The following is a 70,703-nucleotide window of genomic DNA, read 5'->3' as shown; positions in this document are numbered from 1 at the left end:
CCTTTCACTCTAAAGTCGCAGTTAAGAATCCATACTCTGTTCCTATTCCCATCATGGAGATTGATTACGTCCTCAAAAGCGCCTCCAGGTTAGTTCCACTTTCCCTCTGTCTCCAGATTTTAATTAGGACTGTGGTGGATCTAACTATAGATTCACAATTCGGTAGGCAGAGTTTTATATTATATCCAAAAGATAGTATAAATAGAGTTAGATATACATTTAAGCACTTACCGTTTGAGGTGGAGCTATGGTTTTGAGTTTATGAGTTCTGAATTATAAAAAAACACAGAATTCAGCGCGAAGCTCTAGGTCTGTCCTGCTTACAGTTTCAATTCAGAGTTCACAAAAGTTTAAAATCTGGATTCACCAGTGTTGTAAGATGTAAGCTTCTATTTTTTCTGTTTTTGGATAAATTTGTTGAGTGGGATGGACCATGAATAGAAGTTGGGAGACAAGAAATTAAATACCCCTTCGCCTTAATAGTTTGGCTGAACATAAAATTTAAGGAATTAAAAAATATTTTTGAATCTTATGCTACTAAACTAAAGGTATTTGTAATGTACTAAAATATCGTTTTAATCTTATGATTTTAAATTTACCAGATATAATATATGAATTGTCAATTTACTAAATATATAGATTCTTCGTGGGACAGACTAAAAAGAAAAATAAGACACTTTCATTGATGGATTGATATAACAAAATGATTTTGAATAATTCATTTAGTCAGCAGTTAGTTCCGAATTAGGAGGTGATTGATTGATATAAATGAATTTAGTCGGCATGAACAGAAACTAATTCTACTTGCTGATTTGTGTCGATTTTGGGGAAACAGGGTAATAGCATCAGGAAGAATTCCAGACCCAGGGAGCATAAAGGCAAATGATTCAACTATGTTAGATGTGCCAGTGAAGGTTCCACACAGTGTGTTATTGAGCTTGGTTAAGGACGTAGGTGGAGATTGGGACGTTGACTATACACTCGAATTAGGTCTCATCATTGATCTTCCCGTCATTGGGAACTTCACCATTCCCCTCTCTTATAGTGGCGAGTATAAGCTTCCTACTTTGTCTGACTTATGGAAGGGTTCTGGTAAAGAAGAAGAAGAAGAGAAAGAAGATACTCAAAAGGTTAGAGAGATATGAAGCTGAGTACCATTAGCTATGTAATAACTATGGCTTCTATAATGCCGTTTTTAATTCAAATGTACTCTACATAAAAGATTGTACTCCCTTGTTTCTTTTGGTGGGTACCAGATTCCCAACTTTGCATTATGCATTTTCTAATTCCATGAATTTTTGAGTTTTGATCTTTTTCTTAGAGGTATCAGTTTTTGCCAATTAAATTACCTTGCCAGGCAATAATTTGTCACTCATATATCAGACGTACCCCGCTATGGTAGTGAAATCAAGAAAACAAGTTAACCGTCTTTAGAGAGACGAATTTACAATTTTAAGTGAAGTAATAATTGAATTTTTTTTTTTCAAAGCTTCCACCAAGTATTGTCCAAATGGTTACTTGTCTTCTTTATGAAATGTATGTTAAATAGTTCCTTGGTATGAGTGGATTTAGACTATCATAATAATTAACGTAAAGGGTAGGGATTTGCCACTTTTGATTGTGGCTTTTGGGCCGGTGCCATTGTGTTGAATTTACAATAGGTAAACTTACGGGAATATATGAATGGTACTTTGCATTATTCCTCCTTATAAAGAACGCGACCGCGAAGAAGTAGTTCTAACTTTTAGGGAAATGATCTAATAGAGTGTGGACCTATGAAAAATCTGTTTTTTGTTTTTTCTAATCCCTGCAGAATTTACTTTCTTTGTCACAATAAGTCTTGTTAGGAGACAATCCAATTAGTGATATATAGACAAGTTAAAAGTTATAATTACACATGCACAGTAGGCGCGTGTGGTAGGATGATTTAGAATCAATCCACCCTCAATAAGAGATCTCAAATTTAAATCTTAAGACGGTAAACTTCTTGGTAAAATGAGCTATACCCCTTAGTGAAGCCATGAAAACAACATTTTCTTATATATATATATATATTTGTTTGAGTGCCCATATAAATTAGCTCCATGAAAACCCCTCGTGGTAGCAAAGACAGAATTCGTGTTACCTCTTAGTAAAGCCATGAAAATAACATTTTCTTACATATATATTTGTTTGTGCCCATAGACATTGGCTCCACGAAAATCCCTCGTCGTAGCAAAGATAGATATATGTGTTACCTCTTTCTAGTGTGCAGTTTATGAAATCTAACTTTCAAATGACGAGTTCAGAACAAATGTAATTAGTATTACGTTAAACGATCAGATACAGTAAGAAGTTTTACGTCACTCTCATATTTCTTTGTTATCTCCCTTCTTTTCTTTCTTGTTTTTCCAGTCTTAGAAGTACGGTTGAGGTTGAAAAGCATAACTCAATCTTAAAACTAAAATCTTCTTTACCATAACCAAAAAGAATTATTATGATTGGGGGTACTTCATTCTTCGATTTTTCCATTATATAGTGAATACTGAACCGTTATTCATTCTGTTCGATTCAGTTCTAATTTGCTTCTTCAGTATGGGCTTTCTGCTTAAAAATTGGGCTACTTGGGTTCCCTAGAGCTGCCTGCTGGTGGCCTGGTCTAATGTTAATCAATTAAGACAGCTTTATGGAACTGCAGTTATATGTTGTCTACATAGTTAAGTTGCATCGTGTGTAACAATGTTATTGTCAACAATTGTTAAGTTGCATTAAGTGTAGCAATGTTAATGTCAACAACATACTTCTTAATAAAATATATTATGTCTTGTCGAATAATTTTTATTCATGTAAATGGCCTCTTTCTACCACAGCATCCTTGATAAGCTTTAGAGATTGTTCAAGATCGTCAATATTAGCTTATTTGTACCACTTTGAAAATTAATTATCAATGGCTGAAACTTTAATGTATGGATAAAAAGTAAAGATCAAAGCAAGACCATTTATCCATGGATTATAAAAGAACATTGAGAGAAATAAAAATAGGAGAAAAGGACAGGTAAGTGTTGCTTGTAGCCCTTGAGTTCGGTTCATTTAAATTATTTGTGAAATGTCATGTCCGAGTAGCTTTTGCCACTGTTCATTTAAGAAGTTAAATGAATAGTTAATCAAAAGAGTATTAAAAACGGCATGAGATTATAGTTCCTTCACATTGTATATAAATAGTTTAAAGTTGTTGTAAGTTTGTTATGAAGAGATCAAGCCAATGAAGGGAAACATGAGTGTTACGAGGGCATATAACATTTCAAACTTCTCTAACCAAAAAGAAAGTTATTACTAACTTATGCTACTTTCTCTTACTTACGTCAACCAAAAAATCATAGTGTAATTTTAATATAATAATTGAGTAATTCTTTTACCATACTAGTTTCACCGGTGTAATTTTTGTACTAATTCTCTTAATTATCATGTCTCCATATTTACGAAGTATCATTTTGGCAAATTAGAATATTTCAAAGTATTTGATATTTGGAAAAATAAGTTGTTTGTCGCCTTCTTCTGATAAAGGAGCTTAAATATGTTTCTTAAAAGATGTGTGGAAATTTTAAAAAACACATATGATATGGACAGGAGGGAATAACTAGAGTCCGGAACCAAAATGACCCCAAAAAAATCTTTTGAACCAAAATACCCCAACAAAAAAAAAATAGGTTACATGAGTACCTTTAACGCAGTATTTTACTGCTAAAACACTTAACCGTGACGGAGCCATTAAGTGCTTTAGTGCAGTAAAATATTGCGCTAAACCAAATTGTCTCTCTCCTATAGCGCAAAAAGATTTTACTGCGCTATAGGAGTCCACCATAAAACCCGATCGGCTCCACCACTGGTCCCTCCAGTGGCGTTAAAAAAATTCAAAAACGCCATTGGAGGCGATTTAAGGTGATCCCCACATAAAAAAAAATGTCGTTTTCTATTAATTTTCGTCGGGAAAGTTTAGATTCTTGGTATATTCAAGTCAAGGAGCAAGATTCTAAGCTCGAATTGTGGGAAAAAACGGCGTACAACTCGATTAACACAACTCTACAAAAAATCTTCGATTAAGGTTTTCTATTATGAACTTTTGTTATTAATTTGGTAAATACATTATATTATACGCATGTTTAACATTTAATCGTCGTTAATTTCCAAAAAAAAAAAAAGAGTCAAATTTCATTTTTTTTTTCTTTTTGGTTTGATCGAGGCAAAGGGCTTTGCTTTTGCCACTCGTTTTTTTTTTTTTTTTTTTTTTTTTTTTTTGAAAATTCATTAATTTTTAAATGTGTATGAATTGTTAATTTGTTAAATGTTTATGAATTGTTAAGTTGTTATATGTTTATGAGTTGTTAATTTGTTAATTGTTTATGAATTGTTAATTATTTATGAATTGTTAATTGTTAATGAATTATTATTTTGTTAATTGATTATTTGTTAAATATTGATTATGAATTAATTAGTTGTTAAATATTGGTTATGAATTGAAAGAAGTTGATTGTTAATGAATTATGTTGATTGTTAATGAATTATTATTTTGTTAACACTTTGTTTGGATGATTGTTATGTATTGTTTCATAATGTATCGTATTGTGTTGTACTGTATACGACCAAATCAGTCGTTACATAAAATAGGACCTTTTGTCGTTACATAACGATGGATTTAACGATACGATACAATAAAATTAAAGTAACAATCAAAGCAAACATTGTATTTAAACTAACAACACAATATAATGCAATAGGTAACAACCATCCAAACAAGTTGTAAATGATTATGAATTGTTAAATCTATATTATTTTAAAAGCATGAATATATATGTTAAATAAAAAAAGATTATCTAAAAAAGAATAGTTAAAGTTCTTCTTTTCATAAAAACATAAGTTTAATGATAAAAATGTAAAGTTTGTAGGAAAATATGTCGTCCATTTGTAGGAAAATATGTCGTCCACGAATATACTCTTTTAGTCTAATTTTATCATAGTTGTGTTGGCTATTTGGTCAACTAAAAATATATTACATATTCAAAATAGAGTTCGAAACAAATATTCTTTATCTTTGAATTTCGATTCCCAAACTAATTAACTTAAAAGTCTTTGCCATCACATAATTCAAAACTAATTAACTTAAAAGTCTTTGCCATCACATATGTGTCCTTACTAGCACATATTAAATTTACTGCACATTTAATATGACGAAAATTATTTTCTTCCAATATTTGGTTGGAGAGTGAAAATAAATTTTGGAAAAGACTATCTAATAAAGATTTATACATTCAAAATAAATATTGTATTCAAGATAATAAGTAGATATTTTTTTTCCAAGTTGCTTATTAATAGAATATAAATAATATTATAAAAATCGACAAGAAATATTCGTGCAACACACGTAATAGCGACTACATACCCCCAAAATATATTAATCTCCTATTATGTTAATTCTGCCATTGTTATTTTATTTATTTGTGAAATTGTTTATCCCGTGTTAATTATTCACAAGATATAATATAACATAATTCACATATTCCCTATAAATTATTAATTAGTTAATATAATTTATCTTTCATTTCAAGAATAATGACTAATTTAGTTTGTACAGACCGGACTCTTTCATGGATCCGAATGTTCCCCCTGGGCCCGATGATCACCAGGGCCAGCTGATAGATCAGTATTGTCTTTGCAAGGCAATCATAGGTCAGAGTTATTATGGGCTGGTACTATAGGGATATCGACTAGGCTCTGTCCCCGTAGACTACCGAGGCGCAAGTAAGATTTTTACTTAAAATCAATTTTATTCAATATAAGGTAAATATTTATTTAATTTTTATAACCTTTATTTGGACTTGAACGATCTCGTCCGGAGAGACTACCTCATATTCACCACCAAACCCATCTCAGGCGCCCGTTGATACACAAGTATGATTATTCAACAAACGTTAATGTATTCAATATAAATAAGAAATGGTACTAATTATTATATACTTTTCAGGTTCATCCTTTGGCGCCTGCGGTGGCCACTCCCGACAAGGAAGAGGTTGAGTTTCCAGATCCAGGTCAGCATGAGGTTTTGCCTGTGCTAGCGGGACCAGATCCCAAGAAGAAGCACATTCTAGTCAAGGGTGCACGGGCCAGGGGAAGAGGAGATGATCATAACTTGGAAGCGCCCGGTTATAAAGAGGAAAAAGGGCGATGGAGACGATGGCGAGGACGGTGGGGATGTTATGAGCCTTAGGCCTAAGGATAGTCTTAGGCATACCACATGTGGGGCCCATCCACGATAGTGTATATACATTAGTGTTGTACAGTTTATCGTAAATATTATATATTTTTTGCATATCTATTTATATTTATAAATATTAGCTTAGTCTTTATTATTGTTTATAGTTTCAGATCCTAAATTGATAATAAAAAAAAACGTGACACATTTGAAATAAAGTTAAGCATTAATTTAAAAATAACACGAAACCCTAAAAGATAAATAACGTAAAGCTAATGACTACAAGTCTTCAAACAAAAAAGGACTTCGAGCACTTTTCAACCACTAAAACGACAATCCAAACTTTTACGTATCCTTGAAGTATTGAGCCTACCTTATTAATCGTACAAATATAAGTAGGGTTCTATATAAAATATTGAAGTTCCGGAGTCTCAAAGCATGATTAATATACGGCTAAACTTCGTAAAAAGTGTGAAAATGTAATAAGAGGCTGTTTTGGGAAAATGGTGGACTCCTATGGCACAGTAAAATACTGCGCTATAGGGGAGAGAGAATTTGGTTTATACTGCGCTAAAGCACTTAACGGCTCCGTCACTGTAAGTGCTTTAGCGCAGTATTTCTAAAGGTACTTATATAACATTTTTTTTTATTGGAGTATTTTAATTCAAAAAAAAAAAATTTGGAGTCATTTTGTTTCCGGACTCGAATAACTAAAATGATATGGAGACTTTCTAGTGTCTAAAATATGTTGACCATTTGGACATAGCATAGTAACTAAGGCGGCTCTTCTCAAGCATTTACTTCAACAACCAACAATCCTCTGTCGTATAATTATACGGTAATAAACATTGATCCCTACTATGTATGTAATAATTAATATAAATAAAATACAAATCGAGGGGCAGAGCTAGCATTCCGCTTACGGTTCAGTAGAATGAAGTAATTTTGATTCAAATCTTATATTTATACTAAAATATTTACTTAACATATATAAATAATTTATCAAAAATTGAATAATTTTCTATTTTAGAATTTAGAAATTACAAATTTAAAATCCTAACTACGCCTCTGTTACCAGGTTGAAAAAAGAAAAAGCTACGCCTCTATTACCATAGTCGTCAAAGTCCTCAATACATGATGTACCATTTCCATCAAGCTACTGATTAACATCAAACAACTTTACGTACAATTAGAAAAAAGGAAGAAAAAAAAAGTGCCACCTATTAACCCAATTAATAGCCTATTTGGCCAAGCTTATTTTCCCTCCAAAAGTACTTATTTTTTCAATAAGTGCTTATTTGAAAAAAAGTAAGGTGTTTGGCCAAGCTTTTGGGAGAAAATAAGTCTTCTAGGGAGTAGCGAAGTAATTTTTCAAGCTAAAAAAACGACTAAAAATTTTTTTGAAAAATACTTTTGAAAAATACAAATAAATACATTTTAAAAAGCTTGAAAACACTAATGACTCAAAAGTATTTTTTTAATTAATTACTAAACACAAATTTTTTAGCCGCTAAAAGTGCTTTTTTTTTTGAAAATTTTTTTAAAAAAAATATCTTTTAAAATAAGCTGATTTTAAAAGTTTGGCCAAACAGACTATAAGAGAAGTCGTGATTTAAAAAAGGTATATAATCCCTCCTGTCCTTTTCTATTTGTCGCTCCACCCAAATAAATTTGGTCCAAAATTACTGTTGTTTTGGAAAATGAAAAAGGCATCAACTATTGTTTTTAAATGTATCCCTTTAATAATTTACCTATACAATTTTCTAAAACATTTTCCAATTTTTAGATACTTTTTGAAGAAAGATAATGATAATTTAATCGATTAGTCTTTTTGACTAATACTATTAAATAAGTTTCTTAATGAATTTGCCAAACTTTTAAATGAAAATATAAAGGACCGGAGGGATCAATAGCATTTTTCTCAGTTTTTTTGCTATTTCTTTTCCAACTTTACAATTAGGAGATCAATGGAGTACAATATTTACTTTGACAATTTACTTGGAAGTCATCAATGGGTTAGCTACCTGACCACCATGAAACACAAAGTATGCCGGCAACTTCATAATTGTCAGTAAAAATTCACTTCAAGATTGTTTGTTCATTTGACATCACAATTCTAATGCTGGATCAAGGCGGAGCTAAAATACAACTTACGAGTTCGACCGGACTCAATGAATTTGTTCCGAACTCTATATTTGTGTTATAAAATTCATTAAATATCTATAAATTTAAAATTTAAAATCTAATTACTAATTAGTACTTGAAGTCGTGGTTATAATATTTAAAACAAATAAAACTTAGATCCATGAATTCGCTCGGCGGCTAGAAATGTGTCTGCATTGCACTCTTTCTATTAGTGAATCTCAAAATGATAAAGACTTTAGAGTCAACATTGGCAGGAGAATGAGCCCAACCCATACCTTCTCCACTCACAAGACATTATTATAAAGTATAATATATAAGGGATTTAAGACATACTCAAACACAAAAGTCCCAGAGTTTTGCATCTCAAATAACCATTTCTCAATTCTACCCTGACCTTCAAGACCCTACAAAAATGGGGGAGAGAGAACAAGTTAGGCCACTAGCTCCAGTATCCGATCGACCGGGCAGCGACGACGACGAAACAACGTTAAACAAAAAAAAGTTTCATCAAAGAAGATGCTTCAAATACTGTGCTTGTGTATCTACTCTTCTTCTCATTCTAGCGATAATACTCATCATTTTGATCTTCACAGTGTTCAAAATAAAAGACCCTATTATTAGAATGAATGGCGTCACAGTTGAAAAACTAGACCTTGTTAACACCACCATTATCCCTATGCCTAAACCAGGTTCCAACATGACCATAAAAGCTGATGTCTCAGTGAAAAATCCTAATTATTCATCATTTAGGTACAGTAACACAACCACCAGTATTTCCTACCGTGATACAGTGGTCGGTGAAGCGCGGGGCCCACCGGGGAAATCGAAGGCACGAAGGACTATGAGGATGAACATAACAATTGATATTATTACGGACAAGATTGTGTCACACCCTGGCTTACAGGATGATATTAGTACTGGTTTGCTGACTATGAATAGCTTCACAAGAGTTGGTGGGAGGGTCAAGTTGTTGAATATGATCAAGAAACATGTGGTTGTGAAGATGAATTGCAGTATCACTGTGAATATTACTAGCCAGGCAATTCAAGATCAAAAGTGCACTAAAAAGGTTAAGGTTTAATCAGGATTTCCGATATTAGTATCATGATATTTTTACTACATCCTTTTGGGGAATTTTTTTTTTTTTTTTTTTTTGTAAAGATCTATTGAGTTTTGTATACTCTTAGCTGTTGATTATTAGAGGAGTTATTGGGAGTGGATTAGATGTTACTACTATATTAGTACTACATATATTTTGATACACTACAGATGACATTGTGTGATTAAACGAACAAATTTTACGTGCTCTTTGTTTCTTGCTTTCCTGGTCGATTATATTATCACACTTCCTAGATTTATAAATTCTTATGCAGATTTGTGTGGGTATGATCACAAATGCTTCCCTTTTCCTATGATCATGAGTGACATTAAAATGGATGTTGACATCAATTGAGCCCATATTTCTAATTATATTATTCTTCAATTATCAAAGACTCTCAACCCATTTTAATGTATTCCTTCATTGGTGTAAATATGACGATATTTAAGCTCAAGATGTGAATAAATTGCTTCAATCCTTGTGAATTTCAGCATTTTGTTTTATTTCAGCATTTCAAACTCCATTTAATTAGACGAAGACAATGAGTTTCTCCCAACCATATCTCACGGTCTACTTCTTAATAATGGAAGACTTCTTGTTAGGTAGTGAAAGCAAATCAAGTACAAAATAATGTGAAAGAATGACTTTTCATCATTTTCCTAAACCTGTTATATTATGACAACTAATTGCATCATGTGAACTTTAAGCTATCGCGTCAAACGTCCTCATTATTCATATTTTTAAGGTTCATAACTCTTGGCTTCGCTTGTTCTCGACATCAAAATATCTCTAATATTTTAATAGAGTTCATATTTTGTGCATTCGCAGTTTAAATAATTTGTATTATTTTCAAGTTAATTTGACCTACAATAACAATTAATTTTCAATAAAGGAAAAGGGCCTGATTTGCCCCTCTATTATTGGAAATAGTCCGCATTTACCCCTCATTATACTTTCGGTGCAAATTTGCCCCTACCGTTACCTAAAAAAAGAGCAATATTTGCCCCCCATTTGGATGGGAGTCCACCGTGGCAATTAAACTTCCACGTGGGTTGACATTTGGATTTAGATAAGTGCCACGCGACATGCCACCTCACTACCCTCTCCGCTCTCCATTTCTTTCTTCTACCTCCAACCAAAGCCACCTCCAACCACCATTCAAGCCACACCCCCACCACTATCTCCTCCAACAATTATATCTTCTTTTCATTAACCCATCTCACCGAAATCACCATAACCGCCACTACTCTCACTTTACCCGGATATTGTCCATTTATCCAACTCCAATCCAAAAACCTCACAACCATTAAAATTTTTAAAACCCATTTGACAAATCTGAAGAAACTTTTAGATAAAAAGTTTAAATCTTTCAATAACATAAAAGAATGTCTTTTAACTCTTGTAAGCATTAACATCATTGCTAATCTTTACGATAATGTGAAAGATTAAGAAAAAGCATTTCACCATTGTGTAAAAATACAACATTTGGGTATTGAATGCCTGAAAGTTTTGGAAATAAGAGGGTTATTTCGAATGAATTTGAGGGGGCCGGTGGGAACATTGAGTTGGGGTTTGAGAGAGGAAATGGTATGACAGGGTAGAGATATTGATTGGTAATGGGTTCTTTTCATTTGGGTTGAGATAGAGGAGAAAGTGGAAAAAGGTTGTTTGGTTGTCTTGGGGGTGGTGGTGTGGTGTATCGAAAAGGTGAAAGAGAGAGGACGGGGCAGTGGCGTGTGGTGGTTGTGGAGATGGGTTCGCCGAAGTTAAGGTTGTTTTGGTGGTGTGGTCGTGGGCGGTGGTGTGGTTGCGGCGGTTTTCCAGTGTTTGAGGGTGGTTAGTGGTGTGGTTACTTGAATTTGATTTGCAAAAATTGTGTGGCTTCAATGGTGATTGGAGGTGGCTTTGGTTGGAGGTAAAAGAAAGAAATGGAGAGGGGAGAGGGTGGTGAGGTGACATGTCACGTGCCATGCCACCTCGTCAAATGTCGAGACACGTGGAGGTTTTATTGCCACGGTGGTGGCATAAATGAAATGGGAGGCAAATATTCTTCTTGGAGTAACGGTAGGGGTAAATTTGCGAAAGATAACGGGGGGTAAATGTGGACTATTTCCAATAGTAGAGGGGTAAATCAAGCCTTTTTCCCTTCTCAATATTAAGCCTCTTACGACAACAATATTTTATAACCGATTAAATTGCACTGTTATATATATATATTTTTTTTCGCATTATTCGTGTATATAACGTAAACTATTTGATATTGGACTGCTGCCAAACGCCACTTCTTTTATAAGATTAATACTGTAATAATTGAGTTGGTTGAGGCCTTGAAATATTCAGGTTCACGTGTAAATGCAACTTTGACTTTTTTGTGATTTTCTTTGGCTTAGTTAACCTCCAACTCTCTTGCGTTTTCTTTGACTTGTTGCATAGCATTAAAAGATTTGGTTTTTAATTTCTCCATTTCTCATTATTTTCTTTTTTTCTTTTTACTTGACATATTCCATTTCAAAATGTTGCATATTCATTAAAATCAACAATTTAGATTTAATGAACTAAAGCTTTTCAATGATTCTCCATATTCATAAATTATTTTTTAATAAGACAGATTTTTACTTGTAGGAGAAATACATGATACGATTAGAGCAATTTCAAAATCAATAAAAGAAAGCAATTTTTAATTAAGTTTAAATGAACTAAAAATATCACTTAAACCCTCCAACTGCTATCCGCTTTAAAATCACTTCTAATGTGCATGATGTAATTCACTTTCGTTGGGCGCGTGAGTTCCAAATAAAAAAAGCATACTTTTTTTCTTTTGTTGATAAATAAATAACTAAAGAGGACTTTTTATTAATTTTAAAAATAAGAATAACTTAATCAAAAAAGGAAAGCCACCCCTCCACGTCATCGTCTTCTTCGCCCGATTTTTACTTTCCCAAACCTCTGCAATTTTTTCCTCCTGCACCTCTTTTTCTTTTCTTTGCTATTTTATTTCTTTTCATTCTTCACAAAAGAAAAAAAAAATCTGAATCAACTAATTTTCCTCCCTTTCTTCTTCTTTCTAACATTGCCGTCGATCACCACCGGACTACCCCATCACCGCCATCTCCGTTCATGACATGATTCACGATTATCTAACACTTGAATCTGAAAGAATAATTTTTTCTAGTTTATTATAAGAAGAAAAAGAAAAAGAGGAGCTCGCCGGAGAAGTGGTTGGGGGATGGGGTGGGTGACCAGGGGAATAACAAAGAAAGGGGAAAGGGTTAGGAAAAATCATAGGGGTAAAAGAGTAAAAGCTAAGTTTTCCTTTTCTTTTCTTTTTTTTTGTTGATTATTGATATTAAAAATTATTTTTCATTTTTTTTAACTGTAAATTCATTTTATTATTATTTTGAGTCCAAGTGACACATGTCATCTTTTTATTCGTCTCTTTTTCATTACATCAGTGCGTGAATTACTAGCATCTTTGGTGTTTGACTGTATTTTTATTCTGTGTCTAAGTGGCACAATAAAGTGATTTTGGCGGGTTCAGATCGTACAAGTCTCAGTTGGAGGGTCTAAATGAAATTACTGGATAAGTTCGGGGGTTTTTCGATGACTTCAGCCTTTTAAATAAATAATTTTCTTCTTTGTTATTATGACCGACCAATCGTTAGAGTCCACTGATCTCCACTCTCAAGAAGCCCAATTGATAAAAGCCCAAAACTGTTGAATCGTGTAGTTTGTTGTTGTGGGTGCGTAACAGCTAAAGAATTTGTTAGTATTGAAAATTAAATTAGGACAGCTGGAAGCAGCCGAGAAACAAATTAAGCAGTCAAAATTTACTTCTTCTGCTCGTATTGGGACCATCTTTTATGAAAGTGAACACTTAAATTACCTGATTGTTATGGAAAACAGAAATAATAACAACGTTGAGAAAGACAATTAGCCACTATGATAGCAACTTGGGTAGGGTTATCCTTTTTAAATACAGTTTATTATGTGTTGCATGATCAATATATTTCATTTATTTATAGGTTATGGTATTTATGTCGCACCAATAATCAAACATTATTAGACACATGGTACAATTTCATATATTTGAGAACATCTAATATTTTATTATTAATTTATTACTATCATAATATTTTATTTAGTATAATGATGATATTATATGAGCTTAAATGAAGAAATGTAGATTCATATTATAGCTGACCCAAAATTAATTGGGACTGATGTGTATTAGTAGTAGTTGTTGTTGTCATTCGTAGTCAATCTAATTCGCCTATATATGTACCAGTATTATCATTTTCGTAAGCTGTACAAAATTATTTACTAAGTACTATAGTAGTTAATCAGTTAACCTAGAGTCAACATAACTTGTTTTAAAGTGCATCATGTAGATGTAAGATGTGTCTATGGTATTCCATATTAGAGTAAATTTCGAGGCTATCATGTTTTGAGAATTGCCTAATAATATAATTTTTATTTTTTTAAGAATAGAATATTACTCAACTATCACTATTTTCCTAAAAAAATACTAAACACCACAAAACTTCCCTTCTCTCACAAAACTTCCCTTCTCTCCTAATTGGCATGCCATGTCACATTAATATTCTATTTTTAAATAATAAATTGGATACTTTCAGAGACCTTCCTCCATGTTTTGCGTCATCACATTGATCTCCCTTGTGGTTTATAATATTACGGTTACCTCTCTTATTTTGATTTTCTTATAGCTAATCTTTAAACCTATTTACTACTCTCTCTCTCTCTCTCTCTCTCTCTCTCTATATATATATATATATATATATAAAAACTAAATTAACAAATTTGCCCTTACTTTACATTAAACTCTTCCAATTAAATAATTCCATCAAAATACCTTAATTAACAAATTCTTTTATAATAAAACTAAATTAACAAATTTTCCCTTACTTTACATTAAACTCTTCCAATTAAATAATTCCATCAGTATACCTTAATTAACAAATTCTTTTATAATAAAAATGAAAACGCATCAGCTTTCTCTTTTTGGGAGTCCATTTCCACTAAGAATGAAGGTGGTGGCGTTGACAAATACCTGGTTGCCGGGAATTAAACTCGACGTTGAATTGATTTTTTAAAATGAGGAGAGTACTATTTAGACTGAAGCATCTGCTTGGGACGAGAACTTACTTAACGTTACACACAGTAGAGTTAATATATCCAATTAGATTCTAATCATCTGTATTGTTATAATTCATATTCTCATTTGTTGTTTTTCATGCACTACGAATGCGCTCTCTTTCTTTGCACAATAGCATTGTTCCACTAATAATAGAACCGCTTGGTCGTTATTAACACTGGTGACTGCATCTGAAAACAGGTGATTCTGAAAAATCAATTCGTATTAGAACAACACTCACTATTGAAGGGGGTTGTTAAGTAAATGGGTTGAATGTTCATCTTTGGAGATTCAACTGGAACTGAAGCAACCTAAGAATTTATTAATTAAGATATTTTGCTGGAATTAAATTAATACTAAATAAGGGTAAATCTGTGAGTTCATAGTTTATTTATATTAATGATAAGTAGGTTTAAATATTGGTTACAAGAAAATCCAAATAAGGGATGTAAGCGTAATATTGTAAACCACAAGGGAAGTTAATGCAATGAAGCAAAATCTGGAGGGAAGTCTCTAAAATTATCCCAATTTATTATTAAAAAATAGAATTTTGTCTTTGATCTAGTAAACATATAAAGACAAATCCAGCTACAGTACACAGACAGCCTACAGAACCAGGAGAAATCAACTTTGCAAACACTAGAGAAATGGTCCTTGATAGAGGAGAGTATAATGCGACAGAAGTCGAGGGCAAGATGGATCAAGTTGGGAGATGCTAACACCAAGTATTTCTCAGCAGTACTAAAAGAAAGGACACAAAGGAAACAAATCTTTGAAATTACTTCTACTGTTGGTGTGCGGTTAGTAGATCAAGAGGCTATCAAAGATGAAATTACTAGTTTCTATAAGAATCTTATGGGTACTTCAGCACCATCCTTACCAGCTATAAACAAACAAGTCATGAAGAGAGGACCAAGCTTAAATCAGACCCAAAGACTTAGCTTGATTACAGAGATCACTGATAAAGAAATTCTGGATAGTCTCAATGCTATTGGGGATGATAAAGCACCAGGAGTGGATGGGTATAATGCAGTGCTTTTAAAAAAATCTTGGTCCATCATTCAAACAGAAGTCACAGAGGCAGTCAAGGAATTTCTTGCAAGCGAAAGATGCATAAACCTATCAACTGTGCACTTGTTACTCTTATCGCCAAAAATTCAAAACCTGCTACAATCAAGAAATATAGGCTAATTGCCTGCTGTTCAGTGCTGTACAAGCTGATTGGTAAAATAATTGCAAACAGGCTACAAATGGTCATGCTTAGTATTATATCTCAGGCACAAGCAGGGTTTATACCGGGTAGGAATATAGGAGATAACATTATCCTTGTTCATGAGTTAATAAAAGGGTATAAAAGAAAGGCCATATCCCCAAGGTGTATGATTAAGATTGATCTCCAGAAAGCATACAATTCACTCGAATGGATTTACTTGAACTAAGTTATGCATGAAATTGGCTTTCCTGATAAATTTATTCAGTGGACCAAGGAGTGTGTGCAAACAGTGAGTTACAATATCCTTGTCAATGGTGAACCTACACAACCATTTGAGGCAGCTAGAGGGTTACGGCAAGGCGATCCCATGTCACCATTCCTATTTGCTATAGGAATGGAATATCTTAGTAGACTACTTTGCGGACTGCCAGAAGATAAAACATTTCATTTTCATCCAAGGTGTGCCAAGCTCAATATTAGCCACCTTTTTTTTGCAGATGATCTATTACTATTTTCCAGAGGTGACTTAGCTTTATTCACTGCCTTACACAAGTCCTTTACTGAATTCTCCTTATGTTCTGGCCTTCAAGTTAATCTTGGCAAGAGTGTTGTGTATTTTGGTCGAGTATCAGTGCTTGAGCAGAACAAAATCATACAAAGACCTAGGTTACTGTTATGGTGAGCTTCCTTTTAAGTACCTAGGAGTTCCATTGGCAACTAAGAAGACTTCCCTCATCTAGTGGCAACCATTAGTAGACAAGATCACATCCAGAATCTCATCATGGACTGCCAAGAACTGTTCGATGCAGGGAGGCCCCAGCTTATTCAATCAGTCATTTTTGGAAGGATACTGGGCTCAACTCTTCACCATCCCAGCTAAGATATTATACCTCATTGATGCCCATTGTAGAAGTTACCTATGGTCAAGCAGTGGCACAATAACAAAAAAAGCTTTAGTTGCATGGGAATCAGTGTGCACTCTTAAATGTGTTGGAGGACTTAACCTCACTAATGTCTTCTTGTGGAATAAAGCAGCTTTAATAAAAAAAAAATTGGGATATAGCTCATAAGCAAGAAAAGTTGTGGGTAAAGTGGCTTCATGTGTATTACATAAAGAACCAGATGATAGAAGAGGTGCAAGTGCCAAAACAATCTTGCTGGCTGATTAAGAAAATATTCGAATGCAGAAATCAATTCTAATAGTTGCAGCATATCAGAGGTGACAAAAGTATCATAAGACAAATTTATTATCAACTATCGCCTCATTTGCCTAAAGTTGCATGGAAAGGAATGATGTACCAGAATGCAGCAAAACCTAAAGCAAGATTTACTACTTGGTTGCTCATGCTAGGGAGGTTGTCTACCACTGATAGATTGATAAAGTGAGGATTACAAGTGGATCCTGAATGCTTTTTATGCCATCAACATGCTGAGTCTAAAGAACACTTATTTGTGCGATGTGATTATGCAAAGCAAATTTGGACCAAGATGGAACACCGGATGGGAATGCCACACTGTACAGTTACCACGTGGGAGCAACACATGACCTGGCTACTGAGAAATTCACGAGGAAAAACAAAAGAAGCTCAAGTTTACAAATTGATATACTCAGAAACTGTGTACGACATCTGGATGAAGAGAAATAATAGAATCTTTGAGAAGAAGTGTCACGACTAGGGTGTTGTGGAAAGAGAGATTGCATATGTTGTCTTTGTTCGGGCCCTTAGCAGGATTAGTGATGTAGTAGCTAGTTTTCACTTTTAGTCTGATTCTGTTGCCTCTTTTTGTTTCATTTGGAATGGCAAGCTGTGTATAGCTGTGCCTTGATATGTAAAGTCCTACTTTGGTGATTAATACAAAGCTTAGTTACCAAAAAAAAAAAAAAAAAAAGGGAATTTTAATGTGGCATGACATGCCAACTAAGAGAGGGAGGGTTTTGTGGTGTATAGTATTTTTTTTAGGAAAATAGTGATAATTGAGTGATATTCTAGTCCTAAAAAAACAAAAGTAATATTACTAGACAATTCTCAAAACATAAGTGACCTTTTAGGAAATTTAATCTTTCATATTATTCATCCTGTGTATCTAGTTCCCTTCTTCACGAGGTGTTCCCCAGACAAACGAGGATTATTTACAGAATATAAGATTGTCTGTTTGAGTAAGTATTTACGGACACTTTTTTTTTATGCGAGTGTTGGGCTGGGCCGCTGGGGCTTTCCCTATTTCCTCACTTATTTGATTAATAGAAGTGAAACTTACATAAATAGCTACCTTTTATTGGCTTCTAACTAGATATAACTATAAAATGCAAAATTACCAAGGGTAGCTACTTTTCTTTAAAAACGCGTGTATTTCGTTTTTTGAAATATAGAGAAATACGAAGAACGAGAACACGCTCCGAAGAAATCAGGAGCTATTTATGGAACAGATTTTTTGAAATACAGTGAAATACACGGAAATACAAAATCGGGTTGAGTAAAAATAGGCTATATTTTTGGAACAGATTCTTCTTTTTCTTTTTAAATGGTAAGTTAAATTAAATCAACCATATTTCACGCATTCCATAACAGATGTGACTCACGAATCTCTCTCAAATTTTATCACAATCAAAACTTTTTGAATTCAAAAACCACTAAAGATCTGAAAACTTCCAAATATAGAAAAATATACACTGGAATACAATGAAATATGGTTGATTGTTTAAGAAATATAAAGTTGTAGTATGCATATATATAATGGAATACAATGAAATATATCAGAAACTATTTCATAAATTAGAAATACAAAATGTAGAATTACATTGAAATACAGCGAAATACAAAATTCGTGAAAAAAAATGGAGCAAAAATAGGCTCTACACCAAAAAAAAAAAAAAAAAAAAAGATAAATACATTTAAATACAGCGAAATAATACACTGAAATATACTGAAACATTTTATCAAACACTTGGTGGGCATGGAGCTCCACAACTCTCATCAATGATGTTTCTACAACAACAACCTATTCTCTTGTTCCTAGATGATGCTATAATCAATACTATTCTTCATCACTCATAAGATAAACAACACCACATGATTAGCAAACATAAGAAGGATTTTCCTCTTATTTTGGCCTATCCATGGAGATTTAGCAAAGAAATTGTTATGGTTGAGCTTCGGCCATTGGCTGGAGATCCTCCACTACTTTTTTTGTTGCCACTGGTGTATTTTTGCTTGGAGTATCAATATCCGCCATTAAAATGGAGAGTTGGAGCTTGTTGAAGATACTCTAACAATGGCTGAAAATAAAAAATTAAAAAAATTGAATGAAAAGTGAAGGTAAAGACGATGAAATTTCCGAACAATTGAAGAGAAATACAACAAATAACATAACGAAAATTAGTTACCTGTAGAGATTGGGTAACTGATAAGAAAGAACAAGAAATCGTGCTAATTATGGTGAAAAATAATGGGAGTAAAATACGGTTGTGAATTGAAGATGTGAGAGAAATATTTGAAAAAAGGAAGATATTGTGGGTAAGTGGGAGAGAGGTACCTTATTTTTAGGGAAATACACTGCAGTTACAAAAACAAGTTATAGATGGTAATTTGATAAATAATGAAGCTACCAAAAATAATTTTAAAAAAAGGTAGCTATTACTAATAAATAAGTCTTAGAGGTAGTTATGGACTGTAAATTTTCCTTAATAAAAAGGAAAAATTTCACTTATAAACAATTTATGGGTCAAAATTAAATATTCATAGCCCATATTTTAAATTACAAACCTACAGCCCAACATTTCATGACCCAACTTGAATATTCACCTTTATACAACAATATACAATTTTATACACGTACTGTAGACATTGTATACACTTTATATAAAAGTGTATAATAATGTATAAGACTAGTATATAATATTATACAATAATATATAATTCTATACATCTACTATAGACAATGTATAAATCTTGTATAAAAATGTATAAGACTGGTAAAAAACTGAAGAGGAAAAAAATGACTATAGCGGGTAATTAAAAAAAGATGGGCTAAAACGGATAAATATTTTGCCATAATTGGCATACAGTATAAAATTTCCTAATAAAAAATTAGTAGATATTTTGCAATGAATTGCCTTGGACAGGAAAATGTTTGAAAGAGCTTTGTGTTTGACAAAAATAAGATACAAAGAGAGATTTGAGATTTCTAATCATCTTTTGTCTTTTATATGAAGCTGTTCTTTCAGCATAGGACAAGTTGAAACTTTTTATGTTCCAATTAGAAGCTTCACCTCCTTCTATTCTGCAATCTCACGAGGAATATGGAGGTGGGGTTGTCGGACAATAGTATCTCGGTTGGTTGGAAAATTTACTTAGTTTGACCAGATTCTGCTTAATATTTAAGGTCAAAAGGAAAACAAAAATAGCAATCTATTTTAATTCCCATCATGTGCATCTCAATGCTGTACTACTTACAAATTACAATAAGGTTAGGCAATTCATAATTGTTTGAATTTAGATTAGGTCCTACTGGAGCGCACAGCTAAGCGGTATAGTTGTATCTAATGTTTAACTTTCATATTCGACAAAAAAGACACTAATCAACTTCTCTTGCCTATCTCGATCGTTTGTGATCCAAAAAAAAAAAATGATGGATGAAATTATAAAAGATATATGATATTTCTAATATATATAAGTGTTCAAGAGGGACGAACACAAAGAACAACAAATTGTACCAAAAGTTGTCCGAGTTGTACACTAAATTTGAACTTATTTCAATTGTACTTAGTTTTTTTCCCTTTTTTCCAGTTGTGGGTCCACTTCATTTAACAAGTACTACTACTTGGTTTGCCACCTGTATGCGTGTATTCCACTTTTACCTTCATTTTATTACACTATTATAGAAAGCACGTGAAATTGTACTCTAAGCAGGGACTAACATGTGTGCATTTTACAAGTTTAACATTAATTCTACCTCTTGTGTGTTTACTTTTTAGGTACCCACGTGTCTGCAGTGTCTCAATTTTCCTTTTATTTCTTTTATTTGGCATATACTCCCTCTATCTCAATTTAAGTGTCTAAGTTTGACTAGACAATAAAAATAGACTTTTGAATCTTGTGGTTCTAAATTAAAATGTGTATAATATAATAAAATATCCTTTGAATCTTGTGATTATAAACTTATATCCTTTGAATCTTGTGATTATAAACTTGACATGTAGGATATTTGAATTGTCAACTTACTAAATATAAAAAGAGGTGGACATAACAAAAATAAGACAAATTTTAAAAACAATTGAGAAATTAAAAGGGGAAATAAGAGGAAAGAAACAGAATATGGAGACTCACTAAGGAGTTTCATTTGTGGATTGCTTCTTCGCTTAATCACTTCTCCTCTTAATTTTTTCGTTGCTCCTCTTAGCTTTGATATTTAGTTTTCCATTTTGTTGCTTATTTTATTCTTCCTTGCAATTCTCTGGTTATTGTTTCTTCACCTTTTTAAAATTTATTATTTTATATTTTCATTTAGAGAATTTTATGCTTTCTATTGAGTTACGATATCTTTCGGAAATATAAAATTCCTACCTTGATAGGAGTCGGTTCACAGACACTCTACCCTCCCCGTGACCTCGCGTTGTGGGATTTCACTGGGTTGTTGTTGTTATATTTTCATTTAGCAATTTGAGAATTTTACTTAGGGATTAAAATTCAATGATTTACTATATTACGTCCATTTTTTTTAAATATAAACTTCTACCATTTAGTCAATGATTAGTTAAGATATATCCTAAATCATTTTTTTAAAAATTTTTTGACTAAGTCTCTTCAAATAATTAAATTGACTAAATATGGTGATTAATCATGTTGAGCTACTAACATTATAACTGCCGAAAAGATCCTAGTATTTGATAATATGTATTTTATTTAAATTCTTTCTTTTTTGTGAAGAAAAGAGTGAAAAAACTTATTTTGGAAGTGCAAAAGAGATCCTCACATACGACATGAACAATAAGCTAAAGGAGCCGGGTTTAAAGCTTACTTTATATAAAGCGCATTCACTTTAACGGCACAGTTTTTGCATGATGTTTAGTTTCGGTAATATTCAAGTTAAGTAACTCATATATTATATGAATATTGGTATTTAATTATCAGTGGAAGACTCTCATTGCTAAGTTCCCCACTATGTAACATGAGGCAAATCAATGATGTTGAAAATGAGAAGTAAGATGGTAATAACGCATGCTGAGTAATTTTGGGGTAGACTTCTTGATGTTGTACGTCTTGGAATTTATGAAAATTTCTTCCTTAAAACTGTCACTACATGATTCCATCACCTTGCCAGTACTAATGTGTATGATCATATGTTGATCCATCGAATGCCTCTCTAATAACAGTAAAGATTGCATTTTTTCCATCACGCTTTGATTATATGTTAGGATCTTTTTATATTTCTCATTATAAAAAAGTGAAAACTTCCCTCCCCTAGAAGAAGAAGAAATAACATTAAATAATGCCAATTTTCGACCAGGAAGCATATTGTGATATAATTCCCAATATCAGATTTTCTTTGGGAAACTTCTCAATAATTAAATAGTTGAACTAACCATTTTTTTTCCCCCAAAGTTTAATGCTACTGACATTGCAAAAGATAATTATTCAAGCAACACATAAGCAAACTCAAGTACAATAAATAAGAGTTAGTAATTTAGATTTTTTATTTTATTTTCATACAATGTTATTTACACTGTTTATTTATTTTTTGAAGTCTTAATAGGTAATTGTTCGAATAAATTTGGATTGACAATTTAGAAAAATGGTCGTTGATGGTATGAAAATCAATTGTATATACACCGATTTATTAAATCAGATTTGGAAAGGTAGGTAGATAGTAATTTATTAGATCCGATCAAATTGTACATATAATTGTGTTGGATCCAATCAAATTGCAGGAACACGTAGAGCCAAGATTAAAATATATGTTTGACACTTCGACCATTGAATCCATATATGGTAAATAATTAATTACATACGTTTGTTTACCCCAAACAATTAATTAAGAATCAATAAATCAAAGTGAAAATACATTACTTACCCACAATTAAGTGTTAAAAAGTGTATATTTTTACCATCAATACAAAGGGGTTAACACCTTCAAAGGTGCAACGGGATGATTGAGATTCCTTCATTTTTTGTTGGGCGTTGAAAATAAAAATCCCTTGGGTGGAAAGTGCATTACCCAATGGTTGGAACCAAAATTTTCACAAAAGTGATAGAAAATATAAATAAATAAATGTGGAGGACATCAAAGACTACATAACTATGAAGGAGTGTCTTAATTGGCTCCCTTCGAATAATGATAGCTTTGCTCCTCGCTTTACTCTTAATGACCTAAGGTCTGAGCAGTCATTCATAACTGTTAAATGCAAACAAATGAAGTTTTAAAAATGAATGATTATAAGAAAATAATAGTAAAAAAAAGATTAACAGTAGAACCAAGATTCATGACAAGGCCAAGCAGAAATTAAACTCCAAAGTCCAAACAACTCATGGTCAAGCCCAAACCAAGTAAGCAAGAAAGCAAAGTGCAATAAGTCATCATCAACCCCCATGTTGTCCATTAAATGACCCTTCTCTACTTCCCACACTACACTATTAAATGCCATAGCTACACCAGGCAGTTAATCCACGCACCCACCCCTCAACCCCCTAAACCCCCCTCCATTCTCATGGACTTTCTCATTCTCCCTTCCCAATGTACACCACCACTCCCTCCTCCGTTCACCACCCCCAACAACCACCACCACCTATAACCACCACCCCACCCACCCTTTCTCAAAATATCAGCACCATAGGCCTTGGCTACGCAATTGCCATAGCTCTCGGCTTCGTTGTTCTTCTCTCAACTATCCTCCTTGCTTCTTACATCTGCTGCCGCTCCGCCGCCGCTCGCCGCCGCCGCCGTCAAATTCAAGAGAATTCACAAAACCCTAACAACACCGAAAACGGAATTTACCTTCCTCGTATCATATTCGTAGCAGAAGACGATGAAAACGATGACGGGGCATCACAAAATTCAACGTTGGGACTTGATCAAGTCGTGATAAACTCGTACCCGAAATTGGTTTACTCGAAAAGAAATGGGGGAAATGGGAACGATGTTGTTTGTCCGATATGTTTGTGTGATTATAAGGATGGAGAGATGTTAAGGATGATGCCGGATTGTAAGCATTATTTTCATGTTATGTGTTTAGACGCGTGGCTGAAATTGAATGCTTCGTGTCCTGTTTGTCGGAATTCGCCGTTACCAACGCCCTTATCTACGCCCTTATCGGAAGTGGTCCCTCTTTCTCAGTACTCTGATGGACGGCGAAGAGTATGATTTTTGGTAATTTGGAGGTGTAAAGTTTTAGTTAGGTCACCTTTTGGAGTTTAAATTTTTCATTTTTGCTGTTAGGGTTAAATCATTTCGTCGTGGTAGGAGTGATTTTGGCGTTGTGATTTTTGTCATTATTTTTTGTTCATTACACAGAATGGATGATTGACAGTATCAAGCAAAACAGTATGAGTTATTCCAGTGGCGTAGTATCAATTTCAATAGTTAATTTTATGTGGGAAAGGTGAAATTCAGAAGTCTCTTTTGCAAAATTAATTTTTCTACACAAAAACGTTAACCGGACACAAGTATTATTGGCAAAACAGAGAGTAAAAACAAAACTAAACTAAACCAGAGCCAAATTATTTTCTAATCCTAACATAACGTGAATTTAAATCACCCCTTCATTTTTGCAAGTTCCTGCTTTAATTTTTTTTCTCTATAACTAGCCGCTTCTCTCTTTAATTTGGCTGGGAAACGAGCTAGAGTAGCAGCTTATTACATTTTTGCAGACCTCTTTGATATATTATTAGTCTGCGTTAGCATCATTTTGGAATAAGTGTTTTTCGTCATCAATGAGCCAAAGCACACATGTGAAGTTCATAAGGGAACTCCAAGCCTTGCAAACTTATTATAATAAAAGTTAAATAAAAAGGGGGATTAAAGGTTATCTCCCGTCATAAAGATGGTAGGAGGTGGGACTTGAAATGGTCTTTCAATGAACTTTTGGTGCTTTGCTTCTTTTTAGTTTTGGTTGGTCTTTCTGAACGCAAATTTTCCATGCACATAGAACGATATGAAGATGCGCTCTGCCTTTTATTTTTCCAATACCTCTAGAGCTACTAAAAGAAATAAAGAAAGAAAAACCTTCTGCTGCTGCTTCTGCTTCTTCTCCTCTCATTTCTTTAAAGACTTTCAAGATTTACTTTTGGGATTAGTGTAGCTTTTGTCTAGTACTAGTATCTTTACTTCCAAGTCCCTCTTCTATTCTCCAATATAAAATTATGGCCTTATTGACTTCCATATTTCATTTTGTCTACCACTTCTTTATATAGTCCATCACTTTGGGATGATGCTTCCAGCTCCACTTTACTTAATACTTTTCACTATTCGCTTGTCTTATTCATGCTAGTTTAAGAAATCTAATATGGAATTCTCAGGCTCTGATTTGCTACAGACTTCAGTTCTACTCTCTGCTTAACTGGAAGAAAAGTTCCACTTTCACCAACATGACGTTTAGAACAGACAAGCTACCATGACTCTAGGCCTTTTTAGATATAGAAATATTTTTCTTTTATCAAAAAATATACATTGGAAATGACTTTTTGGTTAGTCTTTGAAGATTAGGTTTCCAAGTTTGAACATTGAATTTCTTTCTACTCAAAAAATTAAAACTTTTTTTCGCTTGAGAGGTTAGACCAAGCCCATTCATCTTGGTCTGCGTCGAACAGATCTTGTTGATAAATTAATTCAGTGTTGTATGTCCTGCTTCTTAGTCAATTTATTCCCAATCGGACCCGCCGTACGTCCTTTGACTACTCTTGAAATATAGTGGAAACATTTTGATATGGTCGAGAGTGGGAAGTGAAAAGACCAATGCAGCAAAGAACGATTGCATGAATCAAAATTCACTTATTAAGATAGAAAGACTCCGCATTCATACATTGGTTGATCTTGCTTTCTCTTTCTTAGCTTTCTACGCCCTTGGCCCTTCTATAATATATATGCATATAACGTACACTAATAAGTTCATGCTCATTGTTACAAAGGAGTGGTGGGTGCAGTGTATGCATCTTTGGACTTAAACATCCCCGATACCCCTGAATATGAGGTTAACATTTTTATCATGTAACTTGATATTAGTAAAGTTTTTGCTGAGAATGGGGGACTGATAAGGAAAAATACGCTTCCCAAGAAACTGAAGGGTATATCGTAAGTTAATGCCACATGTGGACTCTGATCTCAAGACCTTTATAATTAATTAATCGTCATAATAGCCAACTCAAATCCATATGATTAATCAAGAAACTGATACAAGTGTTCTCGAAATTGCTCCAACCATTACTCTCTTGATGTAGAGGAGAAGCTGCTACATTAGAATATAATTTCTTCAAGATATTCCAAATCTTTGACACAAGAATTTATCGCTCTCATACTAAGAGAGATGCGTAAATCAAATTTCATAAAGAAGTTGGGAGCATGGAGAGGGATACACAGGTTAATCTTCATATTCTGTATTCTTGCTCTTCTTATATGTATGGCTACTTTTTCCAAAATTTATTCTTTCAGATCTTTTCTAGCTTCAAATTCCTTCTGCAACTGTAACAAGTCATGTACCATCAATCACCATGTGGATTTAACGCTGGATACTGTAATTCAGAAAATCCAACATGAAATTGACATTTTACGACAACTACCAAATGAAAAAGTTTTCGGAAAACAGGCTATGTTTCTTGCAGATATTTTAAATCTAGTTGAGTCGGTCCACATATCACTAGCGCAAAACAGTGAGCCTGGAGCAGTGCTACATTCCTTATCAAGACAAACGGAACAGGTCAATGGACCTTCTGAATATTTCTTGACCGAAGAAATCCGAAAATATGTGAGGATTAAACCAAATAGGTTGAAAAAACAGAACTTTATGGGAGCTAATGGTACATTCACTAGCATAGGCCATGCTTGTTTTTCCATGAAATCGGAGCTTGAAGAGTACATGGATTATGACGTTGGTGAAATGTGTAATGATGATTGGAGATTAGCACAAAAACTTATGGTTCATGGATGTGATCCATTACCAAGAAGAAGATGTTTTACTAGAGCCCCTCAATTGTACAATAAGCCATACCCTATAAATGAATCGCTTTGGAAGTTACCTGATGACAAAAATGTTAGATGGAGTCAATACAGATGCAAAAATTTTACTTGCTTGGCTAGAAATTCGACTGCGAAAGGTTTCTTCAAATGCGCAGATTGCTTCAATCTTACACATCATGAATCTCCCAGATGGATTGTCCATTCCTATCAAGACTCAAATTCGAAAATGACAGCTGATATATTGATAACAGAAATACTTAATTTTAAGCCCGGAGAGATCAGAATTGGCCTGGATTTCAGCGTTGGCACGGGCACTTTTGCTGCTCGAATGAGGGAACATAATGTGACTATAGTTTCTGCAACTATAAATCTCGGTGCACCATTCAACGAGATGATTGCTCTTCGAGGGCTAATTCCGCTTTACTTGACGATAAATCAGAGACTGCCTTTCTTCGATAACACTCTAGATTTGATCCACACGACGAGGTTTCTTGATGGATGGATTGATTTTGTGCTGCTGGATTTTGTGTTGTATGATTTCGATAGAGTCTTGAGGCCTGGTGGACTTTTATGGATCGATAGCTTTTTCTGTTTGAAGGAAGAGCTGAATGATTATTTAGAGGCATTCAAGATTCTCAGGTATAAGCAACTTCAGTGGCTTATTGTTCCTAAGCTGGATAAAGATGATAGTGAAGTGTTCTTCTCTGCAGTCCTAGAAAAACCACCTAGGCCTTTCCGATGAATTTGTTATATTTTCATGAATTATACTTATTTCATACAATAATGTTGGTACCGATCTTGTTCTTCGGTCTTATACATTTTGATCCAACACTAGATAGGATACAATGTGAGTTTATTGTACAAGCCAGTACAATGTTACCAATAATTGTACTAATCTAACCGAGATTTCTTTGTCTTGATGAGTTTTTAGCTGTAATATTGACAATAACTTACGTCGGTCAACGTAGACAATACTTGATGTATTTGATTTACAAATTATGAAATATCATCTGCAATTCCATGAAGAAGAAGCTTGAATATTATACAATTAAAGCAGTAAGTTTGAAAGAGGATCAAAGGCGTGGCCTAACGTCAACAAAGTGAGTGAAAACTGTGAGAAAGCAAGGTTCAAAGTTAGGTGACAACACATTAGCTGATTCTCTCTATTTAAATGCAGTAATTCCGAGTTAGTTTACATTTCGAAATTAAAAGCACACGAAGTTTCATTAGTAAGAACTCAGCAGCAGCTAGCAGCAAATTTTGTCCATTGCTTAAAAGAAGATTTTGAAAGAGATTAAGGCCCATTCAGAAGCTTTAATCTGGACCAATAATTGTAGTTTCTCCATACGTAGGGGGCCTGATCAAAACATTATTTCGATGGGCCTGATGAGTAAAGGAACTGAGAAGTACTAGTAAAAAAGGAGCATTTTTTTGCACGGAGTGCCCTTCTTTTGGGCTGGTCTTTATATTTTCTTTTTCATTTATGTCTTCTTTAATTTTTACCCTTGCCGCCATTTAATGAAAGTTTTTTGACGAAATTACCCTTACTCCATTAAAACTCTTTCTATTTCGTCATTTGCTCTTTTCTTTTCTTTTCTTTTGCTTCTTTCCTCCTCTTTTTTGTGTCTATCTCATCTGTTCTAAAATTTAGATACGAATTTGGATCTTTTGCTCGTTTCAATATTTGCTTTTATGTTAAATTGTTGTTTGTTGAATTGATATCTTTGTCTTCGTCATTTTTTATATTTAATTGATCCTTTTTTATTTAAAATTATAGTGTTTTGTTATAGTGTCTCTATGATTTTTTCAACTTTAGTTTCGTTCCCATGTATATATTTTGATTTTTTGAATATCGTATTATGAATGTCGTAATATATTTTAGCTGATTTTGATATGCGTTTTGGTTTTCTCTTTGTTGAATCTTTAAAGTTTTGCTCTGGAATGCTTTTTATGTTGTTATCGTCGTTTTTGTTTAATAATCGATTTTTTGAAGAATGTTTTTGTCACGAGGCAACATATGCCGGTTTTGAGAATTTAATGATTTTTGATCTTAGTGGTTCCGATCATAAAGTTATGCTTGTTCGACATAACTTCATGAATTAAGTTAATTTATGTGTGTCTTGATTTTTGGTATTGTCTTGTTAATAATTTTGATTTTTATGCAATCTTATGTGTTATTGGTGTTGTTTTGTTAATAATATTTTGTTTTGGTTATGAAAAATGAAAGTTTGCCTCTCACGGCATACTTTGTAATTTTGTAAAGTGAACTTCCGAAAGCTTAACACTTGTGTATTTTTTTTATTTTGCTTATGAAAATGAAAGATGCCTCTAACAGATACTTTGTTCTTTTGAAAGTAAACTTCGCTGTCCTCCTCCCAAGCATACTTTTCTAGTTCTTAACACTTGCGTAAATTTTTGTTTTGCTCATAAAAATGAAAGTTTGCCTCTAACAGCATACTTTGTTCTTTTCTAATGTAAACTTCTGCCTCCTCCGGCATACTTGTCTAATTCTTAACACTTGTGTATTTTTTTTTTTATTTTACTTATGAAAATGAAAGTTGCCTCTAACAAAGATACTTTGTTCTTTTGTAAAGTAAACTTCTCCTCCGGCATATTTTTCTAGTTCTTAACACTTGCGTAAATTTTTGTTTTGCTCATAAAAATGAAAGTTTGCCTCTAACGACATACTTTGTTCTTTTCTAATGTAAACTTACGCTCCTCCGACTTGTCTAATTCTTAACACTTGTGTATTTTTTTTTTTATTTTACTTATGAAAATGAAAGTTGCCTTTAATAAATACTTTGTTCTTTTGTAAAGTAAACTTCTGCCTCCTCGATACTTTTCTAGTTCTTAACACTTGCGTAAATTTTTGTTTTGCTCATAAAAATGAAAGTTTGCCTCTAACAAAGATACTTTGTTCTTTTCTAATGTAAACTTCGCCTCTCCCGCACACTTGTCTAATTCTTAACACTTGTGTATTTTTTTTTCTTTTGTAAAGTAAACTTTTAGCATACTTGTTCGAAACTTTGATTATTTTTTGTCAACTGGTTACTATAATTTCAAGTCTAAGTCATTGAGCATTGTATACTAATCAAATGGAACGTATAAACTAATCAAAATCGATAAATTTGATCAATTCTATGTTGTTGAGTAAAATTATGATTCGCAATGTGAATCTCAACTACATATCAGGTTTAGTTCATAGAAGATGATTTGTTGTTATTTTCAAATATTAACAAATCTAAACTTAATAAAGCATCAAATTAAGTTGAATTACATTCAATTGAAACGCTATATATTATGTATTTTATCTTTTTCGATGTTGTAGCAAAGAAATCAATGGAGATTTCTCACGTGTTGGAACGATGGAACGATTGAAAGGTTTGTTGTTGAAATGATGGATAGGTTTAATTGGATGTTTGGGGTTAAATTCTGAAATTTTTATATGTTATGGGTAGGGGTAGTAAAGTCTTTTCTTATTATCTTTTAGCTTAAAAGGCAAATATTAAAGACCACGCATTACTAGGGCAAAAATTAAAGACCAGCGCATTTGAAGGGCATTCGCGCCAATTGCCCGGGCAAAGATAGACCAAAATTCCAAAGATAGTAATAGAACTGAATTCTTAAATTATTTCATATGGTATTAGAACCAAATTATATTGTATTGTGCTCTCGTCCGTACGTAAAATATTCATCCTAAACTCCTAATGTTAACTCTAAAATTTAATTACATCTGTGAGACCATCTTAGAGATGTATAATCATTTATTAGTTATACAAGGGCATTACAAAGGGCTTCATAATAATTTTGGGCAACCGCACTCGTCCGTTTCGATTTTAGGTTGTTTGATACTATGATTAGCTTTTTATCGAAATAATTTTTTCAAACACTTCCCAAGTTATATAATTTCTTAATAATGTACTAACTCAAGCATTTTATTTGATGCTCACAATCTTCTGCATGAAGTTCAGAAACCACATGGTTGAGCCTTACATAAAAGATTGTGATCATTCAGTAAAAGTACAAGGCTCAAAAGAAATCATCAACTAGTCGCCAAAGCCAATAATAATATATTGCAATCTAACATTAACATTGTTTATGGAGGAATCTTAGAATAAAATCAGACAAAAATTTTACTTAAAAGCTGAAGTACTTGACATTTTTGCTTCCACAAAAAGTGCAGACTTCTTGATTGAAAACAATATAGACATAAATTGAATTTACTTTTATTTATCAAATTTCACATTTCCATGCTTTTCAATTGAGTTTGATTCTAGTCTTACAAAAAAAGGTAAATTGGTTTTCTTCTGTATAATTTTTTTCTCCTGGGAAGGGATTGTAGGAAAAACAAAAACTCTTAGATAGATTTAAACCTTGCATCGCTTAGAGAAAAATAAGTTTAATTTAATAAACAAAGGTCGTGGTGAGGTAGTAAGTAATTTTTTATCTTTAATTAGAGATTTCAAATTCAAGCCTTATCTCGTAGGACTTTCAAACGCAAATTTAAATTTAATCGGGCTTCAATATAAATACAGTAACACTCGCACAAAACAATAAAAAAGTTTAAAGATTCTGGTCATTTTACTTTTATGAACCATTTGGGCTTTTGTGCTGTTCTTCTTTGTTCTTTTTCTTTGTACTTTTACTTTTATTTGCTGTTCTTCTCTCATGTTTTCCTTTACTTATTTTACAGTTTGCAAATACAACAAATTAAAAAAAGAACAGTGTGGTGTTTACTTTCTCAATCCAAATCTCCAGTAACGTGGAGCCCACACTGCTGTATTAAAGTCCAATCTCCACCGTCAAATCATCAAAAGTTGCCGTCCGCAATCGCCGTTTTGGCCGACACGTGTCCCCCACTCTTCACTAGTCAGTGACCCCCACGCCACCACCCTCTGATAAATGCCCTCAAACTTAAGCCTCATCTCAATCATCACCGTCAACTTGTAAGATCAAAGATCACAACATTTGAAAATATTTATGTCATACTTGTGTGACGGTATACCTTGCTTAACACTTAGGGACTTGTGGGACCCACCGTCTCATTTCTTAATTAGCCACCACTCACATCGGCCTTTCTCCTGTTCATCCTTTCTTTTAAAATAAAAGTTCACTGTTTTTTTTGTTTGTTTTTTTTTTTTTTTTTTTTTTGTTTGTACCTCTCATATTATCTCCTTCAGCTTTTCTATAGCAAATCATTTTGAAATGTCTGCTCCATTATTTACAATAAAAAATAACTTTCTTTTTTTATATTGCGTAGATTAGTTTATTCTAAAGTTTTATTATGGGTGTCAGAAAAGTCGCACGGTGCCACCAAATCGATATACCCCCATAACGCATCTCTTAGGAAAAACAATTAAAAGAAAAGATATCTTTCCTACACTTAAATGGTGCTTACCTCAAAATCCCTCTAAACGATCCACGTTTTAGTTTAGTACTTAAACTATGGGGTGCATATTGTTGTCATAAAGAGCATCTATATGGCATTTTACATTCATTTTTGTAACCAACAAAAATAAAAAAAAAATAAAAATAAAACTGGTAGACTCAATTAAAAAGACATAATTCGTAGCGCGCACAACATTTATTTTATGTATGTTTTATTATTCAAACTTTTCGATTAGGTTTATTATTATTGAATACATTTTATTCTAATTTGCAGTTAGGTCCGCTGTTTTTCAGAAATATGAGCTTTCAACTGAAAGATTTTGAAGAACAAGAAGAAAAATAAATCAAGAAATTTAGATAAACCAAGAATAAACAAGAAAAATATTTTTTGCGCATTAATGTCAATTTCTGATACATTTTGTTAATCTTTTAGTATTAATATTATTTTAATTTTTTTAAATTGAGTTTACTATTATGATAAAATTCAATCATGATTTTTAACTAGATTTTTTTGATTATTTTATTGTATGTTATTATTATTTAAGGTTATTGATTTCAATTAGTTTACTGTTATTAGCAAAACATGTAGAGATTTGAGAAAGAAGAAAATAATAATGCCACATAAATTCTATTTTTTTACATATTTCCGGCTCTCACATAATATAAAAAGTGTGAGGTCACTTTCATTGCTACTTGGCACTGCAAAGGGGTCTTAGGTAAAAAAAAAAAAAAAAAATAGTTATAATTCATAGAGGTAACAACACCACATAATGTAAATGTAAATATTAAACTAAGAAAACATTGATAATTTAGAGAAATTTTGAAGTATTAACTCTAAAATTAACATACCAATTGAATTTTCTTCAGCAAGAGAAATTGAAGAAAGATGGTGAAGCGGAAAGGGGAGAAAATTAAAATAAAATCTAAATTTAGTAAACAAATAGAATTGAGAGAGGGAGGGGGAAGGAGAGATGAAGCAGCAGCTTCATGCTTGAGGCCGTAGGGGTGGCATGGTACGGTATTAAAAATTTCGGTATGATAATTTTAGTTTTCGATTTTTAAAAATACTATACCATTACCATATCAAATTAATTCGGTATTTTAAAATTCGGTTTCGGTATTTTACGATACGGTAAATTGGTAATCATAGTTTATTCCACTTCAACTTATATATACTCATCTAATAGAGAATTATGACTTCGGCTATCCAATAAGCGACTCAATAATATCGTACTAACACCTTGCACATGTAAAAATATTCAAAAGAAAGCACAAGCAATCTCCTTCGTAAATCTTAGACAAAAAAGGCATTTCAATCAAGTTTAATTAGTCAAAATTTCAACATCTAAACAATTAATTTGGTACTAATACTAAATTAAATAGTTTTTAGTATTTTAATTCTAATATATTATGAATTGCATATATAACTATATATTTCGGTATGATACTCGATATTTCGGTATATTATTTATAAATATCAAATATCGTATCGAATATCAATCTTTTTAAAAATACATACCAAATATCAAAATACTAAAATCATGATATTAAAAAAATAGATTTCGATATGGTAATCGGTATACCATACCATGCCTACCCCGGGTGGGTGCACAATGGAGAGAGAGTCGGAGGAGAGAGACTAGAAGGAAAGGAAACTAGCTTTTTGTGGGTCCCACAGCTCCATTTGTCAAAAAGATAGGTAGCCTCACGCAACTACTCAACTTGCGTCTCACATCTAGTAAAACTTTTCAGAACATTTTCAAATTCAAAACTTTCCATCCTGGATTTATTATTTTAATATATTAAGTAATTTATTATATTATTAGATGGAGTATACTGTATCAAATTACATGTAATGAATTTTGGTTGCTGAATTAGTTGACTTTTTATATTAATACTAAGGAAATGGCGTATACTATATCAAAATTACATGTAATGAATTTTGGTTGATGAATTAGTTAATTTTAAAAATTGTAAATTTGTCTCTACTTAACTATTTGCCGTTTGTCGAATTCAAATAGGTAAATTATGTTTTCTTATCGACACTAAACCTCATATAAAGTTATGTAAAAATTAACTAATGATGTAGAATTTTGCAAACCAATATTATATAAAATAATAGGGATAAGGCACCATTACCCCCCGAATTTCTATCTCCGACCTTCACTATTACCCCCCTAAACTTATTTAAAACGGAATAATTACCCCCCCTAAACGCTGACGTGGCAAGAGAAGTGTAGAAACATAAAAAAGGGGAAAACTTAATTTTTTTTCTTAAAAATCTGTATTTTCTTAAAAATTTGAAAATAAATCTAGTCTTCCACATTTAGTTTTAAAAAACGGGTTTTCCACATGTTAAGAAAATAATTAATTTTTTCAAAATTTTATAAAAATTCAGTTTTTTTCACATTTTGGGAAAAAAACATTTTTCCGATTTTTATTTGAAAAATAAAAGTGTCCTAAGAAAATGAAATCAAGATTTTTTAAGACATTTTAAAAAAATAATCAAGTTTTCCATATTTTTAACAAATCCATTTTTCCATATTTAAAAAAAAATCATTTTTCGTTTTTTTTTCTTTTTCAAAAACGAGTTTTAAAAAAAAACAAATTTTCAATTTTTTTTTAAAAAGGGTTTTAAAAATCCTTTTTTTAAAAGAAAATTCAGTTTTTAATCCATGTTTTTAGTTTTTTTTTTTAAATGGGTTTAAAAAAAAATCAAATTTTCAAATTAAAAAAAAAAAAAAAATAGGTTTTAAAACTCATTTTTTTTAATGAAAATTCGATTTTTTATTTTTATTTTAAAAAAAATTGACACGTAAGTAAAAAAATTAAAAAAAAAAAGAAGAAGAAAACAAATAAATACAATGTGGCAAGGAGAGTGTATGTCACTCTCCATATGAGAGTGGGCATGAGCGTTTAGGGGGGTAATTATTTCGTTTTAAATAAGTTTAGGGGTAATAGGACCCTAAAGGTATTGTCGTATATAATCCCAAAATAATATCAATTTATATATCATGATTTATTTGGCTTATACTTTAGTTCAAATGACCCACAAACGTATTTGATACACTCTTAAATCAAAAAAGTGTTGATCGAGACGGATTACTATTTAAGATTACCCCAGTTATACTGAAAATAATTAAAAGCATATAAAATAATTATTAGCACTAAAAGAACTTGTCTTCCAAGTTCCAACTAGTAATATTTCTGAGATTGAATTTTAGGTCTAATAATTACATTTTTATCAAAGCATCTTATTTATTTTCTTGGGATAAGATTACCCCACCTTCAGTATAAAGTTTTTAAGACACACCAACTTAAATGTTTTTGGTCCTATCACCCCTAAACTATTTAAAACCGTAATATTTTACCTAAATGTTGAGAGTGTGTTTCGAGAGTGAGAAACATAAAAAATAAAAACTTAATTTTTCTTAAAAATTTGTATTTTCTTAAAATATGAATATAAATATAGTTTTTCACATTTTAAAAAAATAATTAATTTTTTCAAAATTTTATAAAAAATCAGTTTTTTTTTCAAATTTTGACAAGAAAAATACTTTTTTCCATTTTTTTTGAAAAATAAAAGTGTCCTAAGAAAATGAAAATCAAGATCTTTTAAGACATTTTAAAAAAAAAAAATAATCAAGCTTTCCATATTATTAACAAATCCATTTTTCCATATTTTAAAGAAAAATCGAGTTTTTTAATTCGCATTTTCAGTTTTTTTTTTTTTAAACGGGCTTTAAAAATGAAATTTTTAAAAGAAAAATGAGTTTTTTAATTCGACTTTTCAGTTTTTTTTTTTTTTTAAAACGGGTTTAAAAATAAATTTTTTAAAAGAAAAATCGAGTTTTTAATTCGCGTTTTTGTTTTTTTTTTTTTTTTTTAAAAACTTTTAAAAATAATTTTTTTAAAAGAAAAATCATTTTTTAAATTCTCGTTTTCAGTTTTTTTTTTTGTTTTTAAAACGGTTTTAAAAATAAATTTTTTAAAAGAAAAATCAGTTTTTAATTCACTTTTTTTTTTTATTTTTAAAAACGGGTTTTAAAAATAAATTTTGTAAAAGAAAAATCAATTTTTTATTTTTTTATTCTTAAAAATTGACACGTAAGAATATTAAAAAATAAAAATAAATGCGCACATTCTTCTAGGGGTAATATTACGATTTTAAATAGTTTCAAACATTGTGATAGGATCAAACAAGGTAAAAACGCGATCCCTATTTTTCTTCTATATATCTGGACAAAAAAGACGGGAGGGGATATTTCAAATTAACTAAATTTAGGTTCGGGAGTACCGAACCTGAGGCTAGGACATACCTCGGTAACTTCACCGTTTCAAAAACATAAATATCAAAATTATTTCCACAACTTTCTCTTCAATACAATAAGTCTTTTCATATTAGTGATAAACGAATCGGAGCTCCGAATCAGGAAAATGGCAGAACACGTTGATAATTCGGATCCTAAAGGAGAGTCGTTCATTGAGAAGATCACCGAAAAAATTCACGGTGACGATTCATCGTCGTCGTCATCATCGGATTCAGATAACGAGACAAAAAAACCGGCAGTTAAACCTGAAGTAACGGCTGAACCGGAAACGTCGTCGTTGAAGAACAAAGTATGGAGGTTATTTGGAAGAGAAAAATCGGTTCACAAGGTGTTCGGTGGTGGCAAACGTACGGTTCTATTCTTTTATGTGTTTATTATTTACTTAAAAGACTAAAGAATTTGGGTTTTGTGGTTGAGAAATGATAAAGGGTTTTGAAGGATCTTAAAGAATATTCAGTTTTTTATTCTCTGTTTCTCTACGTGCTTAAGCTTTGACTGTTTTTATTATTTATTTATAGACTAAAAGTTATGGATTTGGTGGTTGAGATATGATAGGTTTTGAAGGATCTTATAGAATATTCAGGTCCATAGACGTGTTTTTTAACAGCAACTGAGTGATCAAGAGTTTAAAATTTCTATTGCTTATGTGCTTTTTTCCACTGTGAAGATTGAATTTTTGCTTGGATGGAAGTGATTGGGGGTTGCAGAATTTTAATAGGGCGGATCTTGAAGAATATTCAAGTCCATATAGTTGTTTTCATCCTCTTTGGTTGGAGCAAAAGTTAAAATTTCGTATATCTGCCTATTGAAAATATTGGATTTTTAGTTCAAGTGACTGGTGGTTGAGGAATTGATGAGGTTTAGGGTTTAAAGAATTTTCAGATCCAAATGAATTGTCATTCTCGTTCAGGTGCTTGTTTAAGTCAATTGAGCAAACAAGAGTTCAATTTTCACCTGTTGTAGGTTAATGATTGAGTTTTGATGAATTGAAAGTGATTGGTGATTGAGGTCTTGAATCTCTTGATTACGGTTTTGGGTTCTTGAGGTATCTGAAGGAATATTCAGACCCGTTGAACTTGTTATAATGCTAGTGTAGGTGTTTGAAAAAGAGCATGCGAGCTGCCTAATCTCCATGTTTTGTTTTTTTTATTTATTGAATGATTGGAATTTGGGTTAAAATGATTGGTGGTTAAGGAGCTAATTATGGTGTAGAGTTTTCGGGAGTTATCTTTAGGAGTCTTCAGATGCAAAAAACATGTCATTTGAAAAGGAGTACATGGAAGAAAAAAAATAGTCGTGCTCGTACATGTGGGTTTGTTTAGAGCTACTGAGCAACAATGAGTTCTTCGTCTGATCTAAGTGGAGCATGATGGTGGATGCTTTTCATGTATATTAAGGTTCTTCAATATTTAAAATTCTAATCTTTTTTATCTGTGAGGTCAGCTGTAAAAATTATTGCATATAAAATGCTTGTTGCTGTGTGCTATTTAAGTGAAGCATAGAAGAGACTGGATTATGTATAAAGGTTTTTCCTTGAAGTAATGATTTTAATTTCTTATTATGTGGAGAGTTTGACCCTGGAAATACTTATTTGAATACATAATTGATTGGTGATGCCAACTAAATTTTGCTTGATTGAATATGTATCTTATTGTTGCAGCTGCTGATGTATTCTTGTGGAGGAACAAGAAGATATCTGCTACTGTACTTGGAGGAGTGACTGCTATCTGGGTTCTTTTCGAATTGCTTGAGTACCACCTGCTCACTTTAATCTGCCACATCTTGATCATCACTCTTGCAGTCTTTTTCTTGTGGTCAAATGCAACCACCTTTATTAATAAGTAAGCTGATCCAAATCACAGTTTTAATTTATTCTTCATATTATTTGATCACCGTGCTGAGGATGTGGTTCTCTATCATTTTGACAGAAAATCTCCTCATATCCCAGAAGTCCACATCCCAGAGGAACCCATCCTTCAGGTGGCTTCTGCCCTGACGATCGAGGTTAATCGTGCTCTTGCTCTACTGCGAGAAATTGCGTCAGGGAGAGAGCTGAAGAAGTTTCTTGCTGTAAGTATACCCAGTTCCAGTATCTTCCCTGGATGAAGTTTATTGGAATGCTTCCTGTAATTGGTGTCCGTTACTGTTACATTGAGCCTTCCTGCATTCACACCTATAGAGACTGTTCTTTTTGGGTGTTCATCCACCTTTGAATTCACCTTGTATCCGTTGTTGGTAGTTTCTGTTCTAGTTGGTAGATGCATATCTCTACTTCCCCCTATCTGTGGCAGGCCTGCATTGGATGCAAACTCCCGGCGCTCCTTATTGATCCTGACTTGTTAGACAGTATTTAGGTTTTGTTGTAGTTTCTAAAGACATTACATAACATCGTAGGACGTGGAGTGCGAGAGCACGTCTAATTTCGAGATTTGTAGTCTGTTCGATTCATGCCAGTTTAGAAGGCTAAATTGCTCTTTGCCATGTTCGTGGTTTTCCCAAATTCCACAGTCCAAAGGATTATTGATATAGATCTGTTGTGAACTTAGTTATCAAAGGTGCTTGTTTCCATTTTCTTTGACACAGAAAATTCTTTTCTAGTCTTATATGAGCAATATGATAAACACCTGAAATCTCTTTGGGGTTTTTTCACCTTTGTTTACTTACCAAAACTTGCCCATGTTACCAGGTCGTTGCTGGTTTATGGGTCCTCTCCATTGTTGGTAGCTGGTGCAACTTTTTGACGCTGTTCTACATATGTAAGTTTGAAGTTCCATCAAACGTTGTACCTCTTTTATTTTCTATTTGTTCTTTCACCTAGTACTGGTTCTCATTTTGATGATCTTCCTTCCAATTCGCCAGCATTTGTGCTCCTCCACACTGTTCCTGTTCTTTATGAGAAATATGAAGATAAAGTGGATCCATTAGCCGAGAAAGCAATGCACGAGATCAAGAAGCAATATGCTGTGTTTGATGAAAAGGTTTTGAGTAAAATTCCAAGAGGACCATTCAAAGATAAGAAGAGAGAATAGATGTGATGGTGCTGCGTTCCTGCTAGGGAGATTTGGGTTGCTGCTACCTTTTCAGAATGTTATAGTGCTTTTCTTGTATTTTACATGGCGCTGATGCCATCTTTTACTTATATTTGGGGTCTTCTCAGCTGGTGATAGATGTAGAAACAGTTGGAAGAGGATTAGTCTATTAGGTCTGTACGAGTGGTATTTGGCTGCAGTTTCCAACGTGTCAGTCTATGAGTTAAACTGAATTTGCATTTTGTTCTTCCGCACCTGTTTGCACTGCCTTGGCTTTTATCAACTTTTGGGATGAATCATAGCTACCGTTCAGTTAGTTGAGTCCAATTTGTGATCATTCCTGGCTTTGGGTTGGCCCCCTTAGTTTTATTTCACAGGTGATGCGATTTCTTCAAGTGGAAATGATTGTTTCTAGTCTGCTTACATAATAATTAGGCTATACAGGAAGAAAATGCATATCGAAGGCGTATCAGACAATCGGTTTAAGCTAAATGACGTAGGCTCTTCACTTGTTCTGAACGTGTTGGTTGAGATAATTAAAAATCAAAAAGTGATACCAATTGGACCAACGCAGTTTATAAATTATATCTGGAGTGGCGTTAGAAAGTGTTGGAACCATTCAAATTGTTCTGTAGTTAGAATACGACTATCTGCCCAGAAATAACAACAAAACAGGATGGGTCTGCTCCTGCTTCAGAACAGCCATCAGCTTATCCAACAGTATCCATAATACAGAACCGGCCGAAGTTAAAAGCGAGCAATATGGATCGACATTTTGGTCATGCAAATATTAAGTCAGGATATGAAAAGCTCCGTTGGTCTCTCTTTTTTACTTTTCTTTGGTGTGTGGGCGGTTTCACCAATAAGGATAAAGATGACATCAAACAAATACGGAGTAAGGTTCATATTCCAAAAAGAATTGATTGAACAAAAGAATTGCAATACAACATTACAAGAGAAGCAAACTATATACCTCCTATTAGTTACAACAATGCTGTCAGTATCTAGGTAGTCTGGAAATCTGATAATTGGTTTCCAATGATGGGGTAAGAGGTACTGTTGAGAACTCGGTATCAGATTGCTCAGGCGGCAGAATAACTTGCCGTGAGCTTGGTGCCAAAGGGGGCAGGTTATGTTTGGGAGAGGGTTGTGGTCTCGAGGAAACAAAGGAACCACCAGCATTATTTGACCTATGTTCTGCCGGGGTTGCATCTGCACTCTTGATTTGCTCTCCTGTATCTCCATTGCCAGCTTCAGCGGCCTCACCTTTCTCTCTTTCGTTCTCCTTAAGAAGAAAATCAACCCAGAGATCTGCGAAGGACTGCATGACAGTCCAGAAGCAACAAAAGACAAATTATGAACCTATACGATATTTGTTGCTTATTAGACAAGTAGTAAGCAAGAACATATCCATAGAAACTAAACAAGCTCATTTGATGATATATTTGAATCCTGTATGCCAGCAAATCAATATGGACCCCCTCCCCCTTTCTTCCGCAAACAGTAAAATATTCAAAACGCATGCGCAAAAACATTAGAACACAATGAAAAATAATATAAAAAAAGAAAAGGTCAAATAGCATGAAGATGAAAAGAAAGCTTACAAGATTACACCAATCAACCTGAAGCTGGACTTCAGGGGAAAAAACAAAGAATGCACACTAATGGTAGTACATCAAAAGTTGACTTACAGCCTTCTACTACAGCAAGTAGAAAGACATGTTCTATTTACAATTCCATCAACAAGATGGTTAAACGTAAAATGCGGGTCCAACTAACTTCTGTCCACTAATTCAAATAGAGAAGTAAAACAAATGGCAGATATGCCATTTTCTGGAAGTCGATAAATTGAAAGAACGAGTAATCTAGAGCCGAAGAAAAGTAACAGGCCAATGTCATTTCTATTAGATGGCTTTTCTAGGTGACAATCTCCACTTGACAGGGCACAGTCATAAAGTAAAAGAAAGCAATATGATAAGTGAACAGGAATTTATATGAAATTTACCTGATCTGATGCCGTACTAGAAGGTGCTGAACTTCCACCCAAGATGCCACCTACTAGTCGGCCAGGGAGACCCAAGACACCCCGGACGACCCCTTTTCCAGATCCTTGCTGAGCCATGCCTATTCTCTGCTTGTCTTCATCAGAGAATCCTAGCATACGGACCATAAGATCCAAAACCTAGAAAAAGATGGAGAGATATAAATACATGCATCAAACGGAAAGCTTCCATCTCCTCCCCCCCGCCTAATTTATCCAACAATTTTCCCACTAGGGCCCAGATGTGTTTCCTCATAATTAAGTCTCTCAAGGTCCTCCCATTATATGCATAAATGTTTCAAATCTACTTTGTTTATGTCACCTAAAGTGAAAACTTCAAATGATTTCGGAGTCAGTAAAATAGTGTTACCAAGGCTAGATGGAATCTCTAGGATGAAAAATGAGTTTTCTGGTCTATTTGTCTTCTTCATTCTTTGTTTTGTGACCTGGTGAGATTTTTTGAACATACAAAGTCTAACAAATAACTTGCCGATAACAAGCATGAATAGATGCGATGGGTTAAGTATTCACCCAAGCCCTCCCCATCTCGTACTAGTAAAGAAATGATTCATACCTCTTTGCTGTGATTCCTTTGGAAGTAAGTCACCAGTAATTTGATCACAATCCGCCTGTATATCACGCAATTGAGGTTTAAATATTTCAAACCATTGTAAGGTTTTAAACAATGTTACAACAACTGTAATTTAATACTGACTGAGTAGGGGTGAGTAGGGGAGAGATGATGGCGTAGGATATGGACCTAAACATGGACCGAGAGAGCCTGTTTGCTTTGCCGATGGATAGAAACAGTATGATTTAGCATCTAAGGTTCAACCAGACTGTTCATGGGAGGAATGCCAAAAAACTTAATGAGGAACCTAAAATCTACATATTGTTTCACGAGCCAACACATGAAAAATCAATGTGACTTCATAAAATTGCAGCGCTATAATTTCATAAATTACTAAATAAAAGGTTTAATGGTTACAGGGTTACCACATACCAAACTACATAAAAGTGGAAAATCTTTTATTATAATATTCTCAAAGTAGAGGCATGATCTTCGTAGATAAGATGATTATTGAAACAGGTCTAATACATGGTTATCAGACCTGCTATATACCAGTAAGGGATGGTTTGGTATGATGGATAAGCAAAAATAGTGATGGGATAAAAAATTTGGTACCACCTTATTCTTTGTTTGGTTACTAATCGTGGGATAAGTTATCCCAGGATTAAAAATAGTGCTGGGATAACTTATACCCATCAGAGGGTGGAATAGTAATCCTGGATAAAACAGTAAAATTGACTAAAATAGCCCTGAGGTTCTCAAAACCCTTTTCCTACTACATAAGGTGGAGGGTTTTTTTTTGTAAACAAACAACTTTTTCTTAAAAGTTATGCAATGCATGTTACTTTTAATACAACAAACCAAACAATCAATAAGAAACAATATCAGGATAACTAATCCCAACATAAATAATCCCAGTATAACTTATCCCAACATAATTAATCCCATCATAACTTGTGTTCAAACCAAACGACCCCTAAGAGTATTATTTTATTCATCTCCACCTTTACTGTAGCAGCATATATTAGAACAGGCAAAAAGAAATTGACACTGGTCTCACACGTCTTTTAGCTTTCGGAGCTGATAGATTTTGATGTTAGACTCATGAGACAAATGTTAGACGAGATAATAAACCCAACCTTCCATGGTTTGACCAAGTCTCACCTGTCGACATAATTATCAGAATCCAGTGACATTCTATTCAGCCTGGTCATGCTCTGTTCAAGAGCTCGCCGTAGCTTTTCATTGTCTTGCTCAAGCTTATTTATACGGCCCTTCCCTTCAGAAAGTCTTCTTTCCAAGTCTGAAAGTTTCACCAACACCTCTTCCTTCTCCTTCTTGAATGTTTCTGACTCATTGCAAGCATCCTAATGGAAGCATAAATCATGTTTAGAAAGAGAATAATAGAAAATGTGAGCCAGAAGATTAAATCAAGTCATGAAAATGACAATATGCTCCCAAATTAGCTCTAACGATGCGCAAATTACAAAAGCTTCTATGCCTTTTCTGCTGGACTTAGTATACCTATGAACTATAGGAAGTTATGAAATATATAAGCTAAAAGATATCCGTTTTAAATTTTAATTCATGTTATATCAGATGTTTGATAAAGCACATCTTCAGTTCAAATTCTGTCCTGAGGGCTGTGACATTAAAGGAAGTTATGAAAGCATAACGGTTACACTATTACCAATAGTGGCCATGAGTGTGAACTTATCCTGGACTGCATTACCAATGTCCACACTTGCTGACTGCCTTAGTCGACAAGTTCCATAACTTCTTTCTCAATATCTGACTGTTTTGCATTCCAACTTCAAGAGCACGAAGGTGCAGGCCTCTATCTTCAGAGAAGTCAACTCGAAACTTGCTAGGAAGAATAACAAATTTATCTACGATAAGGTAACCTTGACTGAAACTTCAGTCTCTAACTGATCTGCCTACTATTTCTCTCCATTTCATGTGCCAGCGCAAATAATTGGGAACCGTCTAATCCCAGTGAAGGCAAACAACACTAGGCGATTTCTTCCCATTTGTCCAAGCCTTGGTGGACAGATCCGGCACTTGGGCTAGGAGAAGGTAATTGGTACCCGTGGAATTAATCGAGGTGCACTCAAGCTAAGCCGAAACGCGACAGTTATCAAAAAAATAACAATAATAATTGGGAACCGTCTTTGGGATGGCATCGAGGGAACAAAGAAGTACCATCTGATCTGATGGGGAAAATGGGGCAGCTCAATTCTTTTGGATTGTTTTAGCAACAACGATTTCATATTCTTCAACTGTGGTTTAAAGGGAGAATGGATTTGGCAATTTTGCTGTTGAGCCTGCTCATTTGTTGATGAAGCTTACTGTCATCAAAAAGGCAGTGATGACTATGATTGGTTCACTAGTCCAATTCTTCAGCTTATGGAGTTTTTTGTGCAGGTCATACATGAAAATAAGATCTAATTTTCACCAGCAAATTCGCTTTAGCTAAATGTCTATTGCTGTGACAAAGCTTTTATAGATGTCTTTCCCGCTCTTTACAGTATTCACTTACAAAAGTAAAGCACTGAAGCAGATGTTCTCACTCGAAACCATACTGGTATTGTTTGATGCATTGATTTCAAACCACCTGATTGGGGTATGGAGCAGGTGAATGAATTCTTTCACAAAGTTGTAATGTCACCATTCAGCAAGTATTGATGATAGAATCTTCTGGAGTAGAGGAGGCGCTTTTTAGTTTTTTGTGTAGTCTTATTCCCACAGTATCAGCTACAAAGCTAGTACTGATGATCATTGGAAGTATATCGCTCTACGGTTCCAAAAGAAGTGGCATTTCAACCAGGTTTACAGAGCTCAATGTGGCTTCTTCTATTGATAAATTGCGGAAAATACGAAATTTTTATCTGTGCTTCAACGTGTGAATAAATCATCTACTGTAGCACTGAAAGATTTGCTTTGGCCCTGTGGCGCTTTATCTTCTTTTGTGGGTCTATAGGGTTACTCCAGCTATATTATTTATCAGCCAAATCTGAAGGGCAGCCCGGTGCACTAGACTCCCGCTATGCGCGGGGTCCCGGAAAGGGCCGGACCACAAAGGTCTATTGTACACAGCCTTACCCTGCATTTCTGCAAGAAGCTGTTTCCACGGCTCGAACCGGTGACCTCCTGGTCACATGGCAGCAACTTTACCACTCACGCCAAGGCTCCCCTTCTTCAACCAAATCTGAAGATCCAGCATAATAAAAAAAACCAGAGGAAAATCTGGTTCTTTATGGATCTGGACTATATGGAGGGAAGGAAGGGGTTGAGAATCCTATTAGCAGAACCATAACTTCTAATTTTTTCAAATCAATTTTTGCCAACCCTCCAGTGTGTGGAAACTTGGCTTGATGTACTGTACGCCTGTAGTCTCACCTAGTGTGTACTTCCCTTTTCTATGGCAGCCTTGGTGTGTTGTTGTATCTCTGAATTATTATTTTTTTTTAAAAAAGCTTTTAATGCATAAACAGATATTTGCTAAAGAAAATCTTCCAAAAATAGGAAAAGCTATCTTGAATTCTCTTCTAGTTTGCAAAATAAAATACCATATTCAATCCATGTTTAGTCATTGTATATGAACACTACATGAAGATCTAAGTTAACTTATATGCAGAGACAATATTTTTTCTATAAGACTTGGTTTAGAACGATCCCTATAACCAATCTTTCCATTCAAATAGATGTATTCAGAAATAATAATTTACTCTGTTCTAGGAACACAATGGATTATACCTTCAGAAGCGCTGAAAGTTTATGTGATTCCTCCTTTGCCATCGCCAATTCTTCTCCAAGCCTTTCCTGGACATATCAAATTGTAGATGCGAAAGTAATGCATAAATTAGAAAGATAAATTAGTTTGAGAATTATCTGTTTGTTTTGCAGCATAATAGACTATACAAAGCCCCAGAGGATAGGTAAAAATAGAGACCTTGGCTTCAATCTCGGCGTAGTATTGGCCAAGAGCAGTTTGTAGGTTAAGGACTTCAACATTTTGGGCTTCCATTGTGTTCAAACAGTTGGCTAATTTTTTATTTAGCTCATCAATTGTATCCTTCGACTTCCTTAATTCATTATAATTAAGGGTTTTGACATCTTCTTGACTTGCAATAGCTTGCTTGAGAGCTTTCTCCAACTGCAATATTTGAGCTCGCTGATATTCATTATTTTGACGTAGTTCTTCAATCATCTTGCTGTCCTCATCCATCTTTTCTGATTCTTCCATTTCCTGCAAGCACAACAGCATGAATGACTATCTTGTACTTTAGCCACAGAAGGCTTATGTTAATTTCACCCGCATATATTTTAAAGTGAAAAGATAGCGTTAAGACAATACAACGTCCAGTAATTAAGAAATGGCATCACATTGGATGTTAACTTGCAGTACTCCAAACTAAATTAACTAGGGGATTAAATCATCATCCACAAATGCAGATAACCAATGCAAATTAAATCGTTATGAGACATGATGATAATAGATTACTAGTTATTTTCCAGTTGATAAAAAGCCATTCCTCAATGTGGTGAAGAAAACCAAGAAACATGTACACTATGATGAAACCTAACATGGACGTCACTAGATCAGACGAGGACAAAACTTATCAGGGGAAAAAAAACAAGAAAGAAAGTCCATCGAGGTCAGAAGAGTCAAACAGTAATATGGACAAAAGTTCCTACTCTATCCACATTAATATCCTTTAACAGCAATAAATCACAGATGTAAATAGGATTAGAACAAAAAATTATCTGACATCAACAATCAATCTAGAGTCCAACAAGAAAAGCCAACTCTGCAACTGCTATTGATTATAAGTACTGTATATAGAAAATGTCAACTAAAAAAACCCTCCCAGTTCCCCCTCTAGAAGCTCAAAAAAGGTATACTCATCATATGCTATTAACCTTCTCGAGTAAATGCTGCTTAAGTCGTTTCAGTTCTTGCTGTGCTTTGTCCCTTCCCCGGCGTGTTTCCTTCAATTCATTCTCCAAATTTTGTAAAGACCTCTTCATTTCTTCCTTTTCAGGAAATACCTCCATAGGATGCACCTTCTAAAACAAAATAGTAGATTAGACAATACTTATAATTAAAAATAAATTAGACAGAAATGTTCTGAAGACAGTTTATACCAAAAAGTTGAAAGAGAGTCCAAAAGATTACGAAACAAACTCACCTCACTTATACTATTGATGTTACTTCTATCGGCTGAAGAAACACCAGTTGCTTTCAATGAAGCTTCTAACTTATCTTTCTCATTCTGCAAGAGAGAATGTCAAGGCATGTTCAAAATCAAGATTTGCCGCTTTTATATTGATGATGAAGAAACTATAAAAAGCACTTGAAAATAAATGGAAGCAAAATATGTCAATGCCACAACACTAACCTTAAGATCACTGTTTTCTTTTTGCAATGTTTCTATCACTCTTCTCAAACCATCTCTTGCTTCATTTGATTCTCCGTTATTTCTTTCATGAAGGTCCGATTGCAACTGCTTTAATTCAGATACTTTATGAGACAGCTCAGTACGAATTTTTGTCATCTCCACAGCCATCTGAGATGCAATTACAGAGAAAAGGAAATTATATCAATACCAGAGCGGAAGCTGGATTCAGTAAGGCATGCAGAAAAGACAAGTCAAAAACCAGCACAACTTAGCAAAGAGTACAATAATGTTAAGGGAAGCAAGAAAATTGGGACACACGCGCTTGCTCATGCCAACATGCATGAAAATATATTGTGAACTACCAAGACGTTTGTTACGCAGTAAGTGAAGATACAAAGATGACAAAAGATATTGGTATACTCTAGTACATGCCGAAGTACATAGCCAACCTCCAGTTACATAAGTTTCTCTTTGATAAATAGCCTCCAGTTACATAACTTAAACACACTACATCTTTCATGAAGATATACATACACATATGTGTATCCAAGACCCCAAAACATATTTGTCAAGGTGACCAATTTTAATTGTCTCTGATAGATTGATCACAAGATGGAGATGTAAGATCATCTCAAAATGGTAAGCTGTATTACCAAATACAGTGACGCTGATAAACAACTCAAAAGCCAAGCTAACCAAAATACTAGTGAAGACACCTGATATGCTCCAACGAGATCAGATCAGATTAAATGGAAATAAAATGAAAAAAGCAACAGTAAAATATAAAACTTAATGAAAGAGGGAAACTTCCGAGCTGAAGACTGGAATATATTATTCCATCAAATTATGACCATTGGATGTCAGAAGGCCACATATGCATCAATACGTAAAAAGCAAAAGGTACTCACTTTATCCTTGTCCGCTTTTAAAGAGTTCAGCTCTTGTTGGACTGTCAACCTCAGCTTCTGCTCCTCTAAGAATGAAAGTGGTTTCAGACAGCATAATCAATTGAACCGCTTGAAAATTACGCAATATTCACAAAAATTTAACTACCTTGTAACCTAATTTTCATATTTGCCAGCTCGGTGCGTTCTTTATCAAGCTCCATTTCAAATTGTTTTATCTGCAGCTCATGAGATGCCTGCATGGCTGACAAAGATTTATTTTTCTCTTCCAGCAAGTCTGCAAGCTCCTAGAAGCATTAACAAATTTCTGTGAAGTTTGTTAATCAAAGATAGAATCTGGTAACGAGGGACAAAAAAGGAACTAGGCAAAAAAACGAGGTCAAGTGGCTGATTATATTTCCAAAACCTCTTTTATTTAGCACTAGTGCCTGAGGCAGGGACAAGCAAAGGACATTGAATCTTGTAAATTGCTCTCTTTATGCCCAATCAAATATATCAGTGTAATTTGCTAAGCTTACAAGATATGCATAGCAATATGCACTACCGCAATATGCACTACCTGATGTTAAGTAGAACATATAGGATACATATTTAACCCTCTCGTGAACATGAATGTTAGTGTAAGCAGATCATATATTTTGGCTACTAATATCCAACAAGCATAAAGAATGCAAATATCTCCTTCAGAAAATCTCTACAGTATGAGGCACTTTTTGTCCCACTAAAATAGCACAATGCAGTTGTTGTGCAAAGCGATGAGTTCTTCCTATTATAACAGTGGAGATTATTTTTTTTATATTGTTTACAGTGGACTTTTTTTTTTTTTTTGATAACTAAGAAATCACTGACGGCAAGTGACACGCGGTTCAAAACTCGGTGGATAATGGACCCAACCCTCTATCCTTCTCCACTTAATACCAATTTTTTTTTTTTTTGTCTGAGGTAGGGTTCGAACCTGTGACGTTCGCCTAACCAACACATTACATGTTGCAAGTTGCAACTCTTGCCGCTAGATCAAAGCCCTGGGGGCGACAATGGACATTATTCTAAACGCCCACATGAAAGGGAGACCTAAACAGTAGCTCATTATAAGGGGGGAGAGATGAATGTAGGCTACATACCTTTTCATTGCCAAAAGTGGTTCCATTGCTTAGTCCATCCTGCTTGGGAGAAAAACCATTGTTTGTTCGGCTCCCAAAGGAACGGTTAACTATAGCTTTGCTTTGGCGGTTTGGAGATTGATCACTGCTCCCCTAAACAAAACCAGATAACATTAGCCACGACCTAATACAGTGAGTTGAAGCTTATATCTGTGAAATTGAACAGTAATTGAAAGCAGAATAGTTCTGTCACGCAACATTAAGACCTAAAAGGAGAACAGGGGGAAAGGAGACAGCTTAATAGATCATAGATTAGCATAGCTCTCCATAAACTAATACAGAAATAGATTATTAAGTGCATATAGGGCAAAAGATTTGAAATTCCTTTAAAATATTTTGTAATTATTGTCTAGCCCCTTAATAATTTTTTACTCAAATAGCCCCTTCAACTAAAATTTTGGTAATATAAGGTGAATCAAGTAGCCCCTTCATCCATAACTAGGGCGAACAAGTAAAGGCTCATTGTAAACTCACGTTATGGGAACTCCTTTATATTGCCTGCTACTTTTCTCACACTAGTTATGGCTACTTCATATACATCCTTTATGCCTTTTTTTTATAAGGATCATTTATGCCATTTATATTTTTTAATATGGATATCTTTCTTCTCTGATACCCACCAGATAATCAAGCTCTATCATATGCTTTCTCTAGGTCAACGAACACCATGTGTAAATCTTGGTGCTGATTACATGTATTAAAAATATAATCCACCGTTACACCTCATAATTGGCACTAGCACCATTCTCAAAATGGTGCATTTTACTTCCTTAGAATCCTTAGTAAGTAAACATCAGGTGACTTTTTAATACAGAGGATATTTTTGGTCAGCTAGAGGAGATAAGTAAATCTAAGGATATAGAGAAGGCAATTATCTCAGGCCATTCAATAACGTTGTCTCCAGAATAAAAGGTAATTTTTTCAGCAAGACAGCAACTAGCTATTTTTTTTTAAGTGTGGTGTCCGGGCCAGCTTGCGCGCACCTCGACTAATTCCACAGGATACCTGCCCCCTCCCACCAGCAACAGGTACCAGGTAACTCTGTCTTCCAAGGCTAGGATAGATGGAAAGAAATCACTCAATATTCAACAACTAGCTATAAATAGACAATCACTTAGAATCCATCATCTGGATGGATATCCAGAAAATCATTAAACAGATAAGCAGCAGAAATAATTATTAAAAAAGAAAAGCTTTATTTTCGAATTACCAGTAAAAGAAAAAAGTTTTATTTATGGAATAACTACCTTCTGCATGTTTCTAGATGCACCCAGGGGAGAACTTGATTGTAGACTTTGCTTTAATGAACTATTTTCTTCATTTAACCTTGAAACTTGATCCTGCAGAAGTGACTTTTCAAGTTATAAGAGCATAATGACAATAGTGCAGCAAAAGGCATGGAGCAAGTGTCGCCAAACAATTGAAAATCGTGATTTTGCACACATCACGTAGCACACTTCTTCTTTTTCTACTTTTTGGAGAAAATATCAAGTATCACAATTATAAAGTTCAAATCATTTGTTTTATGGAACATCAAAGGTATCTTTTTAACAAAACTATCCCTATTGCCTATTGGTTCACTTAACTACATCCTTATAATATCTCATGTATGATAAAGACATCCTTAAATTTTTCAAAACTGACCAAAAAATCACCAGTTAAACTTTTCATCCACTTCAAATAAAGCCTATTGTTTGTCACGTAACTTCTTGTTGCTTTCTCTTCTCCAGACAAGCTCTTCATTCTTTCTTCAAATGAACACCAGAAATAGCCATCCCAAGGTCTCCTCCAGTGAGAGGAATAGGAAAGCCAAGAAATGGCAATGCGATAGATAGTTGAAATCCATAGAAACTCACCAAACTGGGCTAAGATAAGTTGAAATATTGAGAAGAGAGCTAAGATTTTCCCTACACATGAAGTCCTGGCTCAATCCTTTAATGACGAAATCAGAAAGAAGAACAGTGGGTTGCTCTACTCCCAAGCGGGTGGATATAGTGCTGGTTATGTCATGTAACATCCGTTGCTTAAATCACTAAATTAGAAGTGAAAGGGAATCCCAGGGGATTAGGCTGGTATTGCTGAAGGCAGCAATGAAATGTCCACCACGTATCACTTCATGCAGATCCTGCAAGGACTCCATCCATGCAACTCTACAAGAAACTTGGTGTCTTGGTTTCCAGGTGGATACACTTTCCTTTTTTTTTTTTTTTTTGAGAAAAGAAGGCTATTATTCTTTTGATCGAAATGCCTATCGAATGTATTTGGATTTTGACATGAAATAAATAGAGAATTCCTAATCTTTCTAGATTCTGCAGCTAATGCATAATTCTTTCATGTGCATCAGATATTGCTAACCCTCCTCACAAATGTCCAGGATAAGATCCAATGCCTCAAAGATAAAGGGCCTGCCTTCAATGGATCCTTCATTCTTCCAAAGAATCTTCATCTTTCATCTTTTTATGCGGTGAGCTCTTTCACATTTATTCTTTCTATCATGTGCTTTTTCTTTTTGCTATCTTCCTCGTTTCTCAAATTTTTCATCACTGATCAGTCAAAACCCCTATTTCCCGATAATTTTCACATAGTGGAATGCAAATTTTCAATATGGTTTAAGCTACATTGTAAAATTTGTCTGTGATTCTATGTATTGGCAAAGAGAAACTTTTTTTTTTTAGGTTTGGTCAAGAAGGAGTACTTCACCAGTGTTTTAGCAAGAAATCAGATGTTTATTCAAGAAGGAAGGAAGGGATGAATGAAAGAAGGCTTGTGAGAAGAAGGGACAAAGAAAAAGAGTAGCATGTGAAAAACAACAAGCTCCGCTAGAAGTGGATGGAAAGCTTAACATAAGGATGGTTTTGATCACTTTTGGAAAATTTAAAGGATGTTTCTATTAAGAATTTTTTTTATGGATGTAGTTAAAGTTGGAGTGAAACAATAGGGATGAATTTAGTCAAAACTCAAATATCACAAATAGTCACCACAGTATATGGGCTCATTGTTTCTAAGCATGCAACAGTATCACGATTATTTTCTTTTCTAAAGAAGCTGTTGCATTACATTGGGCCCTTCAGCAGTGTTCCGAAATGGGTCCAAAGGGCCGTCTTGGGCCATCAAATTCAAGTAAGGAAGATTTAATAAGTCTAGGTAACAATAACAATTTGAAGTCATAAGCATGCCACTGAAACTTACCCAACTACTATATAAGATGATATCATGTCAAGCTGAAGAAAAAAAACTTTACCTCTTTTTCTTTCAATAAAGCAGCATAATTAACTGATAATGCCTTGATTTCAGCCTCAGATTCTTTAAGTCTCTTAATTTCAATTTTGTATTTCTCTATCTGCAACAAAAACAAATAAAACATGCCAAATTAATTATGTGCTACCTTATGGAAAAGGACAAAGGAATTTTAAACAACCATAGGGCCCGATAAATCGAATTCTGCCAAGCAAGGTTATCTTTTTAACATAATTGTATTCGTTTAAGCCCTGTACTTTCTCGCCTAGAGTAAAATGTCAATCTATTGCATTAACTAATAATGACGTCAAAAGAAAAGGTTATCAAAAACTAAGAAGAATTCTGACGAAATAGCATTTAAAGATAACAGCTAGGACATATAAACTAAATTGCAACTTAAGACAGTTCTCTGATTATTTAACCTAGCTCATCAATATCTTATACTAAACCAGTTTTAGGAGTGACAAAACAATCCAGCTTTAGAGCTAAAATAAGACTACTACTCCGATGAAATAGATTGTTTTTAATCATTGTAACATTTTGTATGCATTGTTCCACATTAACGCATCAATATTAGAATCACTAGTGATAAAACAATCCAGCTTCATAGCTAATATAAACTCTAATTAAATTGATTGTTTTTAACCAATAATTTATTTTAAATTGCAACCCAATAATATAACCATAACAGGACTTACATGATAAGAGAATCTCGTTATGTGGAGCCTTATTCAGCCTCCAAGACATTACCCTTGCCAATGAATCCACTTCAACCAACATATATATATATCTTCTTTCATATAACTAACATAAAAATAATCAACACAGCATGAAAATGCAATGAGAGCATATTTTTAGTGCAATACACACATCTATGGAACTCCCAATGCTCTTTCATGCACACATAATTATCAATCATCAACTACCACTCAATCCCAGATTAGTTAAACTCGACTGTATGAATCCTCTATGGCCATTTCGCGTTATTCAGGTAGCACTTGCCTACGTAAAGACATCCTTAAAAATAATTCAGTTAGACTAATTTTATCCTACCCCAACTCTCCGCCTTCATCCTATCTATGCATTAGCTATGGTTATTGGTTTGTGAAGCTCACACAGACAGAGTCTCAGCCAATATAACCAAACTCACCAACTTTACACAATCTGTAAATAACTAAGCCCGACTTAATTCTGCGATTTGAAATTACAAAGTGGATCCTTTCCAGGTAATACAGGGTGGAATGTGCGCTAGACGCGTGCCATAAGTTCGAATCCTAGCTGGCGAACCAAGTCTAGTATTCACATAATTAACAAGTTTGAAACAACAAATTTCTGGTTTATCAGACAAAAACCAGAAAAGAAAACGGATACATATTCCTTTTTATGTAACTAATAAAGTGAAGCATTTTGCAGAATTAGAAAAGACAGCATAATATACATCAACCTGACACTCAATCCCTAATTAATCAATTGCTGTCTAATTAGGTCCATCTCATTCTAATACTCAAGTAATTATAGATTCCCTAAAATACCTCAGGATTGTCGAAACCATTGGCAATTGGGGAATGATATGTCGGTGACTTGGAATGAGCGAAGTTTCTAGAAATTCTCCGATCAGATAGTGAATTACTATCTGAGCGATCACCAATCGAGAGCTGTTCATCATCGTCTTCATCATCTTCGTGAATTTCAAGAGCGATCCTATTGAGATTCTGCTTTAAATTCTCAATACTCCACATCTTTCAACACCCAATGTACAAATTTTTTGTCTTCTCGGATAATAATCTGAATGATACGATTTAGGGGGGTGGGAGAAGATCTTTCTGTTACAACTACAAATTTAGTGGGAGATCAAAATGTGTATGTGGTCCATTTTTACACGTATTTTGGGGGTTTATATGGTAGATCTGGAAAACAAGAAAGAAATTACACTCAAGTTGTTTTTATTTCATTATCATTAAAACAAAAACAACGTGCTTTTATATAATTACGGGTCGGATGCAAGCCCACGGGGTTTTTCTTTTTCCTTTTTTTTTTCCATGGGTTTTTGTTGTTTATTTTTATTTTTATTTTTATTTTTATTTCCCCGGTATCTGGTACCCGCCGGTGTTTTAAGACGCAGGGGAGCGAGGCGAGGTATTTTACGCAACACGAAATGAGGCGTAAGCCCCGAGACACAGGGTGTAAGCCCCATGGATCTACGGGGCATATGTATCATGTATCTTCAATTTTATTATTAAAAAGTAAGTAAATGTAAAGTTTTCATTTAAATTCTGCAAATAAATCACCAATAATATAAAAAGAATTATTATAAATATTGTTTGAGAAAGGTAATAACACAAAAAATGATAATAGCCTAGATAATCTTTAAAATGAAATCTTCATTCACTTCATCATCAATCTCCAGATCAATTAGTCCTTCCCAACCTCAATTAATATTTACACTGACTTTTCTTTGTATATCCAAAGAAGGAGAAGGGCAAAAAGTGTACAAGGAACATAGTGCTATGAATTTAAGGCATTATCATCTAAAAAAATATTTATGATAGTGTTATTTTCTATGAGAGTTGCTTTATTTATTTATAAAATTTTAAGAAAAATCACTACAACATGAAAACATGATAACGTAAAGTATAAATATCATTATACCAATAATAAAAATCATAATTTATAGCAAAAATACTTTTAAAACAATAAAAATCAAATTTAACATCCGGGGCGTAAGCCTTTATGCCTGGGGCATAAGCCTTTACGCCCGGGGCTTACGCTTTTGCGCCCGGGACTTACGCCCCGAATTTTAGGTCGTACGCCCTATAGATCTACGCCTTTCATTTATGCCTCGGAACGTTTCTAGTACGCCACGTCCCGGGGCTCGCCCAGAAAATGCCTCTGAAAACACTGGTACCCGCATTGGAACCCGATTAATTTGGATTCGCACCGCGTATTCGAGGGAAACGCTCCCTACCAAGAATCTTTTCATATTTAGGGCTCGAACGAAGATCTCTGATTAAGGAAGGAACAACCCTATCCACTGCACCACATCCTTTAGTGGTATCGGTTTTTTGTTGTTGCTACTTGCTACAGTATTTTTTAAATTTATTTATTTATTTTGCTTTCCCTCTTACTTGGAAACCAATTAATTCGATTGTGGGGGGTGGGGAAATTGAGTTGATAAATCATATGATAGCCCAGTTAGTTGGAATATGATCTCTTACGGTACCAAATGCTTCAATATTGTTGAATAGTTAGTTGAATTGATATTACGTGATCCCTTAAAATATTTATGATCATGGTCTACTTGCTTTCACAAAATGTAGTAAAATAAATGAATTTGGGCCATAAGTATCTTAAGTAGCCTTGTGGCGCTGATCCAGGATTATTGAGTAATACTGAAACGCTACTCGAGGGAATCCAACGACCAGTTCATTTGAAGAATATTTGTATTTTTTATTATAAAAATAATATATTCAGTTTACATAATTTTCAATCGAATAAAAATTTATATCTGTATATAATATAAAGTTAGACATAGATAATATGATGTGACACTTCTCTATGGCCTAGAAACATATTTATATTTTTTTCTCCATTTTTTGGCTTTTTCTGTCATTCTTTTCAATTTTTCCTATTTCTTATTCATTCATTTATGTGTTACCATTAATTACACATGGTTCTTTCTTAACCATTTCTTAAAAACTGAAAGGTCACGCCTCAGAATCTCTTAATTGTACCATACTCTCTTCATTGTCTAATGTCTAAATCATTCCCTTTTAACATTTGTTGCAGCACTCAAACGGTAAAGAATTGTAACGGTAAAACTAATATCAATGAGGACAATAAAGAATTGTAAAGGCAATAAAGATTAATAATGAGGAGGACAGTGAAGCATCATAGCAAGGAATAAGGATCAGAGTCCTCTTCAGTCTTCACAAAGATAAAGACTGCTTCTTAAACATCCTAATGCTGTAAATTTGAGCCCGTTTGGATTGGCTTATAAGTTGTTTTCGAACTTTTTTTGAGTGTTTAAGGGCAAAACATAAACCATTTTGTGTTAAAATAAGCCCAAAAAATAATTGGGCGTTTGGGCTTAAATTATCTAAAACGAACATAAAGTGAAAACGAACTTATAAGCGGCTTTTTTTAAGCCCATCCAAACGATCTCTTTGTCTCTTTCAATTTTTTTTCTCTTTTGTACATTGAATTCGCAATATGTGATACATACTTTGTCTGCCGGCCCGTCTAAATGATTTTTTTAAAGGAAGTGAGAAAATGTTCAGGTGTTTGGTTTCCTGGAAAGTTTATAATTAAGCATATTTTAGCCTTTCTAAGGTGAATGCAATATTCTTTTTGAGAGCAGTGTACACCTAATTTGATAATGTTATTGCACGAACTGTTTCAAAGAGTGCGACACTTACAAAAATCGAGAATTCATTATATTTTTTTTTCTTTCTTTTGTGATTTGAATTTGCAATATGTGATACATATTTTGTCCGTCATCTAAATGTGTATGTGTTTTTCTGGATATTTTTTTAACGGAGTCTGGCTGTTTGGTTTCCTTGAAAGCTTTAATTAGGCATAGTTTGGCCTTTCTAATGGTGAATGCCATATTTAGTCTGAGAGCAATATTTGGACATGGAAGTTTATTTATACACCTAATTCGATAATATTATTGCAGGAACTGTATCAGAGAGTGCGATACCTACGTATCGAATTCATAGATATATATATATATATATATATATATATATATATATATATATATATATATATATATATATATATATATATATATTATTTATTTATCACTTTATTCTCATAAGTTGTGCTTGAAAGTATTTGTATGAAATATTTTTTTATTAAGTTTGTGAAAATTAAGTACATTTTAGTTGAGAGGTTATATTTATATATCTTATAGATGCATCTTGTAGTTTTATTTTTTTGATTTACAATTCAAGTGAAGGAGTATATGTGATTAGGTTCCTCCTAGTGACATTGGGGGAAATATTATTGTTATCTTGAAGTATTTATCATAAAAATAAATGATATTGATGCATCCTTATTGAAAGTATATTGTAGATTTTATTAATTTTTTTGCAAAAACTGAAAATATATTATCAAATAAGAATGTTGTATGATTTGAAGAATTTCCTGGAGGTATAATTAGACAAAGGGTCCAATTGAGGTTTTTTTTTTTTTTTTTTTTTGAAAACATAAATGGCCTACATAAAGCGAAGTGTGAATAATGATTTTTACTTCTTTCGTTCTCATTTTTTAGGAATGATGGATTGTACGTATAGTTTGCTTTGAAATAGTACAATTATTATAAATGAATAGCCAATTTTTTATTTGTTTCTTAATTATTTGTTATTGATTATATTTTATATTCTTGAAATTAAGATTATAATATAAAAATATTAATTGCATGACTAGAAAACTAAATTATGTGTTGAACGTTTGTCTTTAAAGTTTTAAAAAGTGATATTTCTCTCGATTTTTCTTTTATCTATATCTTATTTTGTAAATTCAATTCTATGAATACAAAAGAAGAGAAAAAGAAGGATGATACATAAGACTTTATAAGAATATATAATTAAACCTTGTATTGACGTTTTTATATTTATTATTCATGAAACTCATATTATATCATCAGATTACAAAGTTATTACAAAATACATAAAAACTATATGTTATTTAGGGTTACTAATTTAGTTATTATTTAGAATATAATATTTATTTTATATTTCACAATTTTTAAAATTAAATGTTTAATTATGATAATATAATTTTGTCGGTAAGATATAGGATATTATTCAATTTTGGCCAATAGCACAACAAGATACCGGACCAAGGGAATAACCGATAGTATTACCGTTGAGGAATGTAATGAGACAAAAATGATCAAAAGTAAAGATGAATATTTTTATTACAAAAACTCTAACAATAATTATTTAATTATAATTTAATTTTTTAACAACCGCGCAAACATATTCACTAGTAAGAGGATATTTGAAGTTCATATTAAATGAAGCAGATTAAAGCTCAAACTTGTAGGGTAGATGAAGGTTTCGTACATAATGTAAGTTGTCACTAAACACATGTTATCTTTAAATGTGTGTCGTACATAATGTAAGTTTATCTATTACAAAACACAAAATGCACTCATACAAAATTTAAGACAATGAAAATCATATATTGCCGCAAGAAATTATTCAATATTGTGAGTTGAATGGTTACTCAACTTAGAGTAATTGGTTCCCAAAGTCACTTATCTTTTTTTTTTTTTTTTTTTTTTTTTTTTTTTTTTTTTTTTTTTTTGTGTCTTCCAAAAGCTATCTAACTTTGTCTAGTTAGCATCCATGGTCATTTTAGCTGAAAATACGACCTCTGATACCTATTTAATGACGTTGCAGTTGTAAGCATTTAAAAATAAATATTAAAAAAATTAAAATCATTGCTTAATTTTATTTAGGACCCAACCCACCTTAAAGCCGACCCAATCCCTGACACTACCCATTCTAGCTCTTCCAAGTTGAACAACTCTAAAATTAGTAAAATACTTCCCTGCAATCCATTAAGGTGTCATATGAAAATTGTTGAATACATTTGGACCTTTATGCTTTAGATTTAAATACGGGGAAATCACATAATAATACCACATGAGGTTAAATATTATAAATTATATTAATACTTTTCCTTATTTACAAAATATACAATTTTAATTACTACATATACCAGATTTTAGTTTAATGTGTAGTGCCTTGATTTTAGGCTTTTAATAAGGAAAGAATCTGCATTTAAAATTTTTGACTTTATTGTAAGATACGATCAGTTTTTACACTTATCAAAAAGATATTCTCTCTCATACGATCAGTTTTCACATTTATCAAAAAGGTCTTTTCTCTCTCTCTCTCTCTCTCTCTCTCTCAAACTCCCTCTCTTCCATTTTGTACTGAGTTTTAAAAAAAATTAAAAAAAAATCAAAATTTAATTTTGTTTCCTAGTAAATATCGATTTCACCTTCCAGATGAAAAATTATACACTAGTGTCGTTGTTTCTTTGCTGATATCAAATCTTCTACAACTCACATTGTTTTTTGTTTTGTTTATTCGTCTTTCTTGTTTGAAGCACATAGTAAAAAGCTTCAAATGGGGACTTCAACTCCTAAATTCAATCGGCTTTTTGCTTCTTCCAGGCCCAGAAGATTGGTCGGATCCATCTTTCGACTTGCATGCATTCACTCAATCTCCTGTTAAGGAAGATGGAAAACAACTTATTGTTACCCCCAAGGTAGTTCAACAAAAAATGGTTACACGAAGCAAAGGCAAACGGAAGGGGAAAGAAATTTCGCTTGGAATGTCAAACGAAATCGCTTCTGATTCTGATTTTGAAGATGAAATCGCTTCTCCTTCTTCTAAGAAAAATAAGGTTGACAGTGGTAAAACATCAAATCCGAAGAAAGAAAATGAGGTTCATATTATTTTATAAAAAGAGGTTAAAAAAGGTCAAACATCAAAGAGAAACCGTGCAAAACCGAAATTGAAGGTAAAAATCAAGTATTTATTACTTTAATTGTTGTTTATGTTCAAATTAACTGGTATGAAATTTGGATAGAAAATTCGGATTGTATAGAATTCGAACCGCTGCCTCCATCGTCTTGGATTTCAATTAAATCCAAAGCTACATCCCTCAATGTAATACATAAAGGATACTTACTGAAGAAGTTTTTGTTTTCCTTTTTTTGGTCTAAATATACATGGACACCCATATCGTTGTGTATGGTCATTGGCGGGCATCTGTCACTAACAATGTATTTAATCTCCAATCCTTGAATTGTTGTATCTATTCCTAGTTGAGCAGCAATCACTGTGACCAAACCACTAAACTTTGATTTGGAATCGTATAATATTCCTTCAACTTCAAAATTTACGTATCTACCTGTCAAAAAATTAAAACAAAATACACATTATATGAACGACGATTATGATACAAATATAATACAAAGTGCATACACAGTAACGACACATTACATAATCAAATATATACATACTAGATTCATCATTCATACATATTTTATACACAACTATACATATCATATGGTTTTAAACTGAAAAAAAATAAAAAAAATAACATGAAAAACAACAAAATTAATAAGAAACTCAGCATTAACATATGAACACCTGATGCGTCCCATCTTCCATTGTGTTGTACCATTATTGAATGAATTGTGTCATCTGCCATTGAAACATACGAAATTTTTGATCCGGCACTTTGATATTGAATGTTTTATGAATTCTGAAATTTTCAACTACAGTTAAATGAATTTTCAAGACTCTTCAACCGTGATGGGGAAAATATGGTTTCTATTTAAAATTTTCGTGGATTAATAAATGCGAGAAAAAAAAAAGGAGAGAAATTATGGGGAGCAGGATACTAATTGGTTACACCATGATCTTTGGGTTTTCTGTTACCGTATATTAACTTCTCTTACTGTATTTGTTATTTTGTATAGGGTTTGTAAGTTTTCTAATCTTATTTTCTGCAAACTTGAAAGTATTGGTATTTTTTGTAAATACACCCTCTATATATGTATATATATGTATTTGCCCCTTTAAATATTTAATTTGAATTGTAGGATTGGTACTACTTACTTGACTTGCATAAACTCTAAATGGGTAGCAAAACTTTTTAGTGGGTCGGGTTGGGGATTTAGTCGGTTTTAAAATTAGTTTGATCTTAAATAAATTCAAGTATTGATTTTAATTTTTTAATATATTTTCTAAAAACTTTCAACTTCCACATCATTAATTAAGCATCGAAAGTTGCATTTTCGGCTAAAATGACTATGAGGACTAACTAGGCAAAATTAGATGACTCTTAAAAAGAAAAGAAAGATAAGTGACTTTGATGGTCAATTATTATAAGCTGGGTGACCATTCATGCAATTAACTCTCAATATTTTATAATTTTGAAACAATCAAGATTCAATTACTCAACATTCTAATAAAATTATCAAGTATCAACATGATACAACAATTAAATGTTATAGAACAGTACATGAATACGCAATACAATTTGAATTACCACAATTTTGTAAGCAACGCATTAGTTGAAATATGCATCAAGTTTAATATGATTATGCATTTTTTTGGGAGCATGATCATACAATGTAGATATTGTTGTTCAATTCAATAGTTAGTTATCCTACAAGTCGTCTAACATTTATATCGTACTAACACCTCTTTTTGTTGCAATTTCTAATTTTATACCACTTCAGGTAATGTGTTGGTCTACAATTAAGTCGTTATGTTGATCATTTGAAACAAACCAAAGGGCTCTTGTAAACTTGAGAAGTAAAAGAGGGCTCCAATAAGAATTATAGAAAACTTCACGGGTCAAATTGAAAATTCTTCACATCAATAAGGCTTTATATAAAGCGCGAGGTAGCAGATATTTTCTTCATCTCCTGTTTGATGTTAGTATATATCCTTATATAGTGGAAACTTCAAACCCTAGGGTTAGGTTAAGCCGCCAGCATTAGCAATGGCCGCTCTCTATTTTCAATAGCTATAATTTTTCATTTTCTCGTCTTGCTTGAATTTATTGCTAGGACTCGTAAGAGCTTAAAGAGCTGCAATGAAGAGAAACGAAGAAATCATTCGATTGCGATGATTTTTTTTATCCCGCAAGATGAACTTTTATCTTCTATGGTTCGTATTCCCTGAGCGGCTATTTATAGTTTCAGAAAACATTTGCGTTTATATCTATTTTTGTTTAGAGTAATGTTATCGAAGGTCCTATGGACGAAGCGCCAAAAATATAATGCGTTATCGGCCAAGTTTGCTTTCGGATATCGATTTCTGAATCCGGATCTCCGACCCTGAATCATTTCTTGGTTCGGACTGCTTAATTGGATCTGATTTCTGACATTTTTTTTCATTTTGATTTCTCTTCATTAAAAAAAAAAAAAAAAAACTAGCGTAAGTGATGTGAAAGCGAAGTTCCCAGCAGAGAGGGTTAAAACTCTAGAACGAGACCTCTCTAACACTATTAAATAATCTTCGCAGATTAAATATTTGCCGAATCGTAGGAAGCTCCAAATTACTCCATTTTGGTGCTTCTTTAAACCTCGGCGAAATCTTTTCTCTATTTTCAACTTTTTGCTTGCATACTTCTTGTTGAAGTCCACAAGCATTCTCTAAAAGTTAACTGTGTATGAAATATACTGCATTCGGCAACACATTTTTTTTTTTTTTGGTTCAAGGATTTGTAAATGAACAACTTTTTAACAATTTCTTCAGCTTTGAGGGTGATGTCAATGAAATAAAACCAGACTGTAATAACGGCAACAAAAATCTTAATGTTGATGTAATCAAATCTAAATCTTACTAACCGTACTCCTGAGCAACAAGTTATGCATAAGCTAGTACAGGGAAGAGATACGGTGTCTTTAATCTCTAAGCTATATTTTGGTACTGACGAATAATGATTAATAAGCCAAGACCTAAATTGAGCAATTTAAACGAAATATGAATTGTGAGATCAATTATCCGTGTGTTCTTAGGACTAGGCACTGAAATCTGAATGCATACATTATGACTATTTTAGTGATGGAAAACGAAATAAAGTTCAAGTGTAAGCAATTATGCAGAATGCCAAAGAATTACCAACCGTGTAAATACGACTGAACAATTAAAACTTAGCAGACTTAAAAGCTTGATTTATAGGGTTTCCTTTTCCAATTAATTGGGGTAAATTACAAGGATACACAGTAGAATTGAGTCAATTGACTAAGTAGAGCAGGTAGTTTACAGTTTAGTAATATAAAAAAAAGGTAGCTCGAGTAATGGTACATGCGTAAGCTTGCCTTATGCAAGGACTTGATATTATCAAATAGGGATCACTAACATTCATCATCTGACTATCTATACCAGTACTTGAAGGTTATCAGAAGGGGCATCTTCACATAACCTCTGAGCCTGCTGCAATAACTTCACCTTCTCTTGTTGAGATCTGTGCTGCAATGCTGTCCAAATGAGAACTCTGCTATTCTCCTTCGCTGGGACATAACACAACATTAATGATGCTGATGCTACTTGTCCATTAAAGCATAGCTATTCAATGACCAACTCAATACTTCATCAAAACAACAATGAGCAGCTCAGATGATTCCTATCACATCAGTTTTACCAGTTTGACTTTAGTTGAGCAGAAAGAGACTATAAGAGAAGCTCAAACCCTCAAATGGCATAATCAACTGTCCCTGAGAGAACACCAGCTTTCTCCTTTCATTAGTTAATAGTCGAAACAATTAGGAGCTTATGAAGAAAGAAGTGGGAAGGAAAGCTCCTTTATTGTTGATAAATTTCACTACTTGTAAGTTAACACTCCACAGTAAAAGAGAGGAAGACGAAACGAGTTTAAACAACGGTCTTCTTATTAAAATAAAAAGAAAGGCCAATTAGTACACATAAAAGCCATTAAATTACAGTATAAAGAATGGTTATTTCTCATACCATCAGGTGCATATATGTTGCCTCTAGACATCATAGCGTCAAACATATCAATTGCAGCCAAGAAAATTTTGTCAGCATCATGTGCAGCGCCCTGGAAAAAGTTCCCAAACAATCTGATGGCTTTAGAAAGAGCACAAAGCTGCTAAGCTATGCTATTTGAAACTAGTCCAAATGTAAAGTTGTCTCCGTGTAACCTATAGGTCACGGGTTCGTGCCGTGGAAGCAGCCACTAATGCTTGCATTAGGGCAGGCTATCTACATCACACCCCTTGGAGAGCGGCCCTCCCCTGGACCCTGCTAACGCGGAATGCTTTGTGCACCGGACTGCCCTTTTGTTGTAATATGTACAATACACTCATTTTATTTTAAAAACTGGTAACTGTAATATGTACAATACAGTCATTTTATTTTAAAAACTGGTAACTGTAATATGTACAATACACTCATTTATAGGAATGAAAGAATACAGTTGACTCTAATTCTTTTTGAACTGTTCTAACCAACTTGTACTGACTTCTAATTGTAAGTAACTTCTAACTGAATTGTAACTACCTTCAGCTGACATGGCCATTAACCATCTGCATTCTCTGTTTCGGCAACCATCTGCATTCTCTAATTCATGTATCAGAGAGGTGACAGAAACGTACAGTGGAATATGAAAAGGAATAGACTTGAAAAATGGTGTGGAAGACAAAAGCTCCAACCCAAAGTTGTCTTGCTTTGGGTGGCTTGTTGCCGATGGAGCTTGCTCAACACAGGATAGGCTACAAAACTGAGGATAACACTATGCAACATGTGTTTTCTATGGGAGAATGTATTGGATCATTTGCAACTGCATTGTAGTTTCTTATGGCAGATTTGGTCTTTATGTTATGCATTTAGACTTTAGAGTTCACTGGGTAATGCCATCAAGCATCAGAGGGCTACAAAACATTTGGCAAACACAGAATTGACAAGAGACAAAAGAAGCAGCAGAGTTCCCTTATGACAATAAGCTGAAAGAGGGAGAAGATGCTTTGATGGGAGGAAGGAACAAGGAAGTGGACAGCTGTTATGATACTTAAATGTATTCATAATTTGTTGTTCTGGGACAGTGGGTCTTTTGCTACTGATATGTCAGACCTTTGGACTTGTTAGAGTCTTTTGTTACAAAATCTTGACAAGCCCAGCTCTTGTCATTTTTGGTACTGTTTATGAATAAAAGACTTTATACCATTATAAGAAAAAATACTACTTTTACTCATCACATTTTGTTTAAATCATAAGATTTCACAACATATTAAGAATTTGGTATTCCTGAACAAGGGTGATGTCAGTAACAATATAACCTTCATGCCTAATCTTTGTCTAAGAAAGGCACATGTTGTCCTTTCCGAAAAGAGAAGACACGGATTTCTAATTCAATTGCACAAAAAGAACAACATTGATCTTCAGTCCAGATTAAAATAAAAACCAGAAAACAGTTTCTTTTCAAAAAAAAAAAATACTAGGTAAACTGCCAAATCCTGCCAACTTCTATCAATAGAAATCTACATCATAACAAAATCACTGTCTAAAAGAAAAATAATGCTAAATTCAAAAGTATAGTTATTCATGAGAATTTGATCTTTGCATATCTTACCACTTCAAAAAAAGAAAAACTTTTTTTTTAATCTTAGTATACCACAAAGGACAAGGTGTAGATATCTTATAATTTTTCCCGGAGGGAATACCACTTATAGTAAACAGTTCCACTCTGTTCTGGAAATATGGGATATTGTTGCATCCTAATCCACTTAATAGGGTGCCAAGCGTGACATAAAATGGTTGCTCCTGTAATTTAGAAGAAACCAAATAAGACTATATACCAAAGAAAAAGGGGAGAGAGAAACCAAATAAGAAACATTATCCAAATGATAGATGTTCCTCCTTAAACAGCAATAAGAACTTTGATTCCGATAATCTTGAAGTAAGGGCTCCAATTAAATAAAGGGAAAAGGGTAAAAATACCCCTCCCATCCTTAAAGTTGTCAAATATACCCTTGTCTTGACGGAAATTATCCCCCAAAATAACCCGAAATCATTTTTTAAACCCGCTCCATCATTTAAACCCGACCCAACTAAATAATAACCCATAAGATCCCCTTATTCCCCCAATACGTAGGTTTGAAGTTTGAGGGATTTCAGATTATTTTGGGGGATAATTTCCGTCAAGACATGGGGAAAATTGAAAACTTTAAGGACGAGAGGGGTATTTTTGACCCAAAATAAGTTCGGAGGATATTTTTAGCCCTTTTTCCAAAGTAGAGGGGTATTTTTGACCCTTTTCCCTTAAATAAAAATACCCTATACCTGAGAGTTATACATCAACAAAAAGCAAACAAACCATAAAAATTTAAAAAAGTCAATTAAATGGGAAGAAAACTGTTATAGCAGCTTAATGGATGAATCCATGCAAAATTGTGCTCTATGTAATCTACTTAGACTAGGAAGATTAGATATATACTATTAATTTCTTTATCAGTAATCTACTTAGACTAGGAAGATTAGATATATACTATTAATTTCTTTATCAGAAAACAATACTTGCTATAACCACTTTTCTGTCATTTCTTTGTATGATATGTTTATTATTGTCAATGTTGTGTAATTGATATGTCCTTTGTTGTACCAATTCTCAAAATTTACCATGTCAACATGTCCGTGGTTAATCATATTGCTTTTCACATCCATCTTCCTGCTTGTTAAATTAATTTGGATGGAGGAACTCACATTGTATGAACTGTAATATAACTGTACCCTCTAGATAGAATTATATGCAGAAGTAAGAACTTCCTTTGTAGCAACAACAATTATTCAGTGAACCCAAAAGAGTTGCCAATTTTCAATATTGATCCATCATATAATCTTAAAGTAGAGATTCCATTTTTCACATAAGATCAACAGATAGGCATTTATATGATATATCCAGTTCAATCAACACCAATATTACAACTCAAGAGAGAGAATAACAGAAGTCAAGGTACCTCAAGAGCTTTGTATTATTTCCGGGAACTGAAGTTCCCTATGTTAAGGGGATGCTAGTCTTCATCACTACCTGTCTCTGCATCAGAAGTTCCATCGCATTCATCAGTCAATTCAATCTCTTCTTCTTCATCAGTCAATTCAGTCTCTTCTTCATCAACCACATTGTCCAGCTGAGGCAAAATGTCCACTCCTTTGCTTCGGTAAATTAACCCAGTCCTCATAACATGATGAAACTTATCCCTGTGGCGTGTTAGAGGATGTGGATTTACAAGTCTCCCACGACGGTACCCCTCTCTCAATGCCACAGTCGTTGTCTTGCACTTGAGTGAGAGGTAAAATATTCCTGGATACCTAGTAAATATTCGAGTAAATCTATGTGGAAGATTTAATTCCTCTCTCAGGCTCCTCAAGTAATTTCTCTTTGTTTTCTTGTATAGTGTCAAGCTCAAGAACTCATGTAAAACCCCAACTACTCTCTTTTCCATAAGATCACTATTGGGGTCGATTCCCCTTGAATCCTCATACGGTGAGATGTAAGGCAGCTTCTGAAACTCATCCATCCACGCCTTGACCTTCTTCTGTGCTCCATATCCCCTTGGGAAACTCATGGGGAATTCTAATGCAGCTTTGCCTCTTTTAAATTCCCTATACCCCGGAGGGCTGCTATCGTCTGTTGTGCCCTTCTCATTCATCTTTTGCAACTCAGAGACGGCATATTTTTCTGGCCACTGAACAAGCTTTAAGCAAGCCAATCCATTTGTTCCCTTAACTATCCTAAAATGATCTGGAAATTTTGTAATTAATTTCTTATCAAAATCATCAGGCAATCCTAAATCCCATTTCAAAGGACGTAATGATTGCAGCGCCACCTGCAAATATTAAAGTCAAATTCAGCTCCACATGGAGAAAAAGAGCAGTACTGGTACTGTAGTTTTAAATTCACAAAATGGCATTTTATATTGATACTTAAAAGCTACATCAGCAAGTTTTTACACCTAATCCAAATTGGTCTTCAGTTTTCTGCACCAACAACTATCATATACCAAAACCACGATTTACAGATAACCTTTTTTATATTTTACAACATTTTCGAATTAATAGCAATCACATGCAAAGTTGTAATCAACTGGCTCCTCTACATGGGATACATGATAGGTAAAAATGCAGTGACGACAACAACAACAACAACATACCCATTATAATCCCACAAGTTGGGTCTAAGAATGGTAGAGTGTACGTGGACCTTACCCCTACCTTGAGAGGTAGAGAGGTTGTTTCCGATAGACCCTCAGCTCAAGGAAATGCAATTCAAAGTAGTTCGAAAAAAGAAATAACGGAATTGAATAAGCCATGGCCAAAAACTATAGAAAGCATGACACATCAGTCTGAAAAAAGGAACAGTAACTACAACAAAATAATACAATAATCGAAGTATAAACAACAGATAGTACCAGAAATCGACTGACAAGAAACTACAAGAGTACTACTACGACTAACTAGTATGGAAAGAGTAAAAAAAAAATGCATCGACAGAAGTATAATTACATTCAATTTGGCAATAATCCCCACGAAAAACACAGTCTTTGTGCTGTTTTCATAAAATACTTGCCATTTCAAAAAACAAATCCTCAAGAAAAGCTCCAAATTGATTAAACAAAGGTGTTAAAGAAGTACCATTTTGTTGGTAGTCATCATAAGAACTTTTGAAAGCCTTTCAACCAAATCACTCTCGTTATCTTCAAACACCTTCAATTCTTGATCATGAAGAATTTTAGCAATATGGGTAAGCTTAAAACAAGGCAAAGATTGGTACTTTGGGTGAGGAAACTCTTCAAAAAGAGTTGGGTATCTTCGAATGAATCTAAGTGTAGGAACTGTAAGTCCAAGTAGTTTTTGGGAGTCATTAAGTGACTTAGCAGTAAGATAACCAACTGGAGAGCGGAGAATAGCGTCATTTAGTAAACAAGCTGCTTTAAGATCTGTTTGGACATCGATAATGTGGTCTAAACCTCTGTTTTTCACCCATTTTAAACGGACTTTTACTATGCTTCTATGTTGCTGAAGATTGTAATAAAGGTTTTGGGTGGCTATGGATTTTAGGGTTGAGAATAGAGATTTTTCTAACAAATTCATATGTGGGTTTGTGCTTGTGACTTGTGAGTGAGAAAATTCTGTTGCATTTGGTTTGCGATTGGAACTGGACAGTGGGTTTTGCACAAGGGGATTATTAATGAACGTGTATTTAAAATCCTCTTTGAAATGGACTATGGCTTAAAAAGTGAATCCTCAAAACTGATTTTGTATTTAGCTACTAAATAAATAATCATGAGATTAAATTTGTCTCCTAATTTTTTATGCTTTACTTGTCATTTTTGTTTTTTACTTTTTTCAGAAAAGGATTTAGAGCATTTTAGTTTACAGTAACACAACTTATATTTTATTTGATTGACTTTGCTGATTTATTACGTGATGATTTTAGGGGAATTTGCACGATTGTCCTTCATTGGGGTGGTCTTTAGTTTTTGGCCCTAAAATTGCTGGTCTTTAATTTTTGGCGTTCGCTTAAAATATTTCGAGATTCTGAATTCGAATCCCGGCTTAGTCATAAAAATTAAAATTAAATATGAGGCAGAGGATTACTTTATGCGAAGGAACTTTGCCTTACTTTATCTGTTTTTTTTTAAAAAAAAACGCGCGCACTAAACCCCCTTGGACGCGCGCATACTTTTGTCAAGTTCCATTACGGGCAGTAACGTGAAGGATAACTTATCAAAGTTATCTGGGACGAAGCATCTTTTTGTCCGTGGCTGGAACTTTTTAACAAAAGTCCCGCATAGCGACAATTTTTTTTTTTAAAATTTTCGGCGCGGGTTCGAACATAACCTAAAAGTTTTAAAGATTTCAAATATAGAGGGGCAAAATTTAAAGACCACCCCAAACGTACCGCGCAAAAAAATGATAAAACAAAGTATATGCCTTAAAAAACTCTATCGATGGGGCAGACTTTTGCCTAAAAGTCGTAAATAATGTAACTTTTCTTAAGTCATAACTAAAAGTTGCCAGGAAGACAAAGTTCATACGTTTTCTTGATCTTATTAGTTACTCCCGTAAGGAATTTT

General features: G+C 33.6%; 8 protein-coding genes, 1 non-coding gene and 1 pseudogene across 14 annotated transcripts in view; 7 read left to right on the top strand and 3 right to left on the bottom strand.

The window, feature by feature from the left end:
• LOC132063851 (desiccation protectant protein Lea14 homolog) overlaps nucleotides 1–1,295 on the top strand; it is a 1,471-nt gene extending 176 nt beyond the window's left edge. Inside the window, exons 1-2 of the mRNA XM_059456583.1 lie at nucleotides 1–88; nucleotides 836–1,295. The exon at nucleotides 1–88 is cut by the window's left edge and continues 176 nt beyond it. Coding sequence (XP_059312566.1) covers nucleotides 1–88; nucleotides 836–1,145 — 398 coding nt within the window. The 3' untranslated portion in view covers nucleotides 1,146–1,295. The remainder of the gene's footprint in view (nucleotides 89–835) is intronic.
• A 7,261-nt stretch (nucleotides 1,296–8,556) lies between these two features.
• Nucleotides 8,557–9,798, top strand: LOC132062600 (uncharacterized). Its single transcript, XM_059455137.1, has one exon. The coding sequence runs from the start codon at nucleotides 8,784–8,786 to the stop codon at nucleotides 9,450–9,452; it is 669 nt and encodes a 222-aa protein (XP_059311120.1). The 5' UTR covers nucleotides 8,557–8,783; the 3' UTR covers nucleotides 9,453–9,798.
• A 13,667-nt stretch (nucleotides 9,799–23,465) lies between these two features.
• LOC132063849 (RING-H2 finger protein ATL67-like) lies at nucleotides 23,466–24,381 on the top strand. Its single transcript, XM_059456582.1, has one exon. It carries the CDS (start codon nucleotides 23,567–23,569, stop codon nucleotides 24,191–24,193), a length of 627 nt encoding a protein of 208 aa, XP_059312565.1. The 5' UTR covers nucleotides 23,466–23,566; the 3' UTR covers nucleotides 24,194–24,381.
• Nucleotides 24,382–26,100: 1,719 nt separating this feature from the next.
• Nucleotides 26,101–27,958, top strand: LOC132063848 (probable methyltransferase At1g29790). The gene has a single exon (XM_059456581.1). It carries the CDS (start codon nucleotides 26,352–26,354, stop codon nucleotides 27,741–27,743), a length of 1,392 nt encoding a protein of 463 aa, XP_059312564.1. The 5' UTR covers nucleotides 26,101–26,351; the 3' UTR covers nucleotides 27,744–27,958.
• An 8,799-nt stretch (nucleotides 27,959–36,757) lies between these two features.
• On the top strand, nucleotides 36,758–40,000 carry LOC132063847 (reticulon-like protein B1). The gene is made up of 5 exons (XM_059456580.1): nucleotides 36,758–37,067; nucleotides 38,381–38,561; nucleotides 38,649–38,790; nucleotides 39,407–39,476; nucleotides 39,580–40,000. Exons 1-5 carry the CDS (start codon nucleotides 36,827–36,829, stop codon nucleotides 39,747–39,749), a joined length of 804 nt encoding a protein of 267 aa, XP_059312563.1. The 5' UTR covers nucleotides 36,758–36,826; the 3' UTR covers nucleotides 39,750–40,000.
• Nucleotides 40,001–40,645: 645 nt separating this feature from the next.
• On the bottom strand, nucleotides 40,646–54,830 carry LOC132063845 (golgin candidate 4). Of its 3 annotated transcripts, none has more exons than XM_059456578.1 (15): nucleotides 54,598–54,830; nucleotides 53,070–53,168; nucleotides 51,076–51,168; nucleotides 49,790–49,921; nucleotides 48,817–48,955; nucleotides 48,672–48,736; nucleotides 47,764–47,931; nucleotides 47,554–47,637; nucleotides 47,285–47,428; nucleotides 46,314–46,610; nucleotides 46,118–46,183; nucleotides 43,526–43,728; nucleotides 42,365–42,419; nucleotides 41,755–41,931; nucleotides 40,646–41,070 (listed from the first exon to the last, which is right to left on the bottom strand). In XM_059456578.1, exons 1-15 carry the CDS (start codon nucleotides 54,802–54,804, stop codon nucleotides 40,747–40,749), a joined length of 2,253 nt encoding a protein of 750 aa, XP_059312561.1. In that variant the 5' UTR covers nucleotides 54,805–54,830; the 3' UTR covers nucleotides 40,646–40,746. The 3 variants fall into 3 exon arrangements, with proteins under 3 accessions (XP_059312561.1, XP_059312562.1, XP_059312560.1); XM_059456579.1 differs by having other exon boundaries at nucleotides 47,285–47,431; nucleotides 48,817–48,904; XM_059456577.1 differs by having other exon boundaries at nucleotides 47,285–47,431; nucleotides 54,598–54,829.
• LOC132063846 (uncharacterized) lies at nucleotides 51,651–53,029 on the top strand (annotated as a pseudogene).
• Nucleotides 54,831–60,647: 5,817 nt separating the features above from the next.
• On the bottom strand, nucleotides 60,648–61,422 carry LOC132062027 (uncharacterized). The gene is made up of 2 exons (XM_059454684.1): nucleotides 61,243–61,422; nucleotides 60,648–61,000 (listed from the first exon to the last, which is right to left on the bottom strand). The coding sequence occupies exons 1-2, from the start codon at nucleotides 61,301–61,303 to the stop codon at nucleotides 60,648–60,650; spliced, it is 414 nt and encodes a 137-aa protein (XP_059310667.1). The 5' UTR covers nucleotides 61,304–61,422.
• A 1,633-nt stretch (nucleotides 61,423–63,055) lies between these two features.
• On the top strand, nucleotides 63,056–63,205 carry LOC132065889 (small nucleolar RNA snoR145). The gene has a single exon (XR_009416851.1). It is a non-coding gene; the product is annotated as a small nucleolar RNA snoR145 (small nucleolar RNA).
• Nucleotides 63,206–63,778: 573 nt separating this feature from the next.
• On the bottom strand, nucleotides 63,779–69,874 carry LOC132063844 (protein WHAT'S THIS FACTOR 9, mitochondrial-like). Of its 4 annotated transcripts, none has more exons than XM_059456573.1 (5): nucleotides 69,259–69,874; nucleotides 67,584–68,453; nucleotides 65,131–66,390; nucleotides 64,579–64,669; nucleotides 63,779–64,121 (listed from the first exon to the last, which is right to left on the bottom strand). In XM_059456573.1, exons 1-2 carry the CDS (start codon nucleotides 69,715–69,717, stop codon nucleotides 67,638–67,640), a joined length of 1,275 nt encoding a protein of 424 aa, XP_059312556.1. In that variant the 5' UTR covers nucleotides 69,718–69,874; the 3' UTR covers nucleotides 63,779–64,121; nucleotides 64,579–64,669; nucleotides 65,131–66,390; nucleotides 67,584–67,637. The 4 variants fall into 4 exon arrangements, with proteins under 4 accessions (XP_059312556.1, XP_059312557.1, XP_059312558.1 ...); XM_059456574.1 differs by having other exon boundaries at nucleotides 66,291–66,390; XM_059456575.1 differs by lacking the exon at nucleotides 65,131–66,390.
• Nucleotides 69,875–70,703: the final 829 nt, after the last annotated feature.

The sequence above is a fragment of the Lycium ferocissimum genome, chromosome 7 (assembly GCF_029784015.1).
Source record: "Lycium ferocissimum isolate CSIRO_LF1 chromosome 7, AGI_CSIRO_Lferr_CH_V1, whole genome shotgun sequence".
NCBI classification, from domain to species: Eukaryota; Viridiplantae; Streptophyta; class Magnoliopsida; order Solanales; family Solanaceae; genus Lycium; species Lycium ferocissimum.
The sequence above is the reverse complement of the archived record's forward strand: the minus strand, read 5'-3'. Positions and strand labels throughout refer to the sequence as shown.

Bases quoted from the DNA above. Each gene is read 5' to 3' on its own strand.
- LOC132062600 (XM_059455137.1), top strand. From the start codon at position 8,784: ATGGGGGAGAGAGAACAAGTTAGGCCACTAGCTCCAGTATCCGATCGA.
- LOC132063849 (XM_059456582.1), top strand. From the start codon at position 23,567: ATGTACACCACCACTCCCTCCTCCGTTCACCACCCCCAACAACCACCA.
- LOC132063848 (XM_059456581.1), top strand. From the start codon at position 26,352: ATGCGTAAATCAAATTTCATAAAGAAGTTGGGAGCATGGAGAGGGATA.
- LOC132063847 (XM_059456580.1), top strand. From the start codon at position 36,827: ATGGCAGAACACGTTGATAATTCGGATCCTAAAGGAGAGTCGTTCATT. The intron at 38,562-38,648 runs GTAAGCTGATCC...TCATTTTGACAG, and splicing joins GCAACCACCTTTATTAATAA to AAAATCTCCTCATATCCCAG. The intron at 38,791-39,406 runs GTAAGTATACCC...CCATGTTACCAG, and splicing joins AGCTGAAGAAGTTTCTTGCT to GTCGTTGCTGGTTTATGGGT.
- LOC132063845 (XM_059456577.1), bottom strand. From the start codon at position 54,804: ATGTGGAGTATTGAGAATTTAAAGCAGAATCTCAATAGGATCGCTCTT. The intron at 48,737-48,816 runs GTAGTTAAATTT...TTTCATTCTTAG, and splicing joins TATGAAAATTAGGTTACAAG to AGGAGCAGAAGCTGAGGTTG. The intron at 42,420-43,525 runs GTGAGACTTGGT...CGTGATATACAG, and splicing joins TCTGATAATTATGTCGACAG to GCGGATTGTGATCAAATTAC.
- LOC132062027 (XM_059454684.1), bottom strand. From the start codon at position 61,303: ATGGCAGATGACACAATTCATTCAATAATGGTACAACACAATGGAAGA. The intron at 61,001-61,242 runs GTGTTCATATGT...ATTTTTTGACAG, and splicing joins TGGAAGATGGGACGCATCAG to GTAGATACGTAAATTTTGAA.
- LOC132063844 (XM_059456573.1), bottom strand. From the start codon at position 69,717: ATGAATTTGTTAGAAAAATCTCTATTCTCAACCCTAAAATCCATAGCC. The intron at 68,454-69,258 runs GTACTTCTTTAA...TAATATTTGCAG, and splicing joins TGATGACTACCAACAAAATG to GTGGCGCTGCAATCATTACG.